This window comes from Felis catus, chromosome A2 (assembly GCF_018350175.1).
Source record: "Felis catus isolate Fca126 chromosome A2, F.catus_Fca126_mat1.0, whole genome shotgun sequence".
Classification (NCBI taxonomy): Eukaryota; Metazoa; Chordata; class Mammalia; order Carnivora; family Felidae; genus Felis; species Felis catus.
In genome coordinates this window covers 162,793,436-162,865,524 of record NC_058369.1, presented here as the reverse complement: position 1 = coordinate 162,865,524, position 72,089 = coordinate 162,793,436, and the positions used below count along the sequence as shown (strand labels likewise).

General features: G+C 42.0%; 2 protein-coding genes and 1 pseudogene across 2 annotated transcripts; 2 read left to right on the top strand and 1 right to left on the bottom strand.

The window, feature by feature from the left end:
* The first annotated feature begins 4,680 nt into the window (after positions 1–4,680).
* LOC111557499 lies at positions 4,681–9,266 on the top strand (annotated as a pseudogene).
* Positions 9,267–19,574: 10,308 nt separating this feature from the next.
* On the bottom strand, positions 19,575–23,270 carry GIMAP2 (GTPase, IMAP family member 2). The gene is made up of 3 exons (XM_003983236.5): positions 23,077–23,270; positions 21,493–21,528; positions 19,575–20,660 (listed from the first exon to the last, which is right to left on the bottom strand). Exons 2-3 carry the CDS (start codon positions 21,518–21,520, stop codon positions 19,681–19,683), a joined length of 1,008 nt encoding a protein of 335 aa, XP_003983285.2. The 5' UTR covers positions 21,521–21,528; positions 23,077–23,270; the 3' UTR covers positions 19,575–19,680.
* A 24,911-nt stretch (positions 23,271–48,181) lies between these two features.
* Positions 48,182–55,529, top strand: GIMAP6 (GTPase, IMAP family member 6). The gene is made up of 3 exons (XM_006929496.5): positions 48,182–48,609; positions 51,174–51,258; positions 53,862–55,529. The coding sequence occupies exons 1-3, from the start codon at positions 48,436–48,438 to the stop codon at positions 54,641–54,643; spliced, it is 1,041 nt and encodes a 346-aa protein (XP_006929558.2). The 5' UTR covers positions 48,182–48,435; the 3' UTR covers positions 54,644–55,529.
* Positions 55,530–72,089: the final 16,560 nt, after the last annotated feature.

Genomic DNA, 72,089 nt, shown 5'->3' with positions numbered 1-72,089 from the left:
ACATTTTAATTCCATTCCCACCCTTAACCCCAATCTATATATTGTTATTGTTGAATGTTTAATTTTCTCATCCCCCCCCTTTAAACTTTATGAAGCATTAGTATTATTTTACATAGTTGGCATTCATTTAAACTTACTTTTTTTTTCTTTCATCTGTGACTTACTATCTGGATTACTTTCCTTTTGCCTCAGATACATTCTTTACAAGTTCCTCTAATGAGATTGTGCTGTTGGCAAGAACTCTCAGTCTCTGTTACCTGAAATGTGTGCATGTATTTTGTCCTTATTTTTGACAGTGATTCTGAGTCTAGGATTTCAGGTTGGCTGTTATTTTCTCTCAGCACACTGAAAATCTGCCTCCACTGTTTCTTGGCTTCCTCTGTTACTCTGCCTGGCTCAGTTGATATAGTGCCTGAGTCTTGCTCTCAGGGTCATGGGTTCAAGCCCCATGTTTGATGTAGAGCTTACTTAAAAAAATCAGGGGTGCTAGGGTGGCTCAGTGAGTTAAGCGTTCAGCTCTTGTTCTGTGCTCAGGTCATGATCTCACAGTTCTTGGGATCAAGCCCTACATTGGGCTCTTCACTGACAGCACAGAGCCTGCTTGGGGTTCTCTTTCTCTTTGCTCCTTCCAGCTCATGCTATATCTCTCTAAATTAAAAAAAAAAGTATAACTCCAAATATCCCTTCCTCAAATGTCATCTGTCTGTTCTTTCTTACTCCCTTTAAGATAGTCTTTCTGCTTTGATGGGCTACAGTTTTAGTATGTACTAAGGTGTGAATGCTTTCTTTCTTTCTTTTTAATGATTTATTTATTTTTTAATTTACCTCTTAGTTAGTTAGCATATTTACAACAATGTTTTCCGGAGTAGATTTCTTAATGCCCCTTACCCATTTAGCCCATCTCCCCTCCCACAACCCCTCCAGGAACCCTCTGTTTGTTCTCCATATTTAAGAGTCTCTTATGTTTTGTCCCCCTCCCTGTTTTTATATTAGTTGTTCTTCCCTTCCCTTATGTTCATCTTTTTTGTGTCTTAAAGTTCTCATATGAGTGAAGTCATATGATATTGGTCTTTCTCTGACTAATTTCACCTAGCAGAATACCCTCCAGCTCCAACCACATAGTTTCAAATGGCAAGGTTTCATTCTTTTCGATTGCTTGTAATACTCCATTGCATATATATACCACATCTTCTTTATCCATTCATCCATTGATATGGGCTCTTTCCATACTTTGGGCTCTTTCCATACTTTGGTTACTGTTAATAGTGCTGCTATAAACACTGGGGTGCATGTGCCCCTTCAAAACAGCACACCTGTATCCCTTGGCTAAATACCTAGCAGTGCAACTGCTGGGTTGTAAGGTAGTTCTATTTTTAATTTTTTGAGGAACCTCTATACTGTTTTCCAGAGTGGCTACACCAGTTTTCATTCCCACCAGCAGTGCAAAAGAGATCCTCTTTCTACACATCCTCACGAACATCTATTGTTGCCTGATTTGTTAATGTTAGCCATTCTGACAGGTATGAGGTGCTGTCTCACTGTGGTTTTGATTTGTATTTTCCTGATGATGAATGATGTTGAGCATTTTTTTTCATGTGTCAGTTGGCCATCTGGTTGTCTTCTTTGGAGAAGTGTCTATTCATGTCTTTTGTCCATTTATTCACTGGATTATTTGTTTTTTGGGTGTTGAATTTGATAAGTTCTTTATAGATTTTGGATACTAACCCTTTATCTGATATGTCATTTGCAAATATATTCTCCCATTCCGTCAGTTGCCTTTTACTTTGGCTGATTGTTTCCTTTGCTGTGCAGAAGATTTTTTATTTTGATGAGGTCCTAATAGGTCACTTTTGCTTTTGTTTCCCTTGCCTCTAGAGACGTGTTGAGTAAAGTTGCTGCAGCCAAGGTCAAAGAGGTTTTTTTTTTTTGCCTACATTCTCCTTGAGTATTTTGATGGTTTCCTGTCTTACATTTAGGTCTTTCATACATTTTGAGTTTACTTTTCTGTATGGTGTAAGAAAGTGGTCTAGGTTCATTTTTCTGCATGTCGCTGTCCAGTTTTCCCAGCATCACTTGCTGACAAGACTATCTTTATTCCATTGGATATTCTTTCCTGCTTTGTCAAAGATTAGTTGACCATACGTTTGTGGGTCCATTTCTGGGTTCTATATTCTGTTCCATTGATTTGAGTGTCTGTTTTTGTGCCAATACCATACTGTCTTGATGATTACAGGTTTGTAATACAGCTTGAAGTCTGGGAGTGTAGTGCCTCCAGCTTTGGTTTTCTTTTTCAAGATTCATTTGGCTATTCAGGGTCTCTTCTAGTTCCATACAAATTTTAGGATTGTTTGTTCTAGCTCTGTGAGGAATGATGGTGTTATTTTAATAGGTATTGAATTGAATATGTAGATTGCTTTGGGTAGTATTGACATTTCAACAATATTTGTTCTTCCTATCCAGGAGCATGGAATCTTTTTCCATTTTTCATAAACTTTCTAGTTTTCAGTGTACAGATTTTTCACCTCTTTGGTTGGATTTATTCCTAGGTATTTTATGTTTTTGGTGTAATGGTAAATGGGATCAATTCCTTGATTTCTCTTTCTGTTCTTCATTATTGGTGTATAGGAATGCAACCAATTTCTGTGCATTGATTTTATATCCTGCAACTTAGCTGAATTCATCAATCAGTTCTAGCAGTTTTTTCATGGAATCTTTTGGGTTTTCCATATAGAGTATCATGTCATCTGCGAAGAGTGTAAGTTTGACCTCCTCTTGGCCAATTTGGATGCCTTTTCTTTCTTTTTTTTTTTTTTTAATTTTTTTTTCAACGTTTATTTATTTTTGGGACAGAGAGAGACAGAGCATGAATGGGGGAGGGGCAGAGAGAGAGGGAGACACAGAATCGGAAACAGGCTCCAGGCTCTGAGCCATCAGCCCAGAGCCCGATGCGGGGCTCGAACTCACGGACGGCGAGATCGTGACCTGGCTGAAGTCGGACGCTTAACCGACTGCGCCACCCAGGCGCCCCACCTTTTATTTCTTTGTGTTGTCAGAAGTGCAGTCTTTTTTTTTCAATATATGAAATTTATTGTCAAATTGGTTTCCATACAACACCCAGTGCTCATCCCAAAAGGTGCCCTCCTCAATACCCATCACCCACTCTCCCCTCCCTCTCACCCCCCATCAACCCTCAGTTTGTTCTCAGTTTTTAAGAGTCTCTTATGCTTTGGCTCTCTCCCACTCTAACCTCTTTTTTTTTTTCCTTCCCCTCCTCCATGGGTTTGTGTTAAGTTTCTCAGGATACACATAAGAGTGAAACCATATGGTATCTGTCTTTCTCTGTATGGCTTATCTCACTTAGCATCACACTCTCCAGTTCCATCCACGTTGCTACAAAGGGCCATATTTCGTTCTTTCTCATTGCCATGTAGTACTCCATTGTGTATATAAACCACAATTTCTTTATCTATTCATCAGTTGATGGACATTTAGGCTCTTTCCATAATTTGGCTATTGTTGAGAGTGCTGCTATAAACATTGGGGTACAAGTGCCCCTATGCATCAGTACTCCTGTATTCCTTGGGTAAATTCCTAGCAGTGCTATTGCTGGGTCATAGGGTAGGTCTATTTTTAATTTTCTGAGGAACCTCCACACTGCTTTCCAGAGTGGCTGCACTAATTTGCATTCCCACCAACAGTGCAAGAGAGTTCCCTTTTCTCCACATCCTCTCCAGCATCTATAGTCTCCTGATTTGTTCATTTTGGCCACTCTGACTGGCGTGAGGTGATATCTGAGTGTGGTTTTGATTTGTATTTCCCTGATGAGGAGCGATGTTGAGCATCTTTTCATGTGCCTGTTGGCCATCCGGATGTCCAGAAGTGCAGCCTTTTGATTTGACATCTGAGCTGGGATACACAGCACAGCACTCCAGAATGAAGAGAGAGCCCACAAGCTGGAAGAAGGACCTTAAGAAACACCCAGATAACTTTTGTTTCGGTATTTCTGTTATCCTCCCCCTCCCTAACACCCATCACCAACACCAACTTGTGTCCAAAGATGGTTTTTAAAAATTCTGTGATTTCTCTTCTCCCTTTACAAGAAGCTCTTTCCTATTCCCTGTCCTAAAAGGATAAACAAAGAACTCTTCTTACAAGAGAAGTCTGTCTTGCTCACAGTGTTGTACATTTTGATGTGTTTTGATGTGTTTTGATGACTTTGTAAGGGTGAAATTGTAGTGTAGGGCTAACATGTAGCTTGAGAGATAACAGCTTTGTGTTGACACTGTAGCTTGAAAAATAACAGCTTTGTTCTGACACTGAAGGTTAAGAGATAACAGCCTTGCTTTACTCTTGTAAATTAGGCTTCACCAATGAAGGAAACAAAAGTTCAAAGAAAAGAGCATCAGAGGCAGGGTCAAGGAGATCCACTGGTTGCAACTTAATGGCAGAAAGTCTAAAATAGTCACCTCATCTGGGAACTGTTTCTAACTCATCTGGGAACTATTTCTCTGTTTTGTTCCCAGGTGATGATAAAACGATGTAATCGGCTATAAAAACTCTGTACCCCCGCTGTTCGAAGCCGCACTCTGATAAAGAGTGTTGCTCCCGATAGGTCGGCCTTGACTCTCATTGCAATAAACTTTGTTGTGACTGTCACTGGTGCCTGTAGCATTCTGTTTCAGGAGTCGTGTGAATGCAACAACTTCCCGTCAGAGGAGCCTGTCCTGAACAACTAGCATTTTCAGCCTGTCCTTGTCAAAGTTTTCTCCAGTAATTTTGTTAGGAAACACTATTCAGGAAGAAAATTGGTTTTATGGAAGATTCATGAATCAGGCAGCATCTCATCCTGCAAATAGGGGGGCTCTCCACTGAGCTACAGAAGAAAGGTCTTTAAAGGCAGGGAGAGGGCATTAAAAGAGAAGACAAAGAAAGGAATTTATTAGCAAGGAATGCGGTGTTTAGGCAAGTCTGGCTTCTTAAGGGGAGTGGAAGGGGTCTGTCAGTAAATCCTCAGTATCCCAGGGGAAGGCCACCCTGAAGGAGTGCTAACAGACCACCAGAAGTGCATGATTGTGTGGAGAAAAGGGAACAATCTGAAGATGAGCCCAAATGTGGAGAGCAGAGAAGCCTTGGGAAATAGGGCAGAGAAACCAAGTGGCAAGTGTGCAGAAGAGAAGAAACTGTTGGCTACACGAGGTTGAGGTTTCCAGTACCGTCCACCTCCCTAAAACCACACATTATGTTCCTCTATGGCAGGAATTCACATTGAATGGCAACCTCTAACAGCGGTCTGTGCTGCAGCCCCGGTGACCCCAGGAGCAGCTGCGGTGAGATCAGTGAGATCCAGTCCTCCCGGGCTGGGCTGGGGGAGGACAGCGAGCAGAGGGGTTCTCTTGTGCTGACAGCCAGCCCTCATCCGGCTGGAGCAAAATGTTTCCACCCCTGTATCTGATCTCCTCTTCATCTCCTCTGCTTTTTCTTTCCTGTTCACCCTGTCCACTCTCTCTGGGTAAAACGCCTTTCTGTTTCTCCTCCCGTGATTTCCCTACTCCTCCTCGCTAGGGAGATGCCCTCAGGCTGTCCCGAAGTTGGAGTCTTGCATAGGGATGCTAACTAAATAATAATCTGAACTCCCATCCACATGTTTCCTTTGATAATCTTAGCCATTCTGTATTCAGTGTTCTCGGTTTATGGAAATCTACCTGTCTCAGGCCAGGGATCTGGTTATCATGTGTGGACTCTGCATTGGGGGTGGTTTTGTTAATCCTTGGAAGGAGGTGGGGACCAACTACAGATTTTGTGGAACCCAGAGCTGGAGCTTCTGCAATATCTCTCCTCTGCTCCATTGGCATTTTTAAAAGAGTATTCCAATTGACAGAGTAGATGGAAGGGGACCAAATGGAAGCAGAGAGACCAGCTGGGAGACTCTGGAGGTCTGGATTCTGATGGTAGTGGGAGCTAGTGTGGTGGCCTTCAAAGTGGAGGGAGAAAAGTAGACAGATTTGCAGGTGGAGCTCAGAGAATGTGCTGATATGGAAAGGAAAGGGAAAGCAAGGGAAGGGAAGGGAAGGGAAGAATCGAGGGCAGTTGCTAGATTTTGGGTCTAAGGGACTGGATCAATGCTGTTGGTGTCTCTGACAAATAAATGCAGTTTATAGTAGTGTCTCTAATGTTGTGAGTATCATAACATATGCATTATGTTCACGGAGAGATGGATGGCTATAATACAGGATTCCCATTCAGGAATCAGCCTTATTCAAGGGCTGTTCTGGCAGGGTCTGCCTCCTTGAAGAAACAGGCTTTCAAATATGATTCACACTTATCTTCCACCTGGGTCGAGGGCGGTTCTGTGCTTTATAAATCCTGAAGATGGGGACCATATAGAGACAGTGAAGAGATATGCAATGAATTACTGAAAAGAAATGCAGAAGAGCTATATAGATGATTTGTTGTTTAACTTAAGGCACAGTTATTCTGAAAAATGTGAGAATTGTTATGCTGAGCTGGGATTACCTGTCAACTGTCCTAGGAAGTAGAATATGCTTAATCTAGTGAAGCTAAGAAAGTATAACTCTACTAATGCACTCAACTGTATTCGTTTTTTCTTTCGTTAAAAATTAAAAAAATTATTCATTTGTGTGTGTGTGTGTGTGTGTGTGTGAGAGAGAGAGAGAGAGAGAGAGAGAGAGAATGAGCATGGGAAGGGCAAAAAGAAGGAGAGGGACATGCAGAATTGGATACAGGCACCAGGCTCTGAGATGTCAGCACAGAGCCCAAAGCTAGACTGGAACCCATAAATAGCGGGATCATGTCCTGAGTAGAAGCCCAGCACTCAACCGACAGACCCACTCAGGTGCCCCTCCATATTTTTAAGAAACAGAGACGGAGAAGAGAGGAAGAAGGAGACAAAGAGAGAAAGAGAGAGATAATCTTAAGCAGACTTCATGCTCAGCATGCAGCCTGATGTGGGACTCAACCCAAAAATTCTGGGATCATGTCCTGAGCCGATATCAAGAGTCCAATGCTCAATCGACTGAGCCACCCAGGTGCTCCGTTTCTTTAATTTTTTGTGTATCAAGAGATTTTGTAATAATCTTAGAGAAATGTCGGTATTTTCTGGCTATAATTCTTTAATGTCTTAATTCAGAATATAAAAGCTTCACTGGATTCTAAGCTAAGGTTTTTAACTTTAAATATAAAGTACATTGTTCTCTCTCATGTCACAATCCCTGACAGGGTGGTTGCACACACGAAATAGAAAAAGACACTTTGTCTTTCCACACAAGCATCCCTTTTGTGCCCTGAAAGGTTGTGTTGGCCTGTGTAGCCCCCCTGGCTGGCTTCTTAATGGCAGAAGAAAATTTCCATTTTGAATAAAAATGGTGTGGCAGGGGTCTCCCACTGAGATGCCCCCAAGTCAAATTTTGTGTTACTTGCTGCATTGCTCTTATGAGGAACAACTACCAGCAGCAGCAGCTCAGAATTCTCTTCTTAAACTACAGTATTTTGTTTCCTCTTCTGTGAGCTACTTAGAGCCCACAGAAAAATCTCTTACCCAGGAAGAGTTAGTAGCTCCAGGAAATCCTGGAAAGTACTTGGGCATTCCCCAAGTATTGGAAGAGAACTTCAGGCTTTCTATACACTTCGAATAGGCTTCTTTAGAAGCCTTCTATAGAGTTCCTGGGAGTGCAGCAGTCACTTATGGGAGGGGACCCAGGGGCAACAGAGGAGGGGTGTGTGTGAGGGGAAAAGGGGGGCCCTATAAGGAAGCAGCTGGAGGTCCATCCTAATGCTGTGGCTTTTGTTTCTTGATGTACCAGGGCTTAGAGACCAAGATGGAAGAGCTTCACAGCTGAGACTTGTCTTAGTGGGTAAGATCGGAGCAGGGAAAAGTGCCACAGGCACCAGCATCCTCAGAGAGAAAGTGTTTCATTCCAGCATTGCGGCAACATCAGTCATCAAGACCTGTAACAAAGGGAGCAGCAGGTGGCAGGGAAGAGAAATTGTGGCCGTGGATACGCCTGTCATTTTTGACACTGAGGCACAGGATGCTGCACCTGCAAGGAGATTGCTCCCTGAATCTTCCTGACCTCCCCAGGGTCTCATGCTCTGCTCCTGGTGGTCCTGCTGGGCCGTTACATGCAAGAAGAGCACAAGGCCATGGAAAAGATCCTGCAAATGTTTGGACTCAGAGCTAGGAGATACATGATTCTCTTATTCACCCGGAAAGATGACTTGGATAGCATCAATTTCCATGAATACTTAAAGGAAACACCAGAAGGTATCCAAGAGCTGGTGGGGAAGTTTAGTGATCGCTACTGCATTTTCAACAATCTAGTGACAGAAGCTGAGCAGGAGGCCCAGAGAAACCAGCTGCTGGCCCTGGTCCAGTGAGTGGTGGCTGAGCATGAAGGAAGATGCTACACTAATAAGATGTACCAAAAGGCCGAAGAGGAAATTCAGAAACAAATACAAGTGATGCAAAAACTTTACAGAGCAGAGCTAGAGAGACAGAGGGTGCAGATAAGAAGGGAGTTTGAAGACAAAGTCAGAAAGCTGGAACATAAACTGGAGTGACAGAAATGAAGCAAAACATGGAGAGAGAATTGGCAGAGAAAGAGGTTTTCTATGTCCTAAAGCAACAAAATTCCAGTTATCAAATTGAGAGTCAATGTTGACTACTTGAATTTATCATAGGAGCACTGAAGAAGGCTTTTTTTTTCTTTCACCTGTTTATGGAAGATTAACTTGAATGAGAAGATCTCCTTATTTCCTACCCATTTTGTGCTGGCCCTCCCCAACCCCTCACCCCCCAACTCATTCACCAACCTTGGAGCACTCTTCCTTCTGTCTCTCAGACTCTCAAGACTAAGGGGTATAATCAGGTTCACTGTTGGCGATTGGTAGATATTTGATTGACTTAACAGGGGAGGGACAAATTCTCAATTTGTGGAACTCCAGAGTAGAACGTATTGATGCTCTTCTAAGAAGATGACCCCAAACTTTACCTATTTATCCTGAATAAAATCTAGATTCTTTCTAGATTGGTGTACCCTCTCCCTTTGTGACTTCTACTCACTTGTTTTTGCCTTTGGGACACAGTGATCACCTTCCCCATATAGTTTGTTAGAAAGATTGGTTCTTTGGGGTGCCTGCCTGGCTTGGTCGGTTAAATGTCCGACTTGAGATCAGGTCATGATCTCATGGTTGTGAATTCGAGCCCCACGTGGGGCTCTGTGATGACAGCTCAGAGCCTGGAGCCTGCTTCAGATTCTGTGTCTCCTTCTCTCTCTGCCCCTCCCCCACTTGTGCTCTATCTCTCTCTGTCTCTCAAAAATAAATAAATTTAAATAAATAAATACAAAATAAAAAAAGAAAGATTGGTTCTTTGTGTTGGATAATCTATTGATGGAGATGCTTATAGAATTCTTTCCAGATGAATGGAAATTTATTTGGTAACAGTTTTACAGAAGGATTCAAATTGTTCCTTATAAGCTGTCCACTGAAGAACAAAGAGTTTTTTGGAAAATAGGCCTCTCAGAACTCAACTAAGTGAAATGCCAGAAAGAGCAGTTGAAAGACAGAGATTCAACACAGAAGAGAACTGTTTGCTCTATTCAGATATATCTACAGCAACTCTTTGACTGACTTCAATGCAACATATTTGCTGAATAACCAGTTATCTCCTTTTCATGTGAAACTAACTGTTGCCACTTCACCTCCATCACCTCAGACCTTTATTGCTTACTGCACATACCGCCCCCTCCCAGTTGAATTATTTGTTTGTTGTTATTATAATAAAAATTTTCTGTTCTCTCATATTTATATAAAATTGGAGTGCTCTTTTTCTTGGAAAACATCTTTGCTATAATTTTCTTTATTATTTTCTTTGAAATGTATTTATTGATTTATTTGAGAGAGCATGAGCAGGGGAGAGGCAGAGATCAAGAGAATCCGAAGCAGGCTCCACACATCAGTGCAGAACCCAATGCAGGGTTGAACCCACAAACCATGAGATCATGACCAGAGCTGAAACCAAGAGTAGGATGTTCAACCGACTGAGCCTCCCAGGCACTCCACTTTTGCTACCTATTCTAAGAACACAGGGGTGAGTTTCACTTTTTGGTAAAAGTTCAAGATGATTTCGGAACTAGTCTTGGTCTACCCTCAAGATATTTCTCCTCCTTTTCCTTGGAAGTTCCCAGCCACATCCTTAAACCCTCTGCCAGTCAAACACCACATTCTCCTTGGATTCATTCATTATGCACTGATAGAAATTATGTGTAACCAAGGCTTCAGAGGCCTTTCTGGTTTTCCTGGAGCAAAAATTCCTTTTAATATATGGATAGCAGTGGGAGGGTCTTTATCCCTTTTCTACTTTTCTACTTGGTCCTTCTCACATAATCCATTCTAGCATTTCCCAAAGCACATTTACATGTTGTACCAATATGTTCTAGTAGTCATATGTGACTTATGGAAACTCTCCTTACTCTGCCATCTTGAAATTGGCTTCTCCATGTCCAAACCCATTTTGCCTGAAGGGACATTATCTCTCCCAGTTTTCCTCAACACACATAGGTTTAGACTGTACTTTTAGTTAATCTTGAGGATAAGAGAAGCACAACACAAAGAAGCTCATAATCCCTTTAGAAATAGTCACTCAGGAGAAGGGCCAAGATGGCAGAGTAGCATGAAAGTTTTCTGCTTCTCTTGACCCCGAAATATAGGTAGATAAGCACCAAAGCATTTTTGCACACCCAGAAAATGTACCTGAGGATTAATACAACAATCTGCATAACCTGAGCCACAGAACTTGGCACGTACGAGGCACAGAAAGGTGATTTGGGGAGAGAGAACCCAAGGAGGGTAGGGAGTTGTTTTTGCTTGTGTAGAGAAGGACAGATACAGGGGATAGAGTACAGGAAAATAGTCCCCCCAAAAGCAGCTGGAGAGAAAGAGAAAGAGTGGAAACACCCATAAGGGACTGACCAGGAAACATAGGAAGGATAAAGCAGAGTTTCAATACCATTAAGGGGGACTCTATAAACAGGGGAACACAGAGTTGGAAACTCTGCAGCTCAATACTTGGCGATGCTGTGGTGGGGAGGGCGAATCCCTAGGAGCAGACAGTGAGGTCTGAGGGCTCCTCAGGCCACATGGCGAGAGGTGGTTACCCTGATAAGAGGACATTTGGTAGAGGCTGTGTGGCCTACCCACAGTCAAAGGTCCCAGCGGACTTCAGAGAACAGCTATTTGCTGGTGTTGGAACAAGGGCGTTAAGGGTGGTGAAGTCTGGCACCACATGTATGTTGTGATTTGTCATAATCTCTGAGACGCTGCTGCTACATGATCACGTGAAAATTTTGTGGGGCAGGTTGGCAGTAGTAGTCTCTGGGCATCTGCAGTAGCGCCACCACACAAACGTTCCCAGGAGCCACCAGCACCTGGCCATTGCTTGGCAAGACACTTCCACAGAGGGTCAGAGTGGGTTCAAGCTCCAGGGCCCTCAGAAATGAGGAGTTTGGAAACACAGCTCCATCTGAGATAAAATTCAGAAGGGAGGTGCCACTTGATTGCTTGGTCATGGATAATGTAGAAGTGGGGAGTGGATGGAAGCTGGAGACAAAGGACGGTTGCATGTTTGCCCGTGGGTGAGAGCACAGAGTTCTGATTCTGGAGACTGGGTACCTGGGTGACGCCATTTACACCTCTCCCATGCATGCGCATTCACACATACACATGCCACATGATCCACACCAGTAACCCTAGCAGCGTCATACAGTGGAGAACAGAGCGATTACACCAAGCCCCATCCAACTGCACTAACGAAGCTCTAGAGGACTACAACAAGTCTCTCCACCTGCTTAGTGTATTCTCTGGACTATAAAGTGCTCCATAGTTCAACTTCTAGGGGAAACTGGATGTAATTTCATTCATATTTCATTCTGTTTGCTGATCCATTTATTTAATATTTTTTCTCTTCCTTTCTTGTTCTTGAGTACAAAAAGAAAAATTATTTTTATTTTCCATTTTTATAAAAAATATTTTCCTTAAAATTTTCTACTGCATTTTTTACTTCTTTTGTAAATTTTTACTCTATTTTACTTTCATAATTTCATTTTATTCAATTTTATTGTATTATTTATAAAAAATATTTTCGGGGCGCCTGGGTGGCGCAGTCGGTTAAGCATCTGACTTCAGCCAGGTCACGATCTTGCGGTCCGTGAGTTCGAGCCCCGTGTCAGGCTCTGGGCTGATGGCTCAGAGCCTGGAGCCTGTCTCCGATTCTGTGTCTCCCTCTCTCTCTGCCCCTCCTCCATTCATGCTCTGTCTCTCTCTCTGTCCCCCCCCCAAAAAAAAACGTTGAAAAAAATTATAAAAAATATTTTCAAATGTTTCCTACTTTTTTCCCCATCTTTTTCTTTTCTTTTCTTTCCCCCTTTCCTCTGTTACATCAAGCTCCTTTCAACAATCAGACCAAAACACACTTAGGACCTAATATCCTTTATGTGATATTTTTGTATTGTTTTTAATTTTTAGTTTTTCTTTTATTAATCCTTTTCTTCCTAAACAAAGGAATTCACCCCCAAAAAAGAACAGGAAGCAATGGCAGCCAGGGACTTAACACGGATATAAGCAAAATGTCTGAACCAAAATTTAGAATCTCGATAGTATGAATACTAGCTGAAGCTTAAAAAAGCATAGAATCCCTTTCTGTTGAGATAAAATAATTAAAATTTGTCAGTACTAAATTAAAAATGCTAGAACTGAGATACATCTCAAAAGGTTGCCATGGCGGCAAGGATGGATGAAGCAGAGTAGCAAATCAGCGATGTAGAGGACAAACTTCTGTTGAATAATGAAGCAGGAAAAAAAAAGAGGGAAACGAAGGCAAAAGAGTATGATATAAGATTTAGAGAACTCAGAGACTTATTAAAGAGGAAAAACATCTGAATAATAGGGGCCCCAGTAGATGAGAGAGAAAAAGGGGTAGAAAATTTATGTGAACAAATCATTGCAGAAAACTTTCCTAACCTAGGGAAAGACACAGACATCAAAATACAGGAAGCACAGAGAACTCCCATTAGATTCAACAAAAATCAAAGATCAACAAGGCTTATCATAATCAAATCACAAAATACACAGACGAGGAAAGAATTATGAAATCAGCAAGGGAAAAAAGTCCTTAACCTACATGGGAAGCCAGATCTGGTTCTCAGCAGACTTATCCACAGAAACTTGGCAGGCCAATAAGGAGTGGCAGGATATATTTGATGTGCTGAATCAGAAAAATATGCAGCCAGGAATTCTTTAAAAATTTTTTTTTCAACGTTTATTTTTTATTTTTGGGACAGAGAGAGACAGAGCATGAACGGGGGAGGGGCAGAGATAGAGGAAGACACAGAATCGGAAACAGGCTCCAGGCTCCGAGCCATCAGCCCAGAGCCTGACGCGGGGCTCGAACTCACGGACCGCAAGATCGTGACCTGGCTGAAGTCAGACGCTTAACCGACTGCGCCACCCAGGCGCCCCCAGCCAAGAATTCTTTATCCAGCAAGACTGTTATTCAAAATAGAAGGAGAGATAAAGAGTTTCCCAGACAAATGAAAAATAAAGAAGTTTGCGACTACCAAACCAGCCCTGCAAGAAATTTTAAGTGGGATTATCTGAGGGGAGAAAAGATGAACCAAAACAAAAAAAGACCAAAAGCAACAAAGACTAGAAAGGACCAAAGAACATCCCCAGAAACTCGAACTCTACAGGCAACAAAATGGCAATAAATTCATAAATTTCAGTACTCACTCTAAATGTCAGTGGACTAAATGTTCCAATCAAAAGACATAGGGTAACAGAATGGATAAGAAAACAAGATCCATCTTTATGCTGTTTGCAAGAGACCTATTTTAGACCTAAAGTAACCTTCAGATAGAAAGTAAGGGGATGGAGAACCATCTCTCATGCTAATGGTCTCCAAAAGAAAGCCAGAGTAGCCATCCTTATATCAGACAATCTAGATTTCAAAATAAAGACAGCAACAAGAGATGAAGGAGGGCATTATATCATAATTAAGGGGTCTATCCATGAAGAAGGCCTAACGATTGTAAATGTTTATGCCTCCACCATGAAAGCACCCAAATATAGAAACCAATTAATCACAACCATAAAGAAACTCATTGATAATAATACCATAAGAGTAGGGGACTTCAAAGCCCCACTTACAGCAATAAACAGATCATCTAAGCAGAAAACCAATGAAACAGTGGCTTTGAATGACACACTGGACCTGTGGACTTAACAGATATATTCAGAACATGTCATCCCAAAGCAGCAGAATACACATTCTTCTCAAGTGCACATGGAACATGCTCCAGAATAGGTCACATATGGGACACAAATCAGCCCTCAACAAGTACAAAAAGATCGAGATCATACCGTGCATATTTTCAGACTACAGCACTATGAAACTCGAAATCAACCACAAGGAAAAATTTGGAAAGACAACACATACATGGAGAGTAAAGAACGTCCTGCTAAAGAATGAATGGCTTAACCCAGAAGTTAAAGAGGAGATTAAAAGTACATGGAAGCCAATGAACATAACACCACAGCCCAAAACCTCTGGAACTCAACAAATGTGGTTATAAGAGGGAAGTATATAGCAATCCAGGCCTTCCTAAAGAAGGAAGAAAGGTCTCAGGTACACAACCTAACCTTACACCTTAAACAACTGGAAAGAGAACAGCAAATAAACCCCAAACCATCAGGAGATGGGAAATAATAAAGAGCAAAGCAGAAATCAATGCTATGAAAAACAAAAACAAAAAACAGTAGAACAGATCAATGAAACCAGAAGCTGGTTCTTTGAAAGAATTAACAAAATTGATAAACCCTTAGCCAGTTTGATCAAAGAGAAAAAGGAAAAAATGCAAATAAATAAAATCAAGAATGAAAAAGGAGAGATCACAACCAACACAGCAGAAATACAAACAATAATAGGCGAATATTAGGAACAATTATATGCCAATAAATTGGGCCATCTGGAAGAAATGGACAAATTCCTAGAAACATATAAACTACCAAGACTGAAATAAGAAGAAATAGAAAATTTGAACAGACCCATAGCCAGTAAAGAAATTGAATTAGTAATCAAAAATGTCCCTACAAACAGGAGTCCAGGGCTGTAGGGATTTCCAGGGGAATTCTACCAAACATTTAAAGAAGAGTTAACACTTATTCTTTTGAAGCTTTTCTAAAAAATAGAAATGGAAGGAAAGCTTCCAAACTCAATCTACGAGGCCAGCATTATCTTGATTCCCAAACCAGACAAAGATCCCACTAAAATGAGAACTACAGACCAATTTCCCTGGTGAATATGGATGCAAAAATTTCCAACAAGATACTAGCCAACTGGACCCAACAATACATTAGAATAATTATTCAGTACGATCCATGGGATTTATACCTGGGATGCAGGCCTTGTTCAATATCCACAAACCAATCAATGTGATACATCACATCAATAAAAGAAAGGAAAATAGTCACATGACCCTCTCAATAGATGCAGAGAAAACATTTGACACAATACAGCGTCCTTTCTTTATAAAAACCCTCAAGAAAGTAGGGATAGAAGAATCATACCTCAAGATCATAAAAGCCATATACAAAAGACCCACTGCTGATATCATCCTCAATGGTGAAAAACTGAGAGCTTTCTCCCTAAGGTCAGGAGAAGGACAAGGATGTCCACTATTGCTAGTGTTATTCAACACAGTATTGGAAGCCCTAGCCTTAGCAATCAGACAACACAAAGGAATAAAAAGCATCCAAATTGGCAAGGAGGAAGTCAAACTTTCACTCTTTGCAGATGATATGATACTCTATATGGAAAACCCAAAAGATTCCTCCAAAGAATTCTTAGGACTGATATATGAATTCAAAAGTCACAGGATATAAAATCAATGCACAGAAATCGATTGCATATCTATACACCAGTTATGAAGCAACAGAAAGAGAAATCAAGGAATCAATCCCATTTACAATTGCACCAAAACCCATAAAATACCTAGGAATAAACCTAACCAAAGAGGTGATAAATCTATACACTGAAAATTATAGAAAGCTTATGAAAGAAATTGAAGAAGACACAAAAAATGGAAAAATATTCCATGTTCATGCATTGGAATAACAAATATTGTTAAAATGTTGATAGTACCCCAACAATCTACATATTCAATGCAATCCCTAACAAAATAACACAAGCATTTTTACAAAGCTGGAACAAACAATCCTAAAATTTGTATGGAAACATAAAAGACCCCGAATAGCCAAAGCAATCTTGAGAAAGAAAAGCAAAGCTGGAGGCATCACAATTCCAGATTTCAAGATGTATTACAAAACTGTAATAATCAAGACAGTATGGCACAAAGATATAAAACAGATGAACATAAGGGAAAGGAAGCAAAAAATAATATAAAAACAGGGAGAGGGACAAAACCTAAGAGACTCTTAAATATGGAGAACAAACAGAGGGTTTCTGGAGGGGTTGTGGATGGGGGGATGGGCTAAATGGGTAAAGGGCATTAAGGAAGACACTTGTTGGGATGAGGACTGGGTGTTATATATAGGAGATGAGTCACTGGATTCTATTCCTGAAATAATTATTGCACTATATGCTAACTAAGGAATGAAAATTTTAAAAAGAAGTAATAATTAAAAAAAAAATAGTCACTCAGATTGAGATAGATTTGGTTTCACTGTAGAATGTGCATACACTTTGCATCTACTGTTTTCATTATTGGAATTTTAGCCAAAGTTCCATTATGAATTTAACATCCTACTGTATTATAACCTTCTGTGAGCAAATATTTAAACAAAGAGACACACATACCTCCCAATAAAAAGTAAATACAGGTTTAATCTGAAAAAAAATGTCTTTAACTGCAGCGATTCTTTCCTAAGTACATTCAATTATTGTCACCTTTGCATTCAGGTTAATGCTGTAGATGAGGCAAAGCCAAAGGTTCTACTCCTAAGAAGCACTAGGGAGATGAGAGTCCCACGTGAAATACCCTGAGAGGGGCACCTGAGGGGTTCAGTCAATTAAGTGTCCATCTTCGGCTCAGGTGATGATTGCACAGTTCATGAGTATGAGCCCTGCATGGGCTCTGTGCTGAGGGCTTGGAGCCTGGAGCTTGCTTCAGATTCTGTGTCTCCCTCTCTCCCTGCCCCTCCCCAACTCATGCTCTGTCTCTGTCTCTGTCTCTCTCAAAAATAAAATAAACATTAAAAAATATTGAAATACCTTGAGAGCAGTGATGCCCATTTGTCTCCCATGGCAGAATGCAGGTAGAAAGTCCTTGATAGATATTACACATGGTGGTTCACACAATAGGAGAATGACATGTGCGACACATTCACTTCTCTCCAGCATTAAGAGTTTATATCTATTTATCCATTCATTAACATTCATTGATTGTTTTACTTCAGGGTAGATTTTATACCATAATACTACAATGAGAATCTAAGAGCACCGGGCTGGCTCAGTCGGTTGAGTGACTGACTTTTGATTTCAGCTCAGGTCATGATCACACCATTGGTGGGCTGGGGACCCATATCCGGCTGTACGCTGACAGCTTGGAGCCTGCTTGGGATTCTCTCTCTCCCTCTCTTTCTGCCCCTCCCCTGCTTGTGCTCACTCTCCCTTTCCTCCGTTTCAAAGTAAATAAATAAACAAAACAACAACAAAAGAGTACACTGAGAATTTAGAGATAAGTAAAACAAAGTCCCTTTGGAGACTGGCTTCACTCACTCAGCATAAAAACTTTGAGAATAATCCATGTGGTGTGTGTCCATAGCTTGTCTTCTTTAATTGCTGACTAGGATTCCATCTTATGGATGCACCACAGTTTATCACTTCTTTTTTATTTAGTCTTATGCCCATAATTGACTGCTCTTATCTCATTGCATTGGCTAAGACGTCTATCACGATGTTGAATAGTAAAGGATGGACATGGCTTGCTTTGTTCCTCAATATATCTTCAGTGATTCCCAGTTAAGTAAGTGAGATACTGGATTACAGTAGTTTGTATTTGTATTTGTATACACAAATTTGTATTTGTGTGTGTATAAATATTTTAAACAAGTATTCTCCACTTTTTATAAAAGTTTTTAAAATTTATTTTGAGAAAGAGAGAGAGAGAGAGAGGGAGGGAGAGCGAGCATGTGTGAGCAGGGGAGTGGCAGAGAGAGGAAGAGAGAATCCCAAGCAGGCTCCACACTGTCCCAAAGAGTCAGATGCGCTGCTCAATCCCAAGAACTGTGAGATCATGACCTGAGCTGAAATTGAGTCAGACATGTAACCAACTGACCCACCCAGGTGCCCCTGTCTACTCTTTTCTTGAGTGAATAGCTATTATATTATTTATCATGAAAAGCTGTTAAATTTTGTCAAAGGCTTTCACAAGTCATCTATGGAAATAACCTTATGATTATTTTTCCTTAAGTCTATTGATAAGGTGAATGACATTAATAGATTTTCCAATAACGAATCAATTTTTCATTTATGTTTAAGAATGTGGTGTTGGAGTCTATTTGCTAGTATTTTATTTGGTATTTTTGTTTTGATACTCATGAGAGATATTGGTTTATAGTTTCATCTTTTTGTATGGTCTTTATCAAGCTTAGGTATCAATGCTATACTTCTTTTGAAAAAGCAGTTAGGAAAATTTCCCTTCACTTCCAATGTTCTGCAACAATTTAAAGAGCACTGGGACTATCTGAATGTTGAAGGTTCAGAAGAACTCCCATGCAAAACCATCTGGCCTTGGTACTTACTTTGTGGTGTGGTCCCTGAATGGCTTTCTCAATCTCTTCCATGTAAATTGGTCTATTTCACCTTCATCTGTCTAGTGGAAATAGTTTTGCTAATCTGTATTTCCCCAGGAAAGTTATCCATTTCATCCAGATCTTCACATTTATTTGCAAAGAAGTCTTAAATTTTAAAAATTTCTTCTGATTTAGTTGTCACAACCTCTCATCATATTGAAAATTTTATTTGTGTCCTTTTCCCCTTTTCTTATCCAAAAAGATGAGTAGTTTATTTTTTTTCAACAAACCAGAGTTTTAATTTATTAATTAGGCCCTGTATGTTTTATTCCCCACCACATTAATTTTTGTTTTTATCTTTATTATTTCCATACTTTCCTTTAGTTTACTTCCTTTTCATGGGTATTTTTTGGTGTGGGAATTGAATTTATTAATTTTCATTCTTCTATTCTTATTGGAGAAGTTTTGGGCGTGCTTCATTTTCCTTCCCTCATTTCTTTGTTTTTCAAAAATATTTATTTATTTTAAAGTGTACTTATTTATATTGAGAAAGTAGAGAGAGTATGAGTGGGGGAGGGGCAGAGAGAGAGTGAGACAGAATCTGAACAGGCTCCAGGCTCTGAGCTGTCAGCACAGAGCCCAACGTGGGGCTTGAATCTATGAAGCGTGAGATCATGACCTGAGCTGAAATCAGACACTTAATCCACTGAGCCACCCAGGTGCCCCAAGCAATGTCAAGATTTAAACACTTTACAGAATCTCAAACATTTACTGATGTCAGGCACTGCATTTTACAGGGGAAGCACTTGGACTCACCCCATATATGGCAGTGAGTAAATAATTGCTGACCTGTAACTATGCTCTACGAGTTATGCATTCCAGCCCAGTGATCTTTCTCAAAATTGTCATTAATATTCCAGCTATAAAGAACAGCAATCTACAGAACAAACTGCACATTCTAACGAGAAAGCAGTAAAACAAGTTGCACACTCTGTACAATGGACACAATAACAGAACTGGGAATTTGGCGAACAAATGAATACAAAATAAAATAAAGACGAATGTTTTGATTAGGCCTTGTTTCAGGCCATTTGATTCAGCTGAGTAACGTCTCTGAATTTGCATGTACTTCACAAGATCTCTTTTGAAATCCTTGAACCTTTCCTCTGACCACACAGGTCCACATTCTGATGCTGTTACTAGGCTGTAGAGCCCATTGGTATAGTGGTCACCCCTTTTCTCCAACACCAGGTCCTCAATCACATCCATTAGCTCCCTCACTTGGCCATCCCGCTCACTCCCTGTAGCACAGTTGTTAAAGGCACACACTCTGCCCCCACATGCTGCCACCACCTTGCACAGGGCTTTGTTATCTGTGTCACGGATGTAATCCGTCACTGATTCTCCCTCCAGGTCTTCCTTGTGGGTGAAGAGGACAATTGTGTGTCTCATGGCATCTTCTCCAAAGATCTCCTTCACCCTCTGCACAGCCTGCTGGTCCTGGTCGGTGAATCGGCCCAGCTGGGCCACCAGGAGCAGCACATGGGGTCCTGGTGCAGAGAGTAAGTAGCATCTCCACACCTCTTTGTACAAGGAATCAGAGTGGTCCTTCCCAGAAAACATATCCGGTGTGTCAATAATGACCATCTCCCTCCCTCCCCAGCTTCCCTCATGTTTACTGCAAGTCTTAGTGATGCACTGGGCACTCAGCCGCGATTCAAATGCTTGCATCCCGAGGATGCTGTTCCCTGTAGCACTTTTGCCGGTTCCTGTTTTGCCCACCAGGATGATTCTCAGCTCTGATCCTCTGGCGCGTTGGTTCTTCATACATGGTTCTGTAGAGCAAGTTTACAGTGTCATGAATATACTGCTTACGCCAGTGGGATATTTTTAACAATGGGAGATATTCCCACCTTATGGGCAAAGAGAATCTTCCAATACACTGTATTGATAAAACAGAAGCTAACTCCATTATCAAATAAAACAAACAATGATTTTTAAAACATCTCAGTTTCTCTAGGAATGCCACGTTGGATCTTAGAAAAACATACTCAGGGGACGAGACGGATTTAGAAACATATGGGGCTCCTGGATGGCTCAGTTGGTTAAGTGTCCGACTTCAGCTCAAGTCATGATCTTGTGGTCTGTGAGTTCAAGCCCCACATCGGACTTTGTGCTGACAACTCAGAGTCTGGAGCCTGCTTCGGATTCTGTGTCTCCTTCAGTCTCTGCCCCCGCCCACCCCCACCCCTGCTCACGCTCTTTCTCTCAAAAATGAATAAATGTTAAAAAAGAAAAGAAACATATCTTGTCATGCAAGTCTTGCCCAAATCACCCAGTGCTGGCTGTCTAAAGTACACATTTTCTGAAGATCAGAGATGTGTAGTCAAGACTGTGAGTTCCATCTCACAGTCGGTTAAGTAACCTGACTCCGTTTCAAGGTCAGAGATGGTTCCTCTGACTTCTCTGGGCTGGGGTGTGTTCTTGACCACTAGTGAAATGGCTGGACCAGGGAAATATTGGAATGAGCAGCATAAAATTTTTCTCTCTAATGAAGAAGCATCTGATAGCTTATGCTTTGCTTAGAGAGGGTAGAATGATTTTTATATAAAATAGGCAGAAAATATGGTAAAATAATCACACACACACAAGAATTCATATTCTTACCAGAATGACTGCATCCCTGTTGGTCCATTGCTGTTCCTGAGGGACAGAGAGGCCAGAGACCAATAATATATATATTATATATAAATGTTATTATAAATATATATTATATATGTTTATAAATATTATATATACAATGTATATGTTATATTATACATTTATATTTATACATTTATATACTTACATTTATATTTATGTTTTTAGTTTATTAGTTCTGCATCATGAAAGACTCTTGTATTCTGAGAGCACTGTCATACCCATGGCTCGTTTGTTTACTCATAGCTGGTGGGGGAGATAATTAATCTGTCTTTCAGAGAAATAGAGTCCCTTGCCCAAAGTCACCTAGTGAGTTGAGAAGTGGGTTTAGTTTGTAAGCCCTACCTGCTTCTGGTCTCCACACCTACCTCTTCTCTACTTCCTTCATCCTCCCAAGACCTCCTGCCCCTCCTGCTCTCTTTGGTCTCACCCTTTCCCTCTCTCACCTTCCTCTCTAAATCTGCCTTCCCCAGATGTGAGGTTCAGTCTTTTCTTTCCTTCTCTCCTTTCCCCACCTTGCTCCCTTCTTCCCTACCTCTCCTCTCTCTCCAACCCACCACTCTGCCTTGCAGTCCTTGCAAGAGACTCCATGAATCAAGTATACTATCTTTGAATCCAGAAATACATTTCATTCAGTCCATCAATTACTTGCATTTTCTTCTTTCCTCAACAGCATGAAGAAGCCCTGGGGTCTATCCCTTTTCCTATACATCGCTTTGTTTCATCAGATAGTTTTTCTCTTTTGCTTAAAGAGCTCTTTTTCTCACAGCATATACCAAAGTGACAAGGCACAGAAAACTCATGAGCACATGGGAATGTCCAAATTCTTTTCACTGACTTTATGTTAAGGAAGCTCTGTTTGCCAGTAACATGTAAACTAAACTATACGATGTTTACAGTTCCTGTAAACTGACTATACTTCAGGCAAAGCAGTCACTCTAAATTGTTTCCCTTAAAATCAGGAAAATTGGGGCGCCTGGGTGGCGCAGTCGGTTAAGCCTCTGACTTCAGCCAGGTCACGATCTCGCGGTCCGTGAGTTCGAGCCCCGCGTCAGGCTCTGGGCTGATGGCTCAGAGCCTGGAGCCTGTTTCCGATTCTGTGTCTCCCTCTCTCTCTGCCCCTCCCCCGTTCATGCTCTGTCTCTCTCTGTCCCAAAAATAAATAAACGTTGAAAAAAAAATCAGGAAAATTGTTCTTAAAATTTTTTTTTTTTCAAGCATAGCCTGGGAAGTAGAAATCAACACTGAGGAGCTTTTCGTGAAAGTGAGCTTATCTGATTTACTGTCAAAAAAAACCACAACCAAACAGCAAACAACAAAAACAAAAAAACAAAAACCCAGATGACTCCTTGTTAAAACCTGTGACTTGCCAGCTCAGCTCAAAGAGAAAGAAAATAAAACAAAAGCGCAGTCTATCTTCTTCCTCTTCTCAATCTCCACAGAGACTCCCTGCTGCAAAAGAGCCCCACCATGTGCCTGAGTCTGACATTCTCATTTATGCCGCATGCGCACAATAAACAGTTAAAATAGGAAATTTTAATCAGTAGTTACTTGCTATCAGGTGGACCGTGTTTTCTTGCCAGTAGTGGAACACCAGTGTTCGAATGATTTCAGCTGGACAGGAAAGAAAGGCAGGACTGCCTGCGGCAGATTTGATCCCTTCTCTGCAGGGCTGTGTCCTCACTGTTTCAAGTTTGCCCAAGTGCAAAGCCCCGCCCCTTGCGGAAGTTAAGCCTCTTTCTCACTGGTGGCAGCGACTGTTCTAAAGGCAAGTGTGGACTGGGGAGGACAAGAGCATGGAAGGGGCACCTCTAATGGGGTGCTGTGCAGAGACAGAAGTTTGCAGGAAGAGGAACCTGAGAGAAGCCCACTTCCTGAGTCAGACTGGAAGTTAACAGTCATTAACTCTTAAAGCATTTTGAAATAACTCACTCATGGCTTTCCTGGCACCCTGGCTTTTCTTTCCTGTCCAGCTCTTTAATTTCAGAGGACGCACTTCTGGGGATCAAAGATCTAGTCGTGTCTACAGTAATAATTCGAGTGTGGGCATTCAGGAAGAACAAACCAAAGAGTTAGAGTTGAAATCGTTCAAATGCTCTTTCTTCTTATTTATGTGGCAGCCATCACAGCAGGGGAGAGAGAATATGGAGTTTACATTGCCTTCATCTCAGATTTGCAGTAACCTCATGTGGCTTTCTCTCCCAACCCATTGATGAGGAAGAGTCCCACAACCCTGGCCTCACTACAGTAAGGCTGGGAAATGCAGTGGAGCCGTGGGATTTGGGTGAACATCACTACCTTGCTACACACGCTATTATTATTTTGCTTTGTATTCTTCCAGATTCGTTTCTACGCAGTTCCTTAAGTGTGCTAAAGAACAATACAATGTGGGTAACTCCTGCTTAATATCAGTAATCTATTTCTAAAAATAAGATATTCTGTGTCAAAACAGTAACAGAGACCTATTTCCTATTGTTTTATATGTAAAACAAATATAATGTAAATATAATACATCAAGCCAAAGCCTATCAATTTTCTAAATCATATATAAAATTCAGTAAAGCACTTATATATAATTAAAAAAATAATAAACACTTAGGGGCACCTGGGTGACCCAGTCAGTTAAGCATCCAGTTCCTGGTTTTGGCTCAGGTCATGATCTCACAGGGAGATGGGGAGATACTGGTCAAAGGTAAAAGGCTTCAGTTATAAGATGACTAAGTCCCGGGGATCTAACGTACAGCATGATGACTATAGTTATAATTCTGGATTGTACCCTTGAAAGTTGTTGAGACAGCAGATCTGAAGCAACCTCAGCACACTCATAAAGAAGTGCAGTGATAGTGCATGAGGTGAACTAGCAAAGGCGGGGGTGGGGAGTGTGGAACAATCCATACCTGATGTTTGTTGCTGACTTCCAAAGTTTCATGGAAGTGATGAGTGCAAAGCAAAACAAAGGAAAGACACAATACAACAAACATACAAAAAACAAACAAACAAACAAACAAGAACTCCCAATTTGGATCTTTTAAAAGAGGTTAGATTTAGAGGCTTGTCCATTGAAAAGTGTGAAGAATTGTTAGCTTAACATAGCACAGGATTTGCTGCCAAGGAACTGGTTTGAACTGATGCCCAAAGTTTTAAGAAGGGTCAGTCTCATAGTATAAAAATTAACGACTAGGGGCACCTGGGTGCCTCAGTTGGTTAAGTATCCCACTTCAGCACAGGTCTTGATCTTGTGGTCCATGGGTTTGAGCCCCGTGTCATGCTCTGTGCTGACAGCTCAGAGTCTGGAGCCTGCTTCAGATTCTGTGACCCTCTCCCTCTCCCCCTTCCCCCTCAAAAGTAAATATTCAAAAAAATTTTTTTAAATTAATGACTAAACTTTTAAATTAAAAAATTTTAGGGGCACCTGGGTGGCTCAGTTGGTTGAGTTTCCGACTCTTGATTTCAGCTCAGGTCATGATCCCAGGGTCATGTGAACAAGCCCCACATCAGGCTCTGTGCTGTGTGTGGAGGCTGCTTGGGATTCTCTCTCTCTCTCTCTCTCTCTCTCTCTCTCTCTCTCTTTCTTCTCTCTCTTTCTCCCTCTGCCCCTGTCCCCTGCTCTCTCTCCCTAAACATTTTTTAATGTTTTATATTTTGAGAGAAAGAGAGAGAGAGACAGAGACAGAGCATGAGCAGGGGAGGGGCAGAGAGATGGAGACAGAATCCGAGGCAGGCTTCAGGCTCTGAGCTGTCAGCACAGAGCCCTACATGGGGCCCGAACCCATGAGCAGTGAGATCATGACCTAAGCAGAAGTTGGACACTCAAATGACTGAACCACCCAGGCACCACCAAAAAAATTTTTTTAAAATAAATTTTAAGTCATACAAAAGACATTAACAGAAGCATTCAATTAGATTATGGGATTACCAGCAGCATCTCATCACCAAGGGTGTATGCTGGCAAGTGAGGGAATGCAAAGAGATGTCCATTTTGAATTTTATTCCATTGCTTTGTCTATGATCTGAGAGGATGGATCACAATCATCCCCTTCCAGAGCATCAAGTACCATGACTTAAAGACAGTTCTCAGTTCCTTGGAATGGGACACAGACAAGTCTCAGGCATGGGTCATTCTGCTCTCTCTTATACCAGTTCATCCCCACACCATCTCAATCACTCTGAACAACCACTGTGACTGCTCTTTGACCTCCCTCCCCTCTCAGTGATTAAAGCTGACCAATAATCCCTTTAAATTCTGGACTTTACCTCAGTGTGAGGAACTAGGGAATTGAAACAACCAGGTCAAGAGTGCTGTCACCTTGGCAAAGGAGTGGAGGAGCTATCTTTGATGTTCCAGCCCCAGCTGGCACAGCATGGAGAAGAACCTCGTAACATGGTTGACAATGAAGAAATCACAACCATGTGGCTCTCATCTAGCTGGATCCCAGCTCCCTGAAGCCATTCCAGTCACACCAATTGAAGTCCCAGTCTGCATGGAGGAGAAACAAGTTGTGCCCTCTGTCTCCTCCTGAATTGCTGGCACACGAAATCATGAGCATAATAAAATTGTTGTTTTATGGCACTGAGTTTTGGAGTGGTTTGTTATACAGCAAGAGAGAGTTGGGTCATCCATATAGATTCTTAGAAGTGGCATTGCTAGACAATTGGTACATGTACTTGTAATTTTGATAGATATTACTGGATTGCCTATAACAAAATGTTAACCAAATTGCATACATCAGCATTTTATTATTTCCCCATATCCGTGCTCATAATTTTGTCTGCCAATCTAATAAGTGAAAAATTGTATCTTAGTGTGATGTCCTCTTTTTAAAAATTTCTTCTTAATTTTTATTTTTAGAGATATAGAGTGCATGAATGGGGGAGAAGGGCAGAGAGGGAGAGAAAGAATCTTTTTTTATTTTTTTAATATAATTTATTGTCAAATTGGCTTACATACAACACCCAGTGTTCATCCCAACAAGTGCCCTCCTCAATGCCCATTACCCATTTTTCCTCTCCCTCACTCCCCCATCCACCCTTAGTTTGTTCTCTATATTTAAGAGCCTCTTGTGGTTTGCCTCCCTCCCTCCCTGTTTGTAAGTATTTTTTCCCCTTCCCTTCCCCCATGGTCTTCTGTTAAGCTTCTCAAGATCCACACATGAGTGAAAACATGATATCTGTCTTTCTTTGACTGACTTATTTCACTCAGCATAATACCTTCTAGTTCCATCCATGTTGTTGCAAATGCATGATTTTATTCTTTCTCATTGCCAAGTAACATTCCATTGTATATATAAACCACATCTTCTTTATCCATTCATTAGTTGATGGACATTTAGGCTCTTTCCATAATTTGGCTATTGTTGAAAGCGCTGCTATAAACATTGGGGTACACATCCCCCTCTGCATCAGCACTTCTGTATCCCTTGGGTAAATTCCAAGTAGTGCTATTGCTGGGTCATAGGGTAGTTCTATTTTTTATTTTTTTTTGAGGAACCTCCATACTGTTTTCCAGAGCGGCTGCACCAGTTTGCATTCCCACCAACAGTGCAAGAGGGTTCCCCTTGAGAGAGAGAGAATATTAAGCAGGCTTCACACCCAGCACAGAGCCTGATGTAAGGCTTGATCCGACCACCCTGAGATCATGACCTGAGCCAAAATCAAGAGTTGGATGCTCAACTGAGTCAGCCACTCAGGTGCCCCTTAATGTGATTTTTATATGCGTTACTCAATATGAATGTGGATGAAAATTTTTCATATGTGTAAGAATTGTCGTTTTCTTTATTGACTACTATTTTATATATTTGTTGCCCATGTTTGAATTCTGTTGTTAAACGTTTTGATATTGATTTGTAGAAGTTCTTTATGGGGCCCCAAATGATCATGTTACCTCTTCCTCTTGGATTTTCTTTTTAACTTCCAATTTTGTTCACTTTTATCATGGCTGGTATCTAGAAGAATGCCAAATAATCACAATGACAATAGGCCTCCTTGTTTTATTCCTAACTTTTGTGGAAATACTTCAATGTTTCTCATTAAACAATATGTTTTGAGGTTCAGATGGAAAATTTTATTATGCTAAAAAAATAACCAGTTATTAAATGTTGAATTTTATCAAATTACCTTTCAATAGCTAAAGGGATTATCAGATTACATGGCTCCATGGCTTTATAATGCATTAAATTATATGAAAGTATTTCCCAATATTAAACCTTCTTTGCATTCCACTTAAGGTATTGCTGGATTCTATTTGCTAATAGCTACTTTAGGCTGTCTTTCCAGCTCACCGGCTGCTCCTTTGCCCTGGTTCCAGCTGTATCAGGTTTTGGGCTTCCCTCTTCCTTCCAAACATGACAGCCATCTTGTTTCTCTGAACAGTTTATGCCATTCCAGAGGAATTATCGTTATATCTTTTAAGAGAATAATATTTTTACCATCACTATCTTTACCCCATCACTACCTCCTTTCTTAGGCAAACCTGACATTGAACAAAAATTTTAGCATTATGAGTGTTATTAAGGGGAATGCAAGGTAGCTTGGGAGCATGTAAGAGAGAAGCTAAACTGAGGGGAGAGGGGTAATCGGAAAAGAGTTCTTAGAATTAGCATCACATGAGCTGAAGTTGAAGAGTGAGTAGAAACTAGAGGGATTGAAAGAAAAAGAAACAGGGTATTCCAAGGCAAGTGACAGCATGGCATTCTCCTGGATATTCAAAGGAAGCCAGGATGTCTAGAACCCAGAGACAGGAAGTCAGATTGTGTGGTAATGAGGCTGGAGTTTGAAGTAGAAGATTCAACTCATATGGGGACTTGTCATCAAGTTTGGATCCTGAATATTCCCCTACGAAAAATGGAAAATCACTCCAGGATTGTTTTAATCAGGCCACAGTCAGATGTGTGTGACTGTTGGCTGTGTGAAGAATAGATTCAAAAACCTGTCCCTCATTGTGTGTTCCATGATCTGTATTTGGGTGTTCTTATTGGGGTCCTCCTTCACTTCCTCTGCCTTGCTACATCCCACCCTCTTAGTGCACCAAAACAGAACAGTTATAGTTAAGGCAAACTGGAGAGAAGCCCTGGATGTGACCTGGGAGGTGAGTACATGGAGTCTTTGCCCCAATATGTCTCCTGACACCTTCCCCTGTACTCAGGATCCTGTCCGCCCTTTATTTTCTCACCAACAACTTCTGCACAAAAGCTTTTCATGTTTACTTCTAATTCATTCTGAGTTCAACTGTGTCTTGAAAAGAACTTGGTTTCTAGGTGTTTTTGCCAAGGCTGAAAAATAACTTTTCTGGTTTAGTGAAAGGAAACCACAAGCACCAAAGCTGCTTCTGAGGCAAACTCTGTGCTCTGAGGGGGTGGAGAACCATCTTATCTGGTGTCATCTGAACGAACTGAAATTCCCCTCTGTCCAAACACACACCTGCAACCCACTACTCTTGAGATATCGTTCTTCTCTTATGAGTAAAGGTTTTCCCCAGGATAGGGTGAAGCAAACAAAACAACACATGGGGAGAGATTCAGAAAGTCAAAAGAGCCAAATACAGATCAAAGCAGAGTTAAAGATTCAAATCCTCAGACACCAGCTAGAAGGTTTGTTTGGTATAGTCTGTGACCCATAGCACTGGAGAGGCAGCATCTCTTTTGTTTGTTTTAATTTGAGAGACGGAGAGAAGAGGAGAGGAGAGGAGAGGAGAGGGGAGGGGAGGGGAGGGGAGGGGAGAGGACAGGAGCAGAGCAGAGCACGGGAATCTTAAGCAGGCTTCATGCTCAGTGCAAAGCCTGATGTGGGGATTGACCCCATCACCCTGGGATCATGACCTGAGCAAAAATTAAGCGTTGGACGTTTAGTGGAATGAGCCACCCAGGTGCCCCAGATGGGCAGCATCTTACAAAAAAGATGAGCTGTGCAAGTCTAGCTTGCTATCTTGGGTCTGAATATTATCCATTGAAATTGTAGACATTGATCTATTTGGCCTATTTCTTTTTTTTTTTAATTTTTTTCAACGTTTTTTATTTATTTTTGGGACAGAGAGAGACAGAGCATGAACGGGGGAGGGGCAGAGAGAGAGGGAGACACAGAATCAGAAACAGGCTCCAGGCTCCGAGCCATCAGCCCAGAGCCTGACGCGGGGCTCGAACTCACGGACAGTGATATCGTGACCTGGCTGAAGTCGGACGCTCAACTGACTGCGCCACCCAGGCGCCCCTCTTTGGCCTATTTCTAACTTGCCCTCTCCCTCCTTGCCCCAAACAATTCCCTCCTCCAACATTTTTCACTTCCCAGAGTGCATCAGCGATCACATGTGGCCAAACCACATCTTCCAATGTGGTCATTGACCTACAGTGATGGCCTACAGTGATAATGGTTTCTTGTGCAACAGATACATGGTAAATCTGAATTGCATAATCTTGACATTGTAAATGTGGATTAAATTAAAGAAGTGAAACCAGAACAAGGAAGTTCCTTCTATCTTCTTTCTTTTCTCTCCCTTCTCTCATTCCTCTTACTCCCCAACCCCTATGTCACCCACTGTTGTCTGCCACTCTCTCTCCCACCTCACTGCATTTCTCTCTTGCACAGTGTACCAGTGCCTTAGCCCCTATATCAGGGAATCTAAGTCCCCCAACTTTCTAGAACACCCTTCCCCTTAATCCTGGCTTGTAGTCTTGACAGGTTCCAGAACAGATGGGTCCTGGTGCTCACAAAGAGTAGAGAGAGGCATAGACTTTTCTGGAAAGGCTATTCCAAGGCTCTGCCCAAGCTGCTCCTCAGATAGTACCCCAACCAAAATACATAACACACACACACACACACACACACACACACACACACACACTCACACACACAGCATGGTGGCCAGCACCTGACCCATTCCCAACCTTTACTTTTAGGTTTTATCCTTTCTGAGTGAGCTCCTCTACGGAGGAATTTTCTTCAAAGGCTACTTTAATCTGGAGACTAAGCAATGATTTCTTTTCCAAGAGATGGAGGAAATTGCAGGACGCAGGCAGGCCATTAGGCTAGGGAGCTCAGAGGTGGTTGCAGAGTCCCCTTTTCCTGTAAGTGTGACCCACTGGCCACTAGAAACACTCTCACACGACGACAGGAATTTGAATTTCAACAAGGAAATTGTGCAGATGCTAACAGAGGGCAGTGTATGAACTCCCAAACCTTTGTTCTCCTGCATGAACATAATGGGACTTTTTCCCTAGTCTTCCTCTGGAATCATCTCTGCCATTTCCTGCCAATACATCAGGTCTTACCACATTTGAGCGGTGCCATAGTGCTGATTATGACCATGTAGTGACATCAGGAGTCTTCATCATCACAGGGCTGCTGGTTTTCCAGTGTCAGACTTTCCCATTGATATCTCAGCATGTGTGCCTCTCTGCTCACTCCGTATTGTAAGCCCCAGCCCACGCCAACCCATTGGGACTGACTGGATTCGTAGAGAGCCAGGTGGCATGAGGCTCTCACTTCAGGGTGGGCTCAGAGGATTAGTGATTCCTAATGGGAGACCATAAGTAGTAACCAGACCAGGGGTCTGTCAGGGCAATGCCTATAAAAGCCCACTAGCCTTGTCTTCTGGGTTCATCAGAGAAGTGTTGAGTTGGAGACATTTCAGGCTAAATTAAGTCAGTTTTGTCTACCTCTTGGCACAAAATAGGCAATTTAACATCTTGTCCTTACACATGTTCTCCATCACTCACCAAAGTTTGCATGACTTTATTAGATATTAAAAACTCAGAAATCACAGAAGTAAAACCAATGAATTGCCAAAGTGATAATTAGTACAAAGTTATTGTGCACAAGTGCAAACCATGAACACTCACACCAAATGTGGGATGAGGCTCCGGGGTGTGTGGTTGTAAAGTCACTTGTATAGTCAGACGGCAGCGACTGTGTATTCTTCAAGTGGTGGGTTATAATATTAGAATTTTCTTAAATGGTAGGAAACTGGTAACTGGTTCCCTAATACCGGTTTTAGGTAACAGTTTAAGTTTTGCTTTTGATTTCCAGAGGCAGAAGCAAGAAATGACCCAGGTCAAGTAGTCTTGCGAAAGTTTTATTTGTATGAATAACCTGCTTTTTTTTTTTTTTTTTTAGCTTCGTTCAGCGAATTTTTTAGCTTCGTTCAGTGACATCTGTTTTCTATTTAAATAATGCAGTGGGGTTTTTGTTTGTGTGCACATCCAGGAAGTCTGTGTATATACATTTGATGTCAGTCCATTTCTCAGAACTGCCTCAAATTATAAGAACAAGACTGTTTACTGTAAATTTACCAGTATGTGCTGCAACACTGCGTTCTATCTCCACACCATCATTTCTTACCTCATGCCTGCTGACTGTGGCCTTTGCTGTCACACAATGCTGTGGTCCCTCCCAGGACAGAGCTGGAATGTTGGGCCCATGTCCCCAGCCCTGTATGCAGAATGGCGTGGAGAGGGGGCAGGGGGGGTCAAGGAGAGATCTCACTGCCCAGACCTCTCTGAGCCCTCATGATAGGCTGACAAGGATGAAGCAAGGGCATTTTCCTCTCAGTCTCAAACCCACACCAGGCCTCCTGCAGAATGGGCAGAGCCATGAGAATTGTTGACTCTTGTGAGCAAACAAGAGACCACAGAGTTGGAACAAGGTTTTCTGCCCTTACTCTGCCTTCTGGCCTGAGCTGAAGGTCTGGGCTAGAAAGAACAGATCTTGAGTTCTGGGCAAGCATGCCGAACAGCTGAGCTGAATTTGGGACATGTGCACCATCAACAGTTCTGTGATAGTATTTGGGGTGGAATCTGTCAAGTTTCTGGGAGATTCCTGCTTACTGGAAGTTTGGGAAACAACTTTTTATTTGATATGTTTTTGTTCCTGTTCTTGTTGAACCATTTGCAATTGCCCTTTTCATGTTGCATTCGATCTTCATGAAATGACACAACACAAAAGGGGGCAAATACCAAAAATGGGAGTGAAACTGGCAAATACCACTGGGGACCAGAAAAGGGAATCCATAATTGTCAGGTGGGGCTTTCCTGCACAATTTTCCCACTCAACCCCTCACTATTCAACACTTGGCCCTACATGCCAAGATTGCCCAGAAGGGCTACTGCCCACCTCATTGGGGAGGCTGGGAGATGCCGTCCTTCCACCGCCTGACTTCCAGCGCCCCCCACCACCCCCCTTTCTTGTGCTCACTATCTGCCTTCGGACCGCTGCTCCCTGCCCTCCAGCCAGGTCTCAGAAATTTCAAGTGTGTGCTGAACTGAGGCTTCTATGTATTCCTAATTAATAAAACCCCAAATGAGTGATTGCTCAGAGCCGGAAACCGAAGCATCGGAGCAGATTCATAGAGGAGATGCTGTTGAGGGGAGAGGGGAAGATTTAAAAAGTTGGCTCTCAAGTCCACGTAAATAATGCACCCTTAGACTGAGGCCAGAATCATAAACTAGTGAGGTGGCCAAGTACATCAGCAGTCCGTCTGGGTACTGTCCTACATAAGCACCAGACCTCTTTGTGCTTGTGGTTAAAACCATGCAGCTATAAGCTCTCCATCAAACTTATCTCTTCTCGCTGGGGTTCCCTTTTCCATTTTTGAATGCCTTAGTTAGATTTTCCTTTGTGGTGAAGAAACCCTAAAATATGTCCTTCATTGCAGATAGATAGCAAATTTCTTCCAATCTGTGTAATTGCCAGGTATCTTCACCTTGAAACTTTTATTAAGTTCCTTCACCATTTTATTTATAATTATTTTACACACCTCCACCATATTCTTTCCTACACGCCTCTGAACATGCCACATGGTCAATACCCACCCCTAAAATCTAGTCCCCAGAATTGGCCATATACTTTTATATGTTTCCTGTTCAATTTGGAGAGTTTGGAGTATTATTTCCTGTTGGATCCTGGACTTCTGTTAATAAAGTCTGAGTTAAAGGGGCTTCTTTTTGGTGAGTGCTTTTTTTTTTCCATTGGATATTCTTTCCTGCTTTGTCGAAGATTAGTTGGCCATACATTTGTGGCACTAGTTCTGGGGTTTCTATTCTATTCCATTGGTCTATGTGTCTGTTTTTGTGCCAATACCATGCTGTCTTGATGATTACAGCTTTGTAGTAGAGGTTAAAGTCTGGGATTGTGATGCCTCCTGCTTTGGTTTTCTTCTTCAAAATTACTTTGGCTATTCAGGGCCTTTTGTGGTTCCATACAAATTTTAGGATTGTTTGTTCTAGCCTCGAGAAGAATGCTGGTGCAATTTTGATTGGTATTGCATTGAATGCGTAGATTGCTTTGGGTAGTATTGACATTTTAAGAATATTTATTCTTCCAATCCATGAGCACAGAATGTTTTTCCATCTCTTTATATCTTCTTCAATTTCCTTCATAAGCTTTCTATAGTTTTCAGCATCCAGATCTTTTACATCTTTGGTTAGGTTTATTCCTAGGTATTTTATGCTTCTTGGTGCAATTGTGAATGGGATCAGTTTCTTTGTCTTTCTGTTGCTTTATTATTAGTGTATAAGAATGCAACTGATTTCTGTACATTGATTTTGTATCCTGCAACTTTGCTGAATTCATGTATCAGTTCTAAGACTTTTGGTGGAGTCTATCGGATTTTCCATGTATAATATCATGTCATCTGCAAAAAGTGAAAACTTAATTTTATCTTTGCCAATTTTGATGCCTTTGATTTCCTTTTGTTGTCTGACTGCTGATGCTAGAACTTCCAACACTATGTTAAACAACAGTGGTGAGAGTGGACATCCCTGTTGTGTTGCTGATCTCAGGGAAAAAGGTCTCAGTTTTTCCCCATTTAAGATGATATTAGCTGTGGGCTTTTCATAAATGGCTTTTATGATCTTTAAGTATGTTCCTTCTATCCCGACTTTCTCGAGGGTTTCTATTAAGAAACGATGTTGAATTTTGTCAAATGCTTTTTCTGCATCGATTGACAGGATCATATGGTTCTTATATTTTCTTTTATTAATGTGATGTATCACATTGATTGATTTGCGAATGTTGAACCAGCCTGCAGTCCAGGAATGAGTCCCACTTGATCATGGTGAATAATTCTTTTTATATGCTGTTGAATTTGATTTGCTAGTATCTTATTGAGAATTTTTGCATCCATATTCATCAGAGATATTGGCCTGTAGTTCTCTATTTTTGCTCGGTCTTTGTCTGGTTTAGGAATCAAAGTAATGCTGGCTTCATAGAATGAGTCTGGAAGTTTTCCTTCCCTTTCTATTTTTTGGAAGAGCTTGAGAAGGATAGGTATTGTCTCTGCTTTAAATGTCTGGTAGAATTCCCCTGGGAAGCCATCTGGTCCTGGACTCTTATTTGTTGGGAGATTTTTGATAACTGATTCAATTTCTTCGCTGTTTATGGGTCTTTTAAAGCTTTCTATTTCTTCCTGATTGAGTTTTGGAAGTGTATGGGTGTTTAGGAATTTGTCCATTTCTTCCAGGTTGTCCAGTTTGTTGGCATATAATTTTTCATAGTATTCCCTGATAATTGCTTGTATTTCTGAGGGATTGGTTGTAATAATTCCATTTTCATTCATGATTTTATCTATGTGGGTCATCTCCCTTTTCTTTTTGAGAAGCCTGGCTAGAGGTTTATCAATTTTGTTTATTTTTTCAAAAAACCAACTCTTGGTTTCATTGATCTGCTCTACAGTTTTTTTTTAGTTTCTATATTGTTTATTTCTGCTCTGATCTTTATTATTTCTCTTCTTCTGCTGGGTTTGGGGTGTCTTTGGTGCTCTGCTTCTATTTCCTTTAGGTGTGCTGTTAGATTTTGTATTTGGGATTTTTCTTGTTTCTTGAGATAGGCCTGGATTGCAATGTATTTTCCTCTCAGGACTGCCTTCGTTGCATCCCAAAGCATTTGGATTGTTGTATTTTCATTTTCATTTGTTTCCATATATTTTTTAATTTCTTCTCAAATTGCCTGGTTGACCCATTCATTCTTTAGTAGGGTGTTCTTTAACCTCCATGCTTTTGGAGGTTTTCCAGACTTTTTTCTGTGGTTGATTTCAAGCTTCATAGCATTGTGGTCTGAAAGTATGCATGGTATGATCTCAATTCTTGTATACTTATGAAGGGCTGTTTTGTGACCCAGTATGTGATCTATCTTGGAGAAGGTTCCATGTGCACTCGAGAAGAAAGAATATTCTGTTGCTTTGGGATGCAGAGTTCTAAATATATGTGTCAAGTCCATCTGATCCAATGTATCATTCAGGGCCCTTGTTTCTTTATTGATCCTGTGTCTAGATGATCTATCCATTGTTGTAAGTGGAGTATTAAAGTCTCCCGCAATTACCACATTCTTATCAATAAGGTTGCTTATGTTTGTGAGTAATTGTTTTATATATTTGGAGGCTTCCGTATTCGGTGCATAGACATTTATAATTATTAGCTCTTCCTGATGTATAGACCCTGTAATTATTATACAATGCCCTTCTTCATCTCTTGTTATAGCCTTTAATTTAAAGTCTAGTTTGTCTGATATAAGTATGGCTACTCCAGTTTTCTTTTGACTTCCAGTAGCATGATAGATAGTTCTCCATCTCCTCACTTTCAGTCTGAAGGTGTCTTCAGGTCTAAAATGAATCTCTTGTAGACAGAAAATAGAAGGGTCTTGTTTTTTTTTAATGCATTCTGATACCCTATGTCTTTTGGTTGGCGCATTTAGTCCATTTACATTCAGTGTTATTATAGAAAGATATGGGTTTAGGGTAATTGTGATGTCCATAGGTTTCATGCTTGTAGCTATGTCTCTGGTACTTTGTCTCACAGGATCCCCCTTAGGATCTCTTGTAGGGCTGGTTTAGTGGTGATGAATTCCTTCAGTTTTTGTTTCTTTGGGAAGACCTTTATCTCTCCTTCTATTCTAAATGACAGACTTGCTGGATAAAGGATTCTCGGCTGCATATTTTTTTTCTGTTCAACACATTGAAGATTTCCTGCCATTCCTTTCTGGCCTGACAAGTTTCAGTAGAGAGATCTGTCACTAGTCTTATCAGTCTCCCTTTATATGTTAAAGCATGTTTATCCCTAGCTGATTTTATAATTTTCTCTTTATCCTTGTATTTTGCCAGTTTCACTATGATATGTTGTGCAGAAGATTGATTCAAGTTACATCTGAAGGGAGTTCTCTGTGTCTCTTGGATTTCAATGCCTTTTTCCTTCCCCAGATCAGGGAAGTTCTCAGCTATGATTTCTTCAAATACACCTTCAGCACCTTTCCCTCTTTCTGCCTCCTCTGGAATCCCAATTATGCATAAATTATTTCTTTTTATTGTATCAATTAGTTCTCTAATTCTCCCCTCATACTCCTGGATTTTTTTATCTCTCTTTTTCTCAGCTTCCTCTTTTTCCATAATTTTATCTTCTAATTCACCTATTCTCTCCTCTGCCTCTTCAATCCGAGCTGTGGTCGCCTCCATTTTATTCTGCAGCTCATTTATAGCATTTTTAGCTCCTCCTGACTGTTTCTTAGTCCCTTGATCTCTGTAGCAATAGATTCTCTGCTGTCCTCTATACTGTTTTCAAGCCCAGCGATTAATTTTATGACTATTATTTTAAATTCATTTTCTGTTATATTGTTTAAATCATTTTTGATCAGTTTGTTAGCTGTTGCTACTTCCTGGAGTTTCTTTTGAGGGGAATTCTTCTGTTTCATCATTTTGGATAGTCCCTGGAGTGACACGGAACTGCAGGGCACTTCCCCTGTGCTGTCCGGAGTAACTTGCATTGGTGGGTGGGGCTGCAGTCCGACCTGATGTCTGCCCCCAGCCCACCGCTGGGGCCACAGTCAGACTGGTGTCTGCTTTCTCTTCCCTTCTCCCAGGGGTGGGACTCACTGTGGGGTGGTGTGGCCCCTGTCTGGGCTATTTGCACACTGCCAGGCTTGTGGCACTGCTTCCATGGGATCTGGTGTATTAGCCAGGGTGGTGCACAGGGGCAGGAGGGGCAGTCTCAGCTTGCTTTTCCTTCAGTGGTCCACTTCGAGAGGGGCCCTGCAGCACCAGGAGGGAGGCAGACCCATGGGAGGGATGGATCTGCAGAAGCACAGCATTGGGTGTTTGCGTGGTGCAAGCTAGTTCCGTGATGGGAACTGGTTCCCTTTGGGATTTTGGCTGGGGGATGGATGAGGGAGATGGCACGTCCCAGTGCCTTTGTTCCTTGCTAAGGTGAACTCTGCCCTCCGGGGCTCAACAACTCTCCCTCCTGCTCTCCGAGCAGAGCTGTTGACTTATAACCTTCCAGATGTTAAGTCCCGCTGACTCTCAGAACACACTTGGTCCGGCCCCTCCGCTTTTGCAAGCCAGACTAGGGGGCTCTGCCTTGCAGGACGGGCTGCCCCTCCACCACCCTGGCTCCCTCCTGCCAGTCCGTGTAGCGCTCACCACCTCTCCGCCCTTCCTACCCTCTTCCGTGGGCCTCTTGTCTACGCTTGTCTCCAGAGAATCCGTTCTGCTAGTCTTCTGGTGGTTTTCTGGGTTATTTAGGCCAATGTGGGTGTAATCTAAGTGATTAGCTGGACACGGTGAGCCCAGCATCCTCCTATGCCACCATGTTTGCTAACTCTCCTGGTGACTGCTTTTTTGCACCACAGGCTCATAGTGAGTTTGAGCTCCACTAAAAGCTCCAGATTTCTCTATTTAGAATGTCTCCAGTCTGGTCTTCTAGAATTTATTTTTAGAAGAACTATCATTTAAGAATTTTCAAAATAATTATCCAGCTAGTTTTAGTGCAGGGTTCTAGCTTATCATTTCATTTCCTGGCCATGGGATGTCCCATGGAAAATATTATTTAGAATAATAGTTTTATCTCTGAAGAATGAAGAGTACATATGAGAAAGAGCAGCTGGGACTGTATCACCTCCATAACTAACTGCCTAATCTTAATATGTCATTCAAGCCTTATTTTTCTAATATTTTTAATAGATTTTATTACCTATTTGCATAGTATCACAGGGATCTTGGAAGAATAATTAAAATAGATAATTTTCAAAAATATGAATTGTTGGGGCACCTGGCTGGCTCAATTGGAAGAGCATGGGACTCTTGATCTTGGGGTTATGAGTTTGAGCCCCATGTTGGATATACAGATTACTAAAAAATAAACTTAAAAAGCAACTCAAAAGAATTGAATAAAATAAGAACAATGTTTTTTAAAAATTTTTTTTCAACGTTTTTATTTATTTTTGGGACAGAGAGAGACAGAGCATGAACAGGGGAGGGGCAGAGAGAGAGGGAGACACAGAATCAGAAACAAGCTCCAGGCTCTGAGCCATCAGCCCAGAGCCCGACGCGGGGCTCGAACTCACGGACCGCGAGATCGTGACCTGGCTGAAGTCGGACGCTTAACCGACTGCGCCACCCAGGCGCCCCAAGAACAATGTTTAAAAAAAATATGAGTTATGGGGCAACTGGTTGGCTCCGTTGGTTAAGTGTCTGACTCTTGATTTTGGCTCAGGTCATGATCTCCCAGTTCCTGAGTTTGAGCCTAACATCTGTGCTGACCATATGGAGCCTGCTTGGGATTCTCTCTCCCTATCTCTGTCTCTGTGTCTCTCTCTCAAAATAAATAAATAAATAAATAAACTTAAAAAAATATGAACTGCATCATGGAAGAGAAGTACGAAGGTGGTAAAGATGGCAGTGACATTGCTGATATTCATTATCATTATCACCATCTGGTGCAACATGGTAATTTGTGGATTCCAACCCACCCCCACCCCTCAAAGCAATCCAAAATAGAAGGAATTTTGTACAATTATGGGCCATTTTAGGAAATAGAATACTATTGATGATAGAATAGGACGTTGTAGAATGTGTCCTCTGGCTTTGAGGTGAGAACTCCCACATCTTGGCCTGTAATCAGGAGCACCCCATGGAGAAACTCTCTAGAAACTCTGGTTTATCTTTTCATCTTCCTTTCTTTGCTTCTATTCCTGATGGTAGTGACTCATTTCTCACTCCCCTTTCCCTAAAGCCACGAGCTCATGAGCTTCTTGTGGTATCTGGGTTTTCAAAGAGAGAGGGGATGGAACCATGCTGATGTCTTTTTTTTTAATTTTTTAAATCTTTATTTATTTTTAAGAAAGAGAGAGAGAGAGAGACAAAGTGTGAGAAGGGGAGGAACAGAGAGAGAGGGAGACACAGAATCGAAAACAGGCTCCAAGCTCTGAGCTGTCAGCACAGAGCCCAATGTGGGGCTCAAACTAACAAACCACAAATTCATGACTTGAGCCGAAGTCAGACACTTAACTGACTGAGCCACCTAGGTTCCCCAATGCTGGTGTCTTTTCAGCACACCTGAAAAAGGCTTCTGACAAATGAGGTGGTTCTGGAAGATAGAGGGAGCCTGGCCCTGAGGATCTGAGGCTTTGGTCAGAAAATACTTGGATTTTTGGATGAAGAGAGACCTTGACACATCTACTCCCCTGAGACTCCTGGGGGAACTAGGGCAGTGGGAGGTGACTTTGTGCAGGGGAAGGGTACTGTGTGCTCACAGAAGGGTTCTGCTTAGACCGTGGGCAGGAGGGACGGGGCGTGCATGCAGTGGGATAGCTCAACGAAGACGACGCATGCTCAAGACCGGAATTTCTCACCTTACATTTTTTTGCATGTGGATGCCCTTTGCCGGTGAGTGGATCTCATAAAGAGACCAAGGCCAAGGCCATGGCGTCCAACACAAAAGAACTTTTAATCATGTTGCTTCTGCAGCAGCCAGCAGAGTCACACCCTTATTTCTCAGATGGGTTTGGCTCCATCCATGCTATCCTCTCCCTTCCCTTCCTGTTTTATCCTATTGGATGGTATCTCACTGTGCAGCTCTTAATGGAACACCTTCTATGCATCCAGCTCTGTGAAGTAGTATTTATAAGAGAAGATCTCAGTCTTCTTGGGTGGGTGAGTCTCACACACATGACATAAATGGAGGCTGGAACAAAGAAGTAATACATTTAAAGATCTAGAGTGTATGAAGCATAAATCAAGGGTTCAGGGAGGGTAGGGGATGAAATCTGGTAGCCGCCAGTATTACAGGGGGTGGGGGTGGGGTTAAGATCAATGATAATCTTTGAGTGGCTGGTCACCCAGGGAATCTCAGACTTGAATAGCCCTTCTTCTTCTTTCCTGGACTCACACTGCCCTGGTCCTGGAGGGAGAACACTGTAGTTAAAACAGTTGGAAAGTCCATGTCAGTGTCCTGTGTAGACACACCAACATCCCCATACTGTCCTGTGTCTCCTTTAAGTGCTTCACACACTGTTTACGCCCTTAAACTACCTTTATTTCTCCTGATAGTTTATAAACTTCTCACTGAAATTTTAAAGATCTATCTGAAAACTGAATAGAGGGAATTCATATTTTTTAAAAAATCAAAGCATTTTTTCACCCCCTTTATGAATAAAACCATACTTAGAAACTGGATAACAGCTAAAGCAATCCAAGCTTTTGGACTAAGCTACAGGTGTATTTAGAAGGCAATTCATAATTCTAAATATTTAAGCATTTGAAAAATGAGAAGTTAGCAAAAGGAAAAACAGAATATAGATGAAAGGAAATAATAAATAATAAATAAAAATAGGAACAGAAATAATGAAATTTAAAAGAACACAAAATATCCCCAAATTTACACAATAAAGCTAATTCTTTGGAATGACATACAATTCTGCTAATGTGAATCAAAATCAAAGATCAAGAACACAATAAAAACTGAGAACAAACTGAGGGTTGATGGGGGGGTGGGAGGGAGGGGGGGGTGGGTGATGGGTATTAAAACAAATAACACAATAAAAAATTTAAGAGAATCCTATGAATAGATTTGGGCCAATACACTTGAAAATAGAGATGAATAGATAATTAAAAAGATAAATAAATATTTTCAGATATCAGATCAGATAAAGCAATAGCATTATTATTCCCATGGGGAGAACTGTTTTCTTGCTATATCCCAAAATATATCCTTTTAATATTTGACTCTTTTAAATTTTCCTATAAATATAGATCTGTTTTTATAAACTGTCTAAAAATAGGCCTGTTGTCTACAACAGGTATCCATTTGGTGAGAGATGTGAGCACCATCTTTAAATTTGCATAAGCCATGAAGAGCAGAGTTACTCTTGTTATTCCAAGCTGCACAAAAAAAGAAGATAAATTTGATGTCATTGTTTTATTTTATTTTATTTTTTTAATTAAAAAAATTTTAATGTTTATATTTGAGAGACAGAGCGTGAGTGGGGGAGGGGCAGAAACGGAGACAGAATCCAAAGCAGGCTCCAGGCTCTGAGCTATCAGCACAGAGCCCCATGCAGAGCTTGAACCCACAAGCCAAAAGATCATGACCTGAGCAGAAGTTGGATGCTTAACAAACTGAGCCACCCAGGTGCCCCTTTAAACATTTTTTAAAGTAAGTTTATTAATTAATTAGTTAATTTATTTATTTATTTTTATTTAAAAAAATGTTTTAATATTGAATTTATTGTCAAATTGTTTTCCATACAACACACTGTGCTCATCCCAACAGGTGCCCTCCTCAATGCCCATCACCCACCCTCCTCTCCCTCCCACCCCCCATCAACCCTCAGTTTATTCTCAATTTTTAAGAGTCTCTTATGCTTTGGCTCCCTCCCTCTCTAACTTTTTTTTTTCCTTCCCCTCCCCCATGGTCTTCTGTTAAGTTTCTCAGGATCCACATAAGAGTGAAAACATGGTATCTGTCTTTCTCTGTATGACTTATTTCACTTAGAATAACACTCTCCAGTTCCATCCACGTTGCTACAAAGGGCCATATTTCATTCTTTCTCATTGCCATGTAGTATTCCATTGTGTATATAAATCACAATTTCTTTATCCATTCATCAGTTGATGGACATTTAGGTTCTTTCCATAATTTGGCTATTGTTGAAAGTGCTGCTATAAACATTAGGGTACAAGTGCCCCTATGCATCAGCACTCCTGTATCCCTTGGGTAAATTCCTAGCAGTGCTATTGTTGGGTCATAAGGTAGTTCTATTTTTAATTTTTTGAGGGACCTCCGCACTGTTTTCCAGAGTGGCTGCACCAGTTTGCATTCCCACCAACAGTGCAAGAGGGTTCCCATTTCTCCACATCCTCTTCAGCATCTATAGTCTCCTGATTTGTTCATTTTGGCCACTCTGACTGGCGTGAGGTTGTATCTCAGCATGGTTTTAATTTGTATTTCCCTAATGAGGAGTGATGTTGAGCATCTTTTCATGTGCCTGTTGGCCATCTGGACGTCTTCTTTAGAGAAGTGTCTATTCATGTTTTCTGCCCATTTCTTCACTAGAGTATTTGTTTTTCAGGTGTGGACTTTGGTGAGTTCTTTATAGTTTTTGGACCCTAGCCCTTTGTCTCATATATCATTTGCAGATATCTTTTCCCATTCTGTTGGTTGCCTTTTAGTTTTGTTGATTGTTTCCTTTGTAGTGCAGAAGCTTTATCTTCAGGAGGTCCCAATAGTTCATTTTTGCTTTTAATTCCCTTGCCTTTAGAGATGTGTCAAGTAAGAAATTGCTGCAGCTGAGGTCAGAGAGGTTTTTTCCTGCTTTCTCCTCTAGGGTTTTGATGGTTTCCTGTCTCACATTCAGGTACTTTATCCATTTTGAGTTTATTTCTGTGAATGGTGAAGAAAGTGGTCTCGTTTCATTCTTTTGCATGTTGCTGTCCAGTTCTCCCAGCATCATTTGTTAAAGAGACTGTCTTTTTACCATTGGATATTCTTTCCTGCTTTGTCAAAAATTGGTTGGCCATACTTTTGTGGGTCCAATTCTGAAGTCTCTATTCTATTCCATTGGCCTATGTGTCTGTTTTTGTGTCAATACCATGCTGTCTTGATGATTACAGCTTTGTAGTAGAGGGTTAAAGTCTGGGATTGTGATTCCTCCTGCTTTGGTCTTCTTCTTCAAAATTACTTTGGCTATTCGGGGTCTTTTGTGGTTCCACACAAATTTTAGGATTGCTTGTTCTACCTTTGAGAACAAAGCTGGTGCAATTTTGATTGGGATTGCATTGAATGTGTAGATAGCTTTGGGTAGTATTGACATTTTAACAATATTTATTCTTCCAATCCATGAGCACGTGAATGGGATCAGTTCATTTATTTGTCTTTCTGTTGCTTCATTATTAGTGTATAAGAATGCAACTTATTTCTGTACATTACTTTTGTATCCTGTGATAAGTTTATTTTTGAAGGAGACAGAGATAGAGCACGAGCAGGGGAGGGGTAGAGAGGGAGACACAGAATATGAAGCAGGTTCCAGGCTCTGAGCTGTCAGCACAGAGCCCAATGCGGGGCTCAAATTCATGGACCCCAAGATCTTGACCTGAGCCAAAGTCGAATGCTTAACCTATTGAGCCACTCAGGCACCCTTACTTTGAGAGAGAGAGAGAGAGAGAGAGAGAGAGAGAGAGAGAGAGCACTCAAGTGGGGAAGAGGCAGAGAGAGAAGGAGAGAATCCTAAGCAGGCTCCGCACCATCAGTTTGGAGCCCAATGCAAGGCTGATCTCAGGAACTAAGACCGTGACCTGAGCAGAAATCAAGAGTCAGATACTTAACCAACTGAGCCACCCAGGAATCCCAATGTCATTATTTTTAAAATACTTTAATATTCAGAAACCATAATGAGTCCCTTATGATCTATAGTAACATAAAGTGTAACCAGCACTCAGATAAAGAAACAGAACATCCCAGAAGTCCCCCCATTATTCTCCAAGGGTGACTTCTAGCTGAACTTCTAATAGTATAGATTCATTTTAGCTGTCCTTGTACTTAATATAAATGGAATTATGTACTATGTATTTCTTTTGTATCTGGTTTTTGTTTCTGTTTTCATTTTTTGCTTACCATTATGTTTGAGATTTATCCATATCATAATAAGTAGCAATAAATTGTGCATTCTCACTATTAGTATTTTATTGTGTGAATATAATCCAATTTAAATACATACAATTTATAATTTGTGAATGAATATATAACCTGTATAATTAACCCAACTAATGTAGGCTATGTTACTTATGCTTTTTCAATTTTTATTTCTTTGTGTGTTTGTTTGTAAAGTGGGTTCCACACCCACCCAGCATGGAGCTTGGACTCACTACTCTGAGATCAAGATCTGAACTGACATCAAAAGTCGGACACTTAACTGACTGAACCACCCAGGCGCCCCTGCTTTTTCATTTTATTTTTTTATTATTTTTTTTCAACGTTTATTTATTTTTGAGACAGAGAGAGACAGAGCATGAACGGGGGAGGGGCAGAGAGAGAGGGAGACACAGAATCAGAAACAGGCTCCAGGCTCTGAGCCATCAGCCCAGAGCCTGATGCGGGGCTCGAACTCACGGACCGCGAGATCGTGACCTGGTTGAAGTCGGACGCTTAACCGACTGCGCCACCCAGGCGCCCCTGCTTTTTCATTTTAAAACCGTTTTTCAGCTATTTTACTTTATTTTATTTTCTAGTTTTATTCAGATATAATTGACAAATAAAAATTACATCTATTTAAGGTATACAAGTTGTTGATTTGATATAGGCATACATTGTGAAATAGTCATCATAATCTAGCTAATTATCATATCCACCACCTCACTTGGTTACCATTTTTCTTTTCTTTCTTTTTTTGTCATGAGAATACTTAAGTTGATGGGCATTTACATTGTTTCCATTTTTTTGTTATTCTAAGTGCCACCACTATAAATATCACAGACATTACCTTTTGCAGAACAGAAGCACATAGTTATGTTGGGTATGTACCTTGGGGTAGAACAGCTCGATATTAGCTATGTGTAATATTCAGGTTTCCTAGATACTACAGACTTTTCCAGAAGAGTTCTACCAATGAGCATTTTCACTAAACATCATGTGAGAGTTCTATTTGCTCCACAGTGTCAGAAGTTTCCTTTATATGGAACATTCACACAATTTTCAAGTTTATTCTTAGGCATTTTACTTTTTGTTGTTATTTTTTAATTCACAAGTTATATATAATTGGCTATTGTTAAGTTAACATAATTGGCTTATGTGAGTCAGTTTTTATGGTTTTTATTTAATTTTGCATCCATCAACTTATTAAGGTCTTTTATTGTTTATAGGAGCATGGTTATAGGTTTATTCTCTTCTAGGACCATGTTATATGGTTTATTCTCTTGATTTTCCCAGGTAATAATCATAGCATTTATAAATAATGATTTTATAGCCACCTTATATTTTTTATACATGCTATTTGTCTTTTATGGTTTTAACGTATATTTCCTCTAGATAAATATTTAAAATAGTATGAATAGTAAACATTGTATTTTATTTTATTTCTATTTTAGAAATAGAGAGCAAGCAGGGGAGGGGAAGAGGAAGAGGGAGAGACAGAATCCCAAGCAGGCTCCACGCTGTCAGCACAGAGCCTGATGCAGGGCTCGATCCCATGAACCAGGAGATTATGACCTGAGTCAAAATCAAGAATCAGGCACTCAACTGACTGAGCCACCCAGGCACCCTAACAGTGAATATTTTAAACTTCCAAATTTCCATTCAGCCTCCAAAATGTTTATCAAAATCTTTTTATTACTAGCATATCTTCCCCAAGAAGGAAGAATTTCACAGCAGTTCCTGAGAAAAAAGATGGATGAAGCGTTTAAGTGACTAAAGTAAGTCCATCAAGGCCAGAGCAGATGAGAGAAGAGAGAGGTGACAGTGAAATGAGGAGAAAAAAGGTGGGAAGTGGCCATATCACCTGGCTCACCCAAAGTGGGGACACAGAAGGAAAAGCTAAAAAATTGTGATGATCACAACCCGGGATTGCAGACCCACTGAGAGAGTGGGATTTAATTTTAAGATCATGCCTCCCACACCCACTCCTACCACCTCATCAACAGGGCTTCAGTATAAAAACAGTGAATTAAGGGGCGCCTGGGTGGTTCTCTTTTTTTTTGCTGGGTATCTGTCTGGTTTAGGAATCAAAGTAATGCTGGTTTCAAAGGTTGAGTCTAGAAGTTTTCCTTCCCCTTCTATTGTTTGGAAGAGCTTTATAAAGATAGGTATTATCTCTGCTAAAATGTCTGGTAGAATTCCCCAGGGAAACCATGTAGTACAGGACTCTTATTTGTTGGGAGATTTTTGATAACTGATCAAATTTTTGATTTCTTCCTGTTTGAGTTTTGGAAGTGTGTGGGTACTTAGGAATTTGCCCATTTCTTCCAGGTTGTCCAATTTGTTGGCATATAATTTTTCATGGTATTCCCTGAGAATTGCTTGTATTTCTGAGGGATTGAGATCAGGAACACGACAGGGATGTCCACTCTCACCGCTGTGTTTACCATGGTGTTGGAAGTTCTAGCATCAGCAATCAGACAACAAAGGAAATCAAAGGCATCAAAATTGGCAAAGATGAAGTGAAGCTTTCACTTTTTGCAGATGACATGATATTATACATGGCCAGACCTAGATCAGAGCTTCAGGTCCTTAAGAAGAAGGTTTTCGGGGCGCCTGGGTGGCGCAGTCGGTTAAGCGTCTGACTTCAGCCAGGTCACGACCTCGCGGTCTGTGAGTTCGAGCCCCGCGTCGGGCTCTGGGCTGATGGCTCAGAGCCTGGAGCCTGTTTCTGATTCTGTGTCTCCCTCTCTCTCTGCCCCTCCCCCGTTCATGCTCTGTCTCTCTCTGTCCCAAAAATAAATAAACGTTGAAAAAAAATTAAAAAAAAACAACAACAGTGAATTAAAGCTGATAGAACAGGGGCACCTGGGTGGCTCAGTTGGTTAAGCGTCCGACTTCAGCTCAGGTCATGATCTTGCAGTTCGTGAGTTCGAGCCCCACGTCAGGCTCTGTGCTGACAGCTCAGAGCCTGGAGCCTGCTTCGGATTCTGTGTCCCCTTCTCTCTCTGCCCCACCCCTGCTTGTGCTCTGTCTCTCTCTGTCTTTCAAAAATGAATAAACATAAAAATAAATTTTTAAAAAGCTGAAAAAACAGCAAGATAGAAACTCTATTTAAGAAGGGCTTCCTAGGGAAACCCACCAACAACAGTGAGAACAGACAGGAACGTTAGAGGAAGCCAGCTCTACAGCTTCAGCAAATATGAACACAGCCCAACTCGTAGACAGATGAATACAAAACCTCACCCGCAGCTCTAGCTATGTTAATTCCTAATATAAGATAGATCCCATCCAGCTTTCCACATCCACACAAGGTGTGCTAACAGGAAAGAAGAAGTCCAGTCTGGAGACACAGGGATGACCAGACTCAGATATGGCACAGAATTGTGGATTGTCAGATGTGTGTGTGTGTGTGTGTGTGTGTGTGTGTGTGTGTGTTGTATACACACATACATAAAGAGATTTATTACAAGGGATTGGCTCAATTGTTTTGGAGCTGACAAGTCCCATGGCCCACAGTCAGCTGACTGGAGCCGGTGGAGTAGCTCCAATCTCTGAGGATGTGCCACCCAGGACCCAGCAGTTCCAGTCTGCAGGTCTCGACCTGAGAGAAAATACTTAAAGGAAGTTGGAGTTAAGGAGGGAGGAAGAGACAATGGGCGTCCACCACAATGGCGAAGGCATTGGTACGTGCAGGAGACAGGCAACTTGCAAACAAGGGAGGAGATCAGTAAAAAATCAGGCCCCTGGCACAAAATTTTCTGAAGGGTCTGCTGCTTCTTTCTAAGCCTCTGAGTTATCCTGGTTCAGGACAAAAATAATAACAATACTGATGTTCTTGTTTTTCCTGTTTATATTACCAAAGCCGCAGACAAAGTGCAAACAGCACGTGTTCCGACTGAGAAGGGCTTGGCCCTGGGTGTTCTCACCCACTTCCTGTTCCCCACACAGCAGACTTTGCTCTTTCTTGAGCAAAACTCAAGCAAAGCTTGAGCTGAGCTTTCTGATTCCATTTTACTGAAAACTATAAGCAATGGATTCTATATATTCATATGCCATGGACACTTTCCTCTACCTCTTCCAGTCAAAGTCCCCAGAAGCCTGCAATGTGTCGTCCCTAAAAGGAGAAACAAAGAATTCACAAGACAGCATGGACCCAGGAGACAGAAAACATGACCATTCCTCTTCCTCTATGGCTGACGGAGTGGTAAGTCTGAGTGAGTGAGGGTGTGTGTTTGTGTGCGTGTGTGTGTGTTGTGTATGTATGTTTCTGTGTGTGTTGTATGTTTGTGTTTGTGTATGTGCTGTGTTTGGGAGTGTATGTGTATGGGTGGAGTGTGTGTGATGTGCTGATGTGTATGTTTATGTTGATGTGTATCTGTGTGTTTTTGTGACTGTGTATGTTGTGTATTTATGTGTGTTTGTGTGACTGTGTATGTTGTGTATTTGTTTCTGTGTGTATGTGGGTGTTTTATGTTTGTGTGTTTTGTGTGTGTGTTTATGTGTTTATGTATTTGTGAATATGTGTGTGGAGTTTTCTGATTGTATGTGTGCAGTGTTATGTGTGACACGTTTGTGTGTGTATGTTTGTGTATAGGTGTATGCTGTGTTTATGAGTGTGTGTTTGCAAGTTTGTGAGTGTGTGTATGTTTGCGAGTGTGTGGGCGTGTGTTGTGTTTGTGAGTGTGGGTGTGTGCTGTTTGTGACTATGTGTGGTTGTATTTGAGTGTGTGTGTGTTTGTTGTGTTTGTGAGTCTGTGTGAATGTGAGTGTGGGTGTGTGTTTGCGAGTGTGTGGGCGTGTGTTGTGTTTGTGAGTGTGGGTGTGTGCTGTTTGTGACTATGTGTGGTTGTATTTGAGTGTGTGTGTGTTTGTTGTGTTTGTGAGTCTGTGTGAATGTTTGTGAGTGTGGGTGTGTGTTTGTGAGTGTGTGGGTGTGTGTTGTGTTTGTGAGTGCATGTGTGTAGTGCATGCAGTGTGCGTTTACAGTGGTACGAACCCATCCATGAATAAAAGTCAGAAGAACTCTGTTCCCTGCTCGAATTCACTGTTTAGCTCTGAGCAAGATGCTTTGGCGAGTTGACTCTCCTCCTGAGAAGCGTTAAGTGGGGGGGACATAGCTGCTTATGCTCTGTGCTGGAGACAAAACCTACCAAGTGCAGCGAGGCAGGCATGTGAGGTGCTGGCTAGGCAGGGGCAAAGCAGCGAGGCCTGGGGCGCGGATTTACTTGCTGGTGCAAGGCTGGGGCGCACAGTGCAAATTTTCTGCCTGTGCTCCTCACCCAGCTCACCTACCCGCCCTGCTGTTACTTTCCACTGAGCCTCCCCTTCTTTCTAAAGGAGTCACGAGATTTTGCTGGTGAAGTACTGCCTCAGTTTCCACCAAGGATGTAAGGAAGCGAAGGACAAAGAGGTTGAGGGGTCTCCAGGTACAGAGATAGGAGCACTAATCTCCTTGTTCCAGAAGCCCTTTGGATAGGCAAATGCTGTATCCCTGCTAGGGATAGCTGGGGACAGCTGTTCCCCTGACCTGGTCACTCTCTTTTCCTGAAGTCACATGACTTACTGGACTGTGACTGTTTTGAGCCTGACCTTTCAGAGGTGACATTGCTAAGTAAAGCCAACAACCATACAGCAAGGGCCACACTGACCTCCCGCTGGGCAGCTCCCAGGATAAGGGCAGGACTGAAGTCATTTGCCAGGTTAACAGAGTACAATGACTTTCTGAGGATGTTGTGGCAATGGGAAAACCATGCCTATCAGGGCCCCCTGTAGCTGGGTCTCCCCACACCCCACAGCCTTTGTCTGGTGACATTCATCTGACTGTGTCTCTGAGAGTCCTACATGTTCTGGAAAAACAGTCCTGGAGCCATGCAGTTTCCTCCCTGACTCCACAGAGAATATCAAGCAGCTATAGGCTGACGGGCCCCTGACATAGGCAACTGTGTTAGTCCATGAGGCAGGATGCACTGAGCGAGGTTACATGCTCTCCTCAGAAGGATGCCTGAAGTTCCTGGATAGAGTGGCATGGCCCTTCCCACAGGGGAGGAGACCTCAGGGACATTTAGTTCAGGCCTAGCATTCACACTTATGGGGACAATAAGGCCCAGGCAGTGTGACCATCCACTGTGACCAACTGATGGCCGTTGGAGATGAGCACTGCGGTCTCCTGGCTCCCAGCAGGACTCTGCCCCGCACCCTGATGGTCCCATTCCTGTCCTCACAGCAGAACCTGGCCACCAACCTGTAAGCCCTCTGTAATCCTAACTTCTTAACTGCCAAACCTTCCCCAAAGGTCAGGCCTGGACTACCCATTTTGGCCCAAGATCCCTGCCCCCATCCCCCAGCCAGTCCCTCGCCACGACTTCCTGCCCATGCCCTCCAGATACACTGTGGCCACACCAGTCTTCCCACTGCTCTCAGGACCCAGTATCAGACCTGCCTCTGCTCTCTGTTCTTTTCTCTCCTCACAGAATGGCTCTAGGACCCTGTCTCTCCAAATACTACCTCCCACCTCGGCTGTCAGGCCAGTTCACAGTTCACCTTTCTCCATGAAGTCTCTTACACTGCCAATAGAGACCACAGTAGGGATGGGGGGAGAGGAGAGAAAACAGGGTCTGCAAAGGAAGGAGAGACCCCTCAGACGCCCTCCTCTCTCTCCTCATTCAGGCTGCTCCCCTCAAACCTAAGCTTCTGGCAAGAGAAAGGCAAAAGTCAGGTGCCTCTTAAAACTGTTGAAAAACCAATAAGACATATTATGGTTTTCTCTAGATAAAGAAGGAAGAATATGAAGAGATTGTCCAGGAGAATCCTGCAGGAGCACTGTGTCAGGATCCTAAACAAGATGTTATAGGAGGTAAACTACTTTCTAGCAGAAATGAGCTTGAGAGAGGTGTGGATGGGGATGTTTAATGACAGGTGGTGCACTGGGACAGGCAGCAGGGTCCATCCCTGTAGAGATCTGCCCACCTGGGCTGCCATCAAGGGGGCTTTGGGTTGGGGGGGTCTTCCTTTACTGCAGCCAAATAAGACGGAGAGGGCCCTGATGGGCACAGCGGGGGAAATGAAGGGAGACACAGTGCCAGCCGCCCCCTTTACTAAATCTCTGTGCCAGGCCCAAAGAAAGGGGTCTGTGCATTTTGGGCTTGCTTCCTCAGGTAGGATGTGCTGATAGTCGGTGTGACCAAACGGCTCACTGGAGCCGGAGGCTCTGCAGCCAACAGACCCCATGCAGGTGCTTGGCTGGATCAGATGGGAGAGCTCTCAGGGTCATACGGGTTGCAAAGCAGCATGTGAGCAGACAGGATGTACTTGGCTGCTGCCTCAGAACTGGGCTTGGCCTTCTGGAGGGGGTTCTCTCCAAAAGCTACTGCATCAGGACCAGGCTTTTAACTTTCAAGGGCTCAACTTTGCCATCTACCTTGGGCAGACAGAATCTGGGAATGCTGGAAATCCATCCAATTTCCTTCCCAGAAGAAATTATTTGTGATTCATTATGTATTTTAACACAAACAGTTTTTTACTACATGAACTTCAATGGCCTGAGCCACTGGAAGAGAGCCTTATTAATAAACCACCAAAGCAAATTACCCATAGAAGTGCTGATACCCAATTTACCTATTCTTTTTTTTTAAATGTTTTTTGATGCTTATTTTTGAGACAGAGACAGAGCATGAATGGGGGAGGGTCAGAGAGAGGGAGACATAGAATCTGAAGCAGGCTCAAACTCACAGAGTGTGAGATCATGACCTGAGCCGAAGTCAGACGCCCAGCTGACTGAACCACCCAGGGGCGGATTTACCTATTCTTGCAGCAATCAAGGTTAAATATTACTTGAAAAATCCTCTCCAGCGCTCAAGTGGTATATTTAAATTCCAGTGGTGTGCTCTGGTCCCAGGCGTGTGCAGAGACAGGGTTTGCTACCTTTGCCCAGCTTTTCATTGGCTGGGAGGGCAGAGGTGAATGTTCCATGCTTCCCTGAAACCCTCATCCATTCACTCAAATTCCTTTCAAGTCGGCTGGGGGAAGCTGGAGGGAGTCAAAGCCATTCGGTCGGAATTGGCTGCTGGGTCAGCCTGGCCTGGGTGGCAGGCAGCAGAAAAAACATGTCATTGCTGAAGAGATTCTGAGGAAGTCAGTGTCCATCCTCCCCTCAGGAGGCTCAGGGCTCTGCTGTTGAGACACATCACTATCTTCAATGGGGGAATAGACTTGGAAACCATTTATTAGTTGGCATTTCTCTGTGTGCTCTGGGTCTCAGATCTGAAAGGTCAGAAGGGAATTAATTCCCTTCCTGGTGCTCAGCCCCAAGAATCCAAGAACCTTGACACTAGGTTTCTCGATATTAAATTGGCATCTCCAAGTCTCTCTCAGCTCATGGTTCTGGTATTCTGCTGGGTGAGAATGTCCAACCCAGACTTCAAGGCTGCTGAATAAGAATGTGGCCGCAGGGTGTTTCTGCACTTGGAGCCTGGGGGTGGGTTGAGGTGGTCCCACACTCCCAACATTCTCTGCCACAAAAGCTGAAGAAGGTGATATGGTCAGACGCATGAGGTCACGTGTTTCTTTTTCTTCCTGCTCTTACTGAGAAGGATCTCCAATCAGGGAGACTTAGGGAAGCCCAGGGTTCCATAGTCATACTGGGCTAATTCCCATCTGGGTGAGAACAGATGACCCTGATAAGAAATGGCAAAACCGAACCATAAAAATGTGGTATTCTACCACACCATCCAGCAATTCCCCTTCTGGGTGGATACCCAAAAGAACTGAGAGCCAGGGACTCAGACATTTGTACACTGATGTTCACAGCAGCATTATTCACAATAGTAAAGGGTGGAAACAACCCAAATGTTCATATATGTTTATGAATAAACAAAAAATGATACAAACCTACAATGGGGTATGATCCAGCCTTAAAAAGGAAGGCAGTCCGGACACGTGCTACAACATGCCTGAATCTGAGGGCGTTATGCTGAATGAAAGAAGCCAGACACAAAAAAGCAAATTCTGCAGTATTCCACTAGGATGTTCTACCTAGAATGGTCAGACTCTTAGACGCAGAAAGAACACTAGAGGTCACCAGGAATTAGTGCGGAGGGAGTAATGGGGAGTTGTGGTTTCATCAGGACAGTCTGGGATGATAAAAAAAATTCTTGAGGTGCACAGTGATGATTGCACATGATGTGAATGCACTGAGCGCCTCACCTCAAACTGGATACAATGATGAATTTTGTTATATTCTATAATTTTTTACATTGTCTTTTTACCACACTTGTTAAAAAAGGCTTTAAAAAGGCAAGAAAGAACGTGAGCCTCCCCCGTCCCCCTCCCCCCGCAGGTCTCCGGTGCAGAGGCGGGTCTTCGGCTCCCCCCTCCCCGCCGACGCCCTGCCCCGGTCAGGGAGCTCCCAGCCACGCGGCTCTAACCCCAGCTCCCTCTGCTTTGTTTCGGCGCTTCCAGGTCTGGGGACGGCCCCACCCAGCCCCCAGAGACTGAGGCTCCTCCTAGTGGGGAAAACCGGCAGCGGGAAGAGCGCGACTGGAAACAGCATCCTGGGCAGGAAAGAGTTCCAGTCTAAACTCAGCGCTCAACCGGTGACCCGGGCCCTGCAGAGGGCCAGCCGCGACTGGGCCGGCCTGGAGCTCGAGGTGATCGACACCCCCGACATCCTGTCCCCGTGTGCCCCGCTGGAGGCCGTGTGCGAGGCGGTCGTCTTTTCCGCCCCCGGGCCGCACGCGGTGCTGCTGGTGACGCAGCTGGGCCGCTACACGGAGGAGGACCGGCGGGCGGTGCGGCGCCTCCAGGAGGCCTTCGGGGTGGGCGTGCTGGCCCACACGGTGCTGGTGTTCACGCGCAAGGAGGACCTGGACGGGGGCTCCTTGGAGCAGTACGTGCGGGAGACCGACAACGAGGCCCTGGCCCGGCTGGACCGGCAGTGCTCACGGCGCCACTGCGCCTTCAACAACGCGACGGGCGGCGCGGAGCAGGAGGCGCAGCTGCGGGAACTCCTGGGGCAGGTCAACTGCATCCTGTGGGAGAACAACCACCGGCACTTCAGCAACCGCGCCTACCGCTACTGCCAGCGGAACGGTCTGCGCGGAGACCGCCAGGAGAAGCAGGTGCCCGGGGGGAGCGGCTCAGAGGAGGCGCCCGGCGCGGAGCCCTGGCGGGAGGGTCTGTGCCAGATCCAGAAGGAATCGGAGGAAGTTTACAGACGTCTGCTGAAGAGGGAGCCCATTTGAGCCTCGGCCGGGCCTCAGCCTCCGTGGCCAGCTGTCGGCCTCTCCGTGCCCGTGGGTCCTTGGCCATCCCAGTCTCCTGATCCGCGGGTGCGGTCCGGAGTGCCCAGCTCGAACCCCCCGGGGGCCTTCATCACACCTTCCGGGGCGGTTGAATGGCTTCTACGCTGTAGGGAGCAGCATGCCAGGTGGAGGGGAGAACTCTGCAGTGCGCGGGCGTCTTTCTGGAGGGCTGTTGCTGCGCATGGAGAAGAGAGCAGAATGGGGTCTGGCTCTGGCCATCTAGCTGCATAAGGAGATAGGTGCGCCTCAGGTGCACCTCAGCTTCTTTGAGGTTCTAGATGCTTCTGGAGAGTCTGACCAACTGATGGAAGCAGAATTGGAGCAGACTGGAGCAGCATACCCGCCCCTAGTCTCTTTTCCTTCCTTCAAGCTGTGTGACAGAGGGTCTCCAGTTACCTTCATCTGGGAGGGGTGGGAAGTGCTGGAGGGCGGTCAGAGATCAGAGGACACAGCGTCAGGTCTGTTTGGTTTCGTCCAATGGTTAAGTCTCTACAACCAGATTCCCGCGGACTACATCTCGCAGTGTGGAGGCCGGGACACCTCTCTAACCCAGACCTAATGGACCTCTAAGAAAGTTTGAGCGTTTCTTTTGCCAGAATATTCAGAAAAGTGTCTCAGGGCCCAACAAGACTTATTTGGGGGTGCATACTTAAGTCTTTGTGCCAGAACCATTTATTAGATATGCCATCAATTTCCCACTGAACTGAAGCACGTTGATCATATGATACGTTTTCATACTCTGTAAGATCTATGTCAGGATTTTCAATTCTGTTCTTGTCTCCTACTTTTCTTCCTTTCTTATGAATAAAATATTGATTTCATTTCAGAGGCTTTGCGTATAATATGTCAGTCTACATTTTTATATTTCCTTTGTTATTCTCAGGCATCCATTCTTCAGGGTGAAAGCTAAAATCATTTGCATTTCCATTAGAAGATTAATTTCTTTAAGTGATCTTGTTTTAACTGTCAGCTTTGTTAATTTCATAACAGAAAATACATTGACCCGATCTCGGGGTCCCTGAGTTCGAGCGCCGCGTCAGGCTCTGGGCTGATGGCTCAGAGCCTGGAGCCTGTTTCTGATTCTGTGTCTCCCTCTCTCTCTGCCCCTCCCCCGTTCATGCTCTGTCTCTCTCTGTCCCAAAAATAAATAAGCGTTGAAAAAAAATTTTAATAAAAAAATAAATAAAAAAGAAAATACATTGACCAAATGACAGCCTCATTCACTGAGTCTAAATGTCAAGTTACTCAAAACACGTTATCCAGTAAAAATCCTTGAAAAAAGAAAAATAAAATAATAAAATAAATAAAAATCCTAAAGAAATTGGTTTTAATTACATCCAATACAGTGGGTTCTTTTCTCCTTTATGATTAAAAATCAGCGGTGATAAGTCCCACAAGATTTCAGGAGAAGGGATAGATGGGGCACTATCGCTCCCTCAGCTTCAGACAATGGGGGAAGATGTGTGTGGATATGCTCTGGAAACTCCACAGTCTGTGAACCAGTAAGAAAAAAAGTGATGTGGGTGGAGGTGGGGGAGGGCTGAAGACAGAGTGTTGTCTTGGCCGAGGCTGTGAAATCGCCAGCTTCAGAATTTGTGCCTTTCTAAAAACATCTCTACACTGAACAAAGCATGAAAAATGGGGATGTGGACAACCAGAAGAGCTCAGTGCACACTAGGTTGTTTCCTCCCCTGCTGGGTCCAAGCAGCTGTTAAAAGTATCAGGGGTTGTTTCCAGCTCCCAACACTCCTGTAATAACACTGAAAAACTATGTAGAAAATACAAAATAATAATAATTATACAACAGTTGCTTGAAGGCACTGGGGAGTGACCAAATGCAGGCAGACACTACAGGGAACTGTAATCCCCAAACTGTCTAGAAGAAATTTTTTTCTGGAAGCCTGAAAGAATTGGTCATAGATGTCAGTACTGATGGCAGCAAAGATGGAATCTGAGGTTCCAGTTCACCAAGCATTCCATGGCGATACTGAAAGGGTCATGTTTCTGGAGTAAAAACCACATCAGGGCAAAGGGATTTGCTCTAAAAGAAGACCAAGCTCATGGACATTGAGGAGGGCAACTTTTGGGATGAGCACTGGGTGTTGTACGGAAACCAATTTGACAATAAATTTCATATTAAAAAAATAAAATAAAAGAAGACCAAGCTCAAAGTAGTCCCTTCCTAGGAATGTGTAAAACCAAGCCTTCTCACAGCCAAAGTGATCCACCAGTAATTTTTTTAAATGTTCATTTATTTATTTTGAGAGAGAGAGAGACAGAGCACAAGCAGGGGAAGAGCAGAGAGAGAGGGAGACACAGAATCCAAAACAGGCTCCAGGCTCCAAGCTGTCAGCACAGAGCCCGACGTGGGGCTCAAACTCACAAACCGTGAGATCATGACCTGACCTGAAGCCAGACGCTCAACCGACTGAGCCACCCAGATGCCCCGATCCACCAGTAATTTAAGTGCCTGCTACAACAAAGTCAATATTCTTCAGGAGATAGTAATATATTGAGTCTCTACAATGTATTATCTACAATATCTTATAAATTATTAAAAATTCTTGTTTTCTAACATAAGGATAGGAAGTTATAAAATTTCCCTCTACACATGTGTATCTACATCTCACAAATTTGTGTATATTCTGTTTTCACTATCAGTTTAAAATATTTTCTATATTCTTTGTGATGTTTTTTCTCACTCATGGGTTATTTAGACGTATGTGTTTGAGTTCCAAATATTTGAGTATTTTCTAGAAATTTCAGTGTTCAGTATGGTAAGCATTAGTCCTGTGTAGCTATTGAGCACTTGAAATGTAGCTGGTGTACCTGAGAAAAGGAAGTTTGAATTTTAATTTAGTTATAATTAGCTTTAATTTACATTTAAAAGCTGAAGCAGTGTAAAATATTTTACCATGAAACACAGCTTTGTTGTTTAGGTGGAAATAAATTTCCCTTGAATATTGTATTACATATTATTGCTGTTTTGCAATGCAAATGTGGGACGTATGCATTGTTTCTAGTGTCAGCCATAAACCTGTCACCGAGCTATAGTCCTGTCAATAGATTGATTCTGTTTGAGTAATCTTCTTTCACTGAGGCAATACTTGTGTTTGAATACTGGATGTAGACAGTACGAATCACAGTAATGCCTACCTACATTATAGGTGGTAATTAAATTTAAATACTGATTATTTTACTCATAATATAATTAAATTAATTTTTGGTTTACAAGTCAATATGGACAAATTTTTAACATTGAAATGAATGCATAATACTGATACAGAATGAATGGAGGTCACCAGGTGAACTCCATGACAAGAACAAAGAAAGAGAAAGAGACCAGACCAACATATGTTACAAAATTCATGATGAGCAGCAATTGCACTTTGTTGTAGTACAACAAAGCCAGAAACAAAGTGGTTAGAGACGTTTTCAGGATACACATAGGAATTTTGATGAAACATTTCAATCTCTCAACAATCAAAAACAAAATGGACAAAACTAGTAACTGAGCCAGAATCAAATGCCCAACAAAACAATTCTAAACAATTTTTAACAGGATCTGAGCTTTTAACTTGGGCCACTTTAAAGCAACTTTGAACCCCAATGTTTATAGCAGCACTCTCAACAATAGCCAAATTATGGAAAGAGCCTAAATGTCCATCAACTGATGAATGGATAAAGAAATTGTGGTTTATATATACAATGGAATACTACGTGGCAATGAGAAAGAATGAAATATGGCCTTTTGTAGCAACGTGGATGGAACTGGAGAGTGTGATGATAAGTGAAATAAGCCATACAGAGAAAGACAGATACCATATGGTTTCACTCTTATGTGGATCCTGAGAAACTTAACAGAAACCCATGGGGGAGGGGAAGGAAAAAAAAAAAAGAGGTTAGAGTGGGAGAGAGCCAAAACATAGGAGACTGTTAAAAACTGAGAACAAACTGAGGGTTGATGGGGGATGGGAGGGAGGGAAGGGTGGGTGATGGGTATTAAGGAGGGCACCTTTTGGGATGAGCACTGGGTGTTGTATGGAAACCAATTTGACAATAAATTTCATATATTGAAAAAAAATAAAGCAGCTTTGATTATTGCACAAAAAAGAAAAATGCTTTAGTTGGAGAGATGGTTAAAGAAATTACTACTTTGGCTACGGTAAGTTTTGTTGGAAAATTTTAGGAAAAGCCTAAGATTTTTAAAGTATCAAAATATGAAAGACCTTCCATTAAGGCACCAAACAATTGCCCATGGAAGAGGAGACCTTTTTGAGGAACCTCTATAATTGTTTTCCAGAGTGGCTGCACCAGTTTGCATTCCCACCAACGGTGCAAGAGAGTTCCCCTTTCTCCACATCCTTACAAATATCTGTTGCTTTCTGACTTGTTAATTTTAGTCGTTCTCACAGGTATGAGGTGGTATCTCATGGTGGTTTTGATTTGTATTTCCCATATGATGATGAGTGATGCTGAGCATCTTTTCAAGTGTCTGTTATCCATCTGTATTTCTTCTTTGGAAAAATGTCTGTTCATGTCTTCTGACTATTTCTTTATCTTAAAACGTTATTTTTATCTTATCTTTATCTTTAAACATTAAAAATAAGGCAAAAACCTCTTTGACCTTGGTGGCAGCAACTTCTTACTCAACATGTCTCCAGAAGCAAGGAAAACAAAAGCATAAATGAACTATTGGGACCTCATCAAGATAAACCTTCTGCACAGCAAAAGAAACAATCAGCAAAACTAAAAGGCAACCAATGGAATGGGAAAAGATATTTGCAAATGACATCTCAGATAAAGGGTTAATATCCAAAATCTATAAAGAACTTATCAAACTCAACACTCAAAAAAATCAAATAATCCAGTGAAGAAATGGGCAAAAGACATGAGTAGACACTTTTTAAAAGAAGACATCCAGATGGCTAACAGACACATGAAAAAAAAATGCTCAACAGCATTCATCATCAGGAAATACAAATCAAAACCACAATGAGATACCACCTCACACCAGTCACCATGGAAAATTAACAACGCAGGCAATGACAGATGTTGGCAAGGATGCAGAGCAAAAGGAACCCTTTGACACTACTGGTGGGAATGAAAACTGGTGCAGCCACTCTGGAAAACAGTATGGAAGTTCCTTAAAAAATTAAAAATAAAACTACCCTACGGCCCAGCAATTGCACTACTAGGTATTTATCCAAAGGATACAGGTGTGCTGTTTCAAAGGGGCACAAGCACCCTAATGTTTATAGTAGTGCTATTGACAATAGCTAAAGTATGAAAAGAGACCAAATGCCCATCAATAGATGAATGGATAAAGAAGATGTGGTATATTGTCTCAGACTTTGAGTCTGGAGTTCTCTCTTGTCCAGCAAGAGAGCTGATGCAGAATTGAATATGAGAGAGGCTAATGTCCAGGATGAGACAAGAGACCTGAGTAAGGGTCCTTGCTCTGTATTTATTAAGATCAGAAGGCTTACAAACGTTATGGACATGCAGAAAGAGACAATAAAATAGTGATCATTAATTCATGTGTGTGAAAGAAAGGGGGTTTCGAAAGTATGCAGTGTTAGGGGTTTGGGTCAATATAAAACAAAATCCCAGTGTCAAGCATAGGGCTGTTTACTGCAGGCACCAGACACCGTGTCTGTTTATCTTAACCTTTCTAGGGGCTAAGTCAGATAGAGCATGCTACTTCAGGGTTAACAAGACATTTTTCTTGCTGATTAGCTCTGGGTGCTTTTGTCCTGTAAAGGCTTTCCGCTTTACATTTTGTTTACTTAATGATAAATCCTGGGGCTTTTGCCCTGCTGTGGCAGTTTTCCACCTCAAGCTGCTCTTGGACGCTTTCATCTTGTGAAAGCAGCTTCCACTCTATGCTTCATTCTACGCTGAGTGCTTTCGCCCTGTGGCGGTTTTCTGCTCAGAGAATTCTTAAACTTATTCCCCATTGTATATATAAAATGGAATATTGCTTGGAATCAAAAAGAATGAAATTTTGCCATTTGAAACAACGTGGATGGAACTAGAGTGTATTATGCTAAACAAAATTAGTCAATCAGAGAAAGACAAATATCATATGACTTCACTCCTATGTGGAATTTAAGATACAAAACAGATGAACATAACGGAAGGGAAGCAAAAATAATGTAAAAACAGGGATGGAGACCAAATATAAGAGACTCTTAAATATAGAGAACAAACTGAGGGTTGCTGGAGGGTTATGAGTGGGAAGATGGGCTAGATGGGTAACGGGCATTAAGGAGGACACTTGTTGGGATGAGCGCTGGGTGTTATATGTAGGGAATGAATCACTGGATTCATTATTATTATTGCACTATATGCTAACTAACTTGGATGTAAATTTAAACAAACAAACATTAAAAGTAGAACTACTGTATGATCCAGCAATTGCACTACCAGGTATTAACCAAAGGATACAAAAATACAGATTTGAAGGGGCACATGCACCCTGATGTTTATAGCAGCACTATCAACAATAGCCAACTATGGAAAGAGCCCAAATGTCCACCGACTGATGAATGGATAAAGAAGATGTGGTGTATATATGTACAAGGGAATAATACTCAGCAATCAAAATGAATGACATTTTGCCACTTGCAACGACATGGGTGGAGTTAGAGTGTATTATGCTAAGCAAAATAAGTCAATCAAAGAAAGACAAATACCATATGATTTCACTCACATGTGGGATTTAAGAAACAAAACAGATGAACACATGAGAAGGAAAAAAGAGAGAAGGAAGCAAACCATAAAGACTCTAAACTATAAAGAACAAACTGAGGGTTGATGGAAGGAGGTGGGTGGGGGATGGGCTAGGTGGGTGATGGGTAATAAGGAGGGCACTTATGATGAGCACTGGGTGTTATATGTAAGTGATGAATCACTAAATTCGATACCTGAAGCCAATTTTACCATATATGTTAAATAACTAGAATTTAAATAAAAGCTTAAAAAGAAAAAAGACAAGATCTTTTTAATAATATCAAAGATTAATTGATATAAAATTTGAAAACTTTCAAGTATTTTTCTTTAGAACCATATGAGAAGTATGATATAAGACACTGGCCAAATAACATTTTTAGTGTGTCTTAAAATATTCCCAAATCTATGAAGAGATGTTGTAAATTCAAGGCAAACAATTAAAGGTATGGGGATTTCAAAATCATTTGAGCCTGTCCAATGAGAATTTTAATAGATATTTGGCACCAATCTTTCACAATGGAGATCCCTGCGTAAGGCTCCAGCTTCGATCTCATGCTGTATGCCCCAGAATTACTGAATCATGTTCTTTCCCAGTGCTGGATCCTGCCTTTATTTTGCTTTGATTGTTTCCAGAAACATATCAGCTCCCACCACTTAAACAGAGTATTTGATCAGGAAAACATAATCTAGGTACCAAAAGTAAAATGTAGGGACACCTGGATGGCTCATCAGTTAAGCATCTGACTCTTGATCTCAGCTCAGAGCTTGATCTCACGATTGTGAGTTCAAGCCCCATGTTAGGTTCTGCACTGGGCATGAAGCCTGCTTGAAAGAAAGAAAGAAAGAAAGAAAGAAAGAAAGAAAGAGGGAGGGAGGGAGGGAGGGAGGGAGGGAGGGAGGGAGGAAGGAAGGAAGAACTTTTAATCTAGGAAATGAGAGAGTTGCCCACGCATGGGAAGGCTGGGAATGCAGGAGTTTGAGAAGCTAACTGGGGCTCTGAAACCAGCAATTCTCATGGCCATCAGTGATGAAGCATAAAACCTGTGTGTTTGCAAAAGTTTCCAGAGAATGGTACTCCATCCCGTACATGTTCCAAATCCCAAGGGAGCGTCTTGCATTAGTGAACTTTAACCTGGACCTACAGGAGAAGGGATGATATGGAATGTCATTCTAGGTTCCTTCCCTGTGATGCAGAGAAGGGACCTTGAGGGACAGTGAGTGTTGTCATGGTGACAACAGGGGATTTGGCACAGCTGAATAATTCATAGGTAAGGATTCACCTTATATCTGTTCTTATGGAAACATTCCCTATCTCATCCAAGACATCAAATAAGACTAGTACCTATTTAATGCTGGGTGTGCCTGGGACAAAGTACTAATTTATTATCTCGTATTTTAGTCACTTGTGTCTCAGGATGTTGACAGTTACTACCACAGTAGTGGGTGGCAGAAAACTCTTCCCTGTTCAGTGTCGTGCACCAAATTCCTGGCATACATGAGGCATCTGTAAATGTTTCTTCACCCTACTCCTTGGAGATTTAGTGAAACTTGGCTCAAGGTACATTTCCATAGCCTAGAGAGGCCAAAAGCCTTCATGCTCTTTCTGGGAATTTTCTGAGCTCACTTCTTTAGGCTTTCCTCTACTTTCTCAACCATATGCATTGACCCATTTCACCCCATTTGATGTAGTTCTTCAGCTCTTTAACTGGTTTCCACAATAACAACATATATTAACCATTTTTTTTAAGTTTATGTACTTATTTTGAGAGAGAGAGTGAGAGAGGGGCAGAGAGAGAGGGAGAGACAGAATTCCAAGCAGGATCACAAAACCTTGATCATCACCTAAGCCAAATGAACCCAGGAATCAGATGCTTAACCAACTGAGCCACAGAGGTTCCCCATTAGCATTTTTATGAAAGTCACAGGGAGGGGTCCCACAAGCAGCAACTTACTGCACCAAGAGTTGACTCTCCTCTCTCTGGCTCAGAGGAGGAAATGCCAATCCCTCCAACTCCACCACCCAGGAAGTAGAAACTCTGCTGTGAGCCCTTCATAAATGATCTCCTCATGAAAGGCAGAGTGATTGATCTGTTTCAGAATGTGAGAATGTTAGGACAGTCTGACTTCCAGTAGACCACTTTTTCCTATTATATTTTATTTTTCAAAAACAGGAAGCAGATGGTACTTTCTCCATTTTAGCTTGCTGGGACCAGACGTGACCCACACTTTTGGATACTTATTCCATTCTGTATGCACACCAAAGAAATTATTTCTGGCAGGTCCCAACTGAGTCACCTTCTCAGACAGTAAATCTGGTTGTCAGATAGTCCCAGGATGTACGACTAGCTCTGTTCCATTCAGGGAGAAGAATAAAGTCTTCTAACTTTGGACTCCAGTTCCTGCTCTGGTCTCTACTTCCTCTTTACTAGGGAGCCCTAGACTTTTGATAGAATTCTGGTATTTTGCCTTATTTGATTTAGTTCTTTGCATGTACACTTGAGAATCTTGGAAAGGAGTCTTCAGTACTCTGAATCCAGCTGGTAACATTTTCCCTTTCAAACACAGGATTATTTGCTCCTGGGCAGTCACTCTGAAGGGATAGTCCCAGACAAGCAGCATCAACAACACCTGTGAGTTTGCTGAGAATGCAGATTCTCAGGCTCCACTGAGAGCTTACTGAATCAGAAACTTTGTACTTTTTTTTTTTTTTTTTAAATTTTTTTTTTCAACGTTTATTTATTTTTGGGACAGAGAGAGACAGAGCATGAACGGGGGAGGGGCAGAGAGAGAGGGAGACACAGAATCGGAAACAGGCTCCAGGCTCCGAGCCATCAGCCCAGAGCCTGACGCGGGGCTCGAACTCACGGACCGCGAGATCGTGACCTGGCTGAAGTCGGACGCTTAACCGACTGCGCCACCCAGGCGCCCCAGAAACTTTGTACTTTAACAAGCCTTCCCACTGGCTCTGATGCATGCTAATGCTTCAGAAAATATAGAGAATGTGTGAAATGAAGAAGCATTAAGAATTGTATGAAAATTTGGTTGGGAGATTGTCAAGGGAATTCACCTTGAGGGTGAGAATGACATAGCTGTGCAGCAAGGTGTAGAGAAAATTCACCCAAGCGACACATAGCTCATGTTGCTTGTCATCTGTGTGTTATCCACCTGGCCTTTGTTCCTTACTAACAAAACTACAGTTGTTAATAAAAGTGATGTATCATGTGAAATACTAAATCACACAGTGTTTCTTGCAGCTGTGGTAACCACATGATCAAGAGATAGAAGCCAAAGTCCTGGGGATTTCTGGGCTTGCTTTGCTTTTGTAATACAAGTGACATTCTGTTTTCCTTTTTGTTTCTTTCTTTTAAGTTTATTTTGAGACAGAGATAGAGATAGAGATAGAGAGAGAGAAAGAGAGAAAGAGAGAGCAGAGGAGGGGGAGAGAAAGAGGGAGAGAGAAAACCTCAAGCAGGCTTTGCACTGTCAGCCCAGAGCCCAAATCTGGGCTTGATTTCAGGAACCATGAGATCATGACCTAAGCCAAAATCAAGAGTTGGGCACTTAACTGACTGAACCACCCAGGAGTCCCTGCCTTCCTTATTGTTTCTATCTTCTTTCCATCTGTAAGGCAGAGGTGAAACAGTCATCTTGCTTCTTTGAGACAAAAGTCACTTGCAAAAAATGGCGGAGCAGGTAAGGAGACAAAAATCAAGTTATCAGGTTCTTTGGAGAGTTACATCACCAACTTTTGTATAAAATTTGAACCTTTTGTTTGTTAAGCCACTTTAGTGATGTTTCCCTTATGTGCAGCCCAACATACTCCAGCTGATATTCCAGGACTGAATGAGAATCACTGCCAAATCAGCCACACTGAGAAACAGGGGACACCATTCAACAGGTAGAGGATGGGATCCCATCCTTCTCAACAAACCCCCATGTTACCTAGGCATCTCTCTCCCACTGAAGGAGAGGAATGTGATGGTGGCGTGGGGGGGGGCATGACTCTCAAAGTCACTTAAATAGACTGAACTCTGTCTAAAGGTTCTCTTTGACAGATCACATTGGACTTCTTTAAACAACATGAAACATTTCGCTGTGATTTTTCTCTGGAAGTAATGGGTAAGACCGAGGAAAGACTAGAAAAATTAAAGTTTTTACATTTCTCTCTATTTTAAATGTAGTCTATGTTTAATTTTGCTATGTAGGCTGTTCCCATGTACTCCACACTGCTCCACAAGAAGCAATTGACTTAAAGTCTTAGGGGACTCATTTCCATAAGCTTGCTCAAAGTATTTTTCCCACAAAAGCAACTATTATATCAAAAGGAATTAAAAATAGAGTTAAAATTTCCCTATCTCAGTGTCCTTTCTCACAAATGTCTATCAGAGATATAATGCTTAAGAAAATGAGCACACCACGGAGCACAGGAACTATTTTTATTGACGAAAAAGTTACAGAAAATATGAACATATAGGACTTAAAATGCCCTAATAATAGATTTTAATACACCATTCTCAGTACAAAACAAACCAAGTAGGGGAGCCTGGGTGGCTCAGTTGGTTAAGCATCTGACTTTGGCTCAGGTCATGGTCTCACAGCTTGTGAGTGTGAGCCCTTTATTGGGCTATGTGCTGACAGCTCAGAGCCTGGAGTCCGTTTCAGATTCTGCATCTCTCTCTCTGCCCCTCTCCTGCTCACATTTGGTCTCTCTCTCTCAAAAATGAATAAGTACTAAAAAAATAAAAACAAAAACAAACAAAAAACAAGCCGAGTAGCCAAAAAAGAAAAAAAAATAGTAAGTAAAGAGCTAGAAGAGTAAACAACATAATGAAGAAATTAGATCTCATGGATATATTGAGAATTTACTCTCTTCTCTATAATAGCAGAGAATACACTCTTTTTGCAGGCACTCATAGAACATTCACAAAACTTGATCATTAGCAAACCTCAGTGAGTTCCATAAAGTAGAAGTATTGCAAACAACATGCAATAAAACCAGAAATCACTTTTGTAAGGTAATCTGGAAATTAACTTTTAGGAAAAAAGTTTTGTGGAAAAAAATTATAAACTGACACTTTGGAGTTTCTAAAAATGATGATCATGAAAACACTAAATAGCAACAGCTATAGGATTCATTTAAAGAAATGAGGGGAGGGGCGCGTGGGTGACTCAGTCAGGTGAGGGTCCGACTTTGGCTCAGGTCATGATCTCACTGTTCGAAGCCTGCATAGGGCTCTCTTCTGTCAGTGTAGAGCCCAGTTTTGATCCCTCCTCTCTCTGTACCTCCCCCACTTACACTGTCTCTATCTCTCTCAAAAATAAACAAACATTGGGGCACCTAGGTGGCTCCGTTGGTTCAGTGTTGTACTCTTGCTTTCAGCTTAGGTGATGATGTCACAGTTTTGGAAACAGCTCCGATCTGACAGTGGAGCCTACTTGGGATTCTCCCTCTCTCTCTGCCCCTCCCCCGAGCATACTATCTCTATCTCTCTCAATATAAATAAGTAAACTTTAAAATAAATGAATAAATAAATCAATAAACATTTTTGAAAATAAAGAAATGAGGGGAGAAAATTCATTGCACCCAAGACTTCTCCAATAAGAATAAAAGAATGAAAAATAATAAATTCAATTCCCACCTCCAAAAATACCTGTGAAAACTAAAAGGAAGTAAACCAAAGGAAAGTATGGAAATAATAAAGATGAAAACAAAAATTAATGTAGTAGGGAGGAAAACACACTAGGCTTAATTAACAAATTAAAATTCAGGCTTGTCAAAAAAAATTAAACTATTAATTATTTTTTTGGAGAAGAGAAGGGGAAAGGACCACAAATAAAATTTTCAATATGATAAGAGGTTATGGCCATTGAATTAGAAGAAATTTTTTTCTTTTTTATTTAATATGAAATTTATTGTCAAATTGGTTTCCATACAACACCCAGTGGTCATCCCAACAGGTGCCCTCCTCAAAGCCCATCACCCACTTTCCCCTCCCTCCCACCCCCCATCAACCATCAGTTTATTCTCAGTTTTTAAGATTCTCTTGTGGTTTGGCTCTCTCCCTCTCTAACTTTTTTTTCCCCTTCCCCTCCCCCATGGGTTTCTGTTAAGTTTCTCAGGATCCACCTAAGAGTGAAAACATATGGTATCTGTCTTTCTCTGTATGACTTATTTCACTTAGCATAAAACTCTCCAGTTCCATCCATATTGCTACAAAAGGCCATATTTCATTCTTTCTCATTGCCACGTAGTATTCCATTGTGTATATAAACCACAATTTCTTTATCCATTCATCAGTTGATGGACATTTAGGCTCTTTCCATAATTTGGCTATTGCTGAGAGTGCTGCTATAAATATTGGGATACAAGTGCCCCTATGCATCAGCACTCCTGTATCCCTTAGAAGAAATTTTTAAGGGGATAGCGGCAAGATGGTGGCTTAGGAGGACGCTGGGCTCACCGCACGTCCTGCTGATCACTTAGACTCCACCTACACCTGCCTAAATAACCCAGAAAACCACCAGAGGATTAGCAGAATGGAGTCGCCGGAGCCAAACGCAGACGAGAGGCCCACGGAAGAGGGTAGGAAGGGCGGCGAGGCGGTGCGCGCTCCACGGACTGGCGGGAGGGAGCCGGGGCGGAGGGGCGGCTCGCCGGCCAAGCAGAGCCCCTGAGTCTGGCTGGCAAAAGCGGAGGGGCCTGACGGACTGTGTTCCCACAACAAGCGCGACTTAGCGTCTGGGAGGTCATAAGTTAACAGCTCTGCTCGGAAAGCAGGAAGGCTGGAGGACAAAGGGAGGGAGAGCTGCTGAGCCCCCTGACGACAGAGCTCAGTTTGGTGGGGAACAAAGGCGCTCGCCAGCGCCATCTCCCCCGCCCATCCCCCAGCCCAAATCCCAAAGAGAACCAGTTCCTGCCAGGGAACTTGCTGGCTCCACGCAAACACCCAACTCTGTGCTTCTGCAGAGCCAAACCTCCGGCAGCGGATCTGACTCCCTCCCGCTGCCACAGGGCCCCTCCTGAAGTGGATCACCTAAGGAGAAGCGATCTAAGCCTGCCCCTCCTGCCCCTGTGCACCTTGCCTACCCACCCCAGCTAATACGCCAGATCCCCAGCATCACAAGCCTGGCAGTGTGCAAGTAGCCCAGATGGACCACACCACCCCACAGTGAATCCCGCCCCTAGGAGAGGGGAACAGAAGGCACACACCAGTCTGACTGTGGCCCCAGTGGTGGGCTGGGGGCAGACATCAGGTCTGACTGCGGCCCCGCCCACCAACTCCAGTTATACACCGCAGCACAGGGGAAGTGCCCTGCAGGTCCTCACCACGCCAGGGACTATCCAAAATGACCAAGCGGAAGAATTCCCCTCAGAAGAATCTCCAGGAAATAACAACAGCTAATGAGCTGATCAAAAAGGATTTAAATAATATAACAGAAAGTGAATTTAGAATAATAGTCATAAAATTAATCGCTGGGCTTGAAAACAGTATACAGGACAGCAGAGAATCTCTTGCTACAGAGATCAAGGGACTAAGGAACAGTCACGAGGAGCTGAAAAACGCTTTAAACGAAATGCATAACAAAGTGGAAACCACCACAGCTCGGCTTGAAGAGGCAGAGGAGAGAATAGGTGAACTAGAAGATAAAGTTATGGAAAAAGAGGAAGCTGAGAAAAAGAGAGATAAAAAAATCCAGGAGTATGAGGGGAAAATTAGAGAAGTAAGTGATACACTAAAAAGAAATAATATACGCATAATTGGTATCCCAGAGGAGGAAGAGAGAGGGAAAGGTGCTGAAGGGGTACTTGAAGAAATAATAGCTGAGAACTTCCCTGAACTGGGGAAGGAAAAAGGCATTGAAATCCAAGAGGCACAGAGAACTCCCTTCAGAAGTAACTTGAATCGATCTTCTGCATGACCTATCATAGTGAAACTGGCAAAATACAAGGATAAAGAGAAAATTCTGAAAGCAGCAAGGGGTAAACGTGCCCTCACATATAAAGGGAGACCTATAAGACTCGTGACTGATCTCTCATTTGAAACTTGGCAGGCCAGAAAGAATTGGCACGAAATTTTCAGGGTGCTAGACAGAAAAAATATGCAGCCAAGAATCCTTTATCCAGCAAGTCTGTCATTTAGAATAGAAGGAGAGATAAAGGTCTTCCCAAACAAACAAAAACTGAAGGAATTTGTCACCACTAAACCAGCCCCACAAGAGATCCTAAGGGGGACCCTGTGAGACAAAGTCCCAGAGACATCACTACAAGCATAAAACATACAGACATCACAATGACTCTAAACCCGTATCTTTCTATAATAACACTGAATGTAAATGGATTAAATGCGCCAACCAAAAGACATAGGGTATCAGAATGGATAAAAAAACAAGACCCATCTATTTGCTGTCTACAAGAGACTCATTTTAGACCTGAGGACACCTTTAGATTGAGGTGAGGGGATGGAGAACTATTTATCATGCTACTGGAAGCCAAAAGAAAGCTGGAGTAGCCATACTTATATCAGACAAACTAGACTTTAAATTAAAGGCTGTAACAAGAGATGAAGAAGGACATTATATAATAGTTACAGGGTCTATCCATCAGGAAGAGCTAACAATTATAAATGTCTATGCACCGAATACCGGAGCCCCCAAATATATAAAACAATTACTCATAAACATAAGCAACCTTATCGATAAGAATGTGGTAATTGCAGGGGACTTTAACACCCCACTTACAGAAATGGATAGATCATCTAGACACATGGTCAATAAAGAAACAAGGGCCCTGAATGAGACATTGGATCAGATGGACTTGACAGATATATTTAGAACTCTACATCCCAAAGCAACAGAATATACTTTCTTCTCGAGTGCACATGGAACATTGTCCAAGATAGATCATATACTGGGTCACAAAACAGCCCTTCATAAGTTTACCAGAATTGAAATTATACCATGCATACTTTCAGACCACAATGCTATGAAGCTTGAAAGCAACCACAGGAAAAAGTCTGGAAAACCTCCAAAAGCATGGAGGTTAAAGAACACCCTACTAACGAATGAGTGGGTCAACCAGGCAATTAGAGAAGAAATTAAAAAATATATGGAAACAAACGAAAATGAAAATACAACAATCCAAACGTTTTGGGACGCAGCGAAGGCAGTCCTGAGAGGAAAATACATTGCAATCCAGGCCTATCTCAAGAAACAAGAAAAATCCCTAATACAAAATCTAACAGCACACCTAAAGGAACTAGAAACAGAACAGCAAAGGCAGCCTAAACCCAACAGAAGAAGAGAAATAATAAAGATCAGAGCAGAAATAAACAATATAGAATCTAAAAAAACTGTAGAACAGATCAACGAAACCAAGAGTGGGTTTTCTGAAAAAATAAACAAAATTGATAAACCTCTAGCCAGGCTTCTCAAAAAGAAAAGGGAGATGACCCAAATAGATAAAATCATGAATGAAAATGGAATTATTACAACCAATCCCTCAGAGATACAAACAATTATCAGGGAATACTATGAAAAATTATATGCCAACAAATTGGACAACCTGGAAGAAATGGACAAATTCCTGAACACCCACACTCTTCCAAAACTCAATCAGGAGGAAATAGAAAGCTTGAACAGACCCATAACCAGTGAAGAAATTGAATTGGTTATCAAAAATCTCCCAACAAATAAGAGTCCAGGACCAGATGGCTTCCCAGGGGAGTTCTACCAGACGTTTAAAGCAGAGATAATACCTATCCTTCTCAAGCTATTCCAAGAAATAGAAGGGGAAGGAAAACTTCCAGACTCATTCTATGAAGCCAGTATTACTTTGATTCCTAAACCAGACAGAGACCCAGTAAAAAAAGAGAACTACAGGCCAATATCCCTGATGAATATGGATGCAAAAATTCTCAATAAGATACTAGCAAATCGAATTCAACGGCATATAAAAAAGAATTATTCACCATGATCAAGTGGGATTCATTCCTGGGATGCAGGGCTGGTTCAACATTCGCAAATCAATCAACGTGATACATCACATTAACAAAAAAAAAGAGAAGAACCATATGATCCTGTCAATCGATGCAGAAAAGGCCTTTGACAAAATCCAGCACCATTTCTTAATAAAAACGCTTGAGAAAGTCGGGATAGAAGGAACATACTTAAAGATCATAAAAGCCATTTATGAAAAGCCCACAGCTAACATCATCCTCAACGGGGAAAAACTGAGAGCTTTTTCCCTGTGATCAGGAACACGACAAGGATGCCCACTCTCACCGCTGCTGTTTAACATAGTACTGGAAGTTCTAGCATCAGCAATCAGACAACAAAAGGAAATCAAAGGCATCAAAATTGGCAAAGATGAAGTCAAGCTTTCGCTTTTTGCAGATGACATGATATTATACATGGAAAATCCGATAGACTCCACCAAAAGTCTGCTAGAACTGATACAGGAATTCAGCAAAGTTGCAGGATACAAAATCAATGTACAGAAATCAGTTGCATTCTTATACACTAACAATGAAGCAACAGAAAGACAAATAAAGAAACTGATCCCATTCACAATTGCACCAAGAAGCATAAAATACCTAGGAATAAATCTAACCAAAGATGTAAAGGATCTGTATGCTGAAAACTATAGAAAGCT

Bases quoted from the DNA above. Each gene is read 5' to 3' on its own strand.
- GIMAP2 (XM_003983236.5), bottom strand. From the start codon at position 21,520: ATGGACCAACAGGGATGCAGTCATTCTG. The intron at 20,661-21,492 runs GTAAGAATATGA...CTTGCTCTACAG, and splicing joins ACAGGGATGCAGTCATTCTG to AACCATGTATGAAGAACCAA.
- GIMAP6 (XM_006929496.5), top strand. From the start codon at position 48,436: ATGGATTCTATATATTCATATGCCATGGACACTTTCCTCTACCTCTTC. The intron at 48,610-51,173 runs GTAAGTCTGAGT...GGTTTTCTCTAG, and splicing joins CCTCTATGGCTGACGGAGTG to ATAAAGAAGGAAGAATATGA. The intron at 51,259-53,861 runs GTAAACTACTTT...CGGCGCTTCCAG, and splicing joins TAAACAAGATGTTATAGGAG to GTCTGGGGACGGCCCCACCC.